Source organism: Mesoplodon densirostris, chromosome 13 (genome assembly GCF_025265405.1).
Source record: "Mesoplodon densirostris isolate mMesDen1 chromosome 13, mMesDen1 primary haplotype, whole genome shotgun sequence".
Taxonomy (NCBI): domain Eukaryota; kingdom Metazoa; phylum Chordata; class Mammalia; order Artiodactyla; family Ziphiidae; genus Mesoplodon; species Mesoplodon densirostris.
The window spans coordinates 32,400,162-32,470,853 of NC_082673.1; the positions used below are offsets into that span (position 1 = coordinate 32,400,162).

Here is a 70,692-nt window from a genome sequence, read left to right on the forward strand (position 1 = left end):
TCCCCATCTTCAATTTTTTGGAATAGTTTAAATATTCTTTAAATATTTTGTAGAATTCACCTGTGAAGCCGTCTGGTCCTGGACTTTTGTTAGAACTTTATTATTATTTTTTCTATTGCTAATTCAATTTAATTACTGGTAATTGATCTGTTCATATTTTCTATTTCTTCCTGATACAATCTTGGGTGATTGTACACTTCTAGGAATTTATCCATTTCTGCTAGGTTGTCCATTTTATTGGCACATGTTTATAGTAATCTCTTATGATCCCTTTGTATTTCTTTAGTTCCAGTTTTAACTCCTTCTCTTTCATTTTTGATTTTATTTGAGCCCTCTCTTTTTTCTTTCTTGATAAATATGGCCAGAGGTTTATCAATTTTGTTTATCTTTTTAAAGAACCAGCTCTTAGTTTCATTGATATGTATTTTGGTTTTTTCATCTCTATTTCATTTATTCCTGCTCTGATCTTTACTACTTCTTTCCTTCTATGAAACTTGGGGGAGAGGATTGCTTTTTTTCTACTTCTTTAGGTGTAAGATTAGGTTATTTGAGATTTTTCTTGTTTCTTGAGGAAGGTGAGTATTGCTATAGAACTGCTTTCCCATACATTTTGAATCATTGTGTTTCTATTTTGATTTGTCTCTAGGTATTTTTTAATTTCCTCTTTTCTTTTTTTTTTTTTTTTTTTTTTTACCCATTGCTTGTTCAGTCTCCACATGTTTGTGTGTTTTGCAGGGTTGGATTGTTTTTCTTATAGTTGATTCCTAGTCTCATACCGGTAAGGTTAGAAAACCTTAATTATGATTTTATTAAGACTTGTTTTCTGTTCTCGCATGTGTTCTATCCTAGAGATGGTTCCATATGCACTTGGAAAAGAGTATGTACTCTGTTGCTTTTGGGTGGAATGTTCTAAATATATCCATTAAGGCTATCTGACTAATATGTAATTTAAGGTCAGTGTTTCATAATTGACTTTCTCTTTGGATGATATCCCTTGATGTAAGTGAGATGTTAAAGTACCCTACTATTACTGTATTCTCCATTTATCTTTGTTTAATATATAAATTTATTTATTTATTTATTTATGGCTGCATTGGGTCTTTGTTGCTGTGTGCAGACTTTCTCTAGTTGTGGCAAGTGGGGGCTACTCTTCATTGCAGTGCGTGGGCTTCTCATTTCGGTGGCTTGTCTTTGTTGCAGAGCACAGGCTCTAGGCGCATGGGCTTCAGTAGTTGTGGCACACGGGCTTAGTAGTTGTGGCTCGTGGGCTCTAGAGTGCAGGCTCAGTAGTTGTGGTGCATGGACGTAGTTGCTCTGCAGCATGTGGGATCGTCCCGGACCAGGGCTCGAACCTGTGTCCCCTGCATTGGCAGGTGGATTCTTAACCACCACACCACCAGGGAAGTCCTTTATTTGGATTTTTTTTTTTTTTTTGGCTGTGTTGGGTCTTCGTTGCTGCATACAGGCTTTCTCTAGTTGTGGCAAGAGGGCTTCTCATTGCAGTGGCTTTTCTTGTTGTGGATCATGAGCTCTAGATGCGGGGGCTTCAGTACCCGTTTATCTTTGTTAATATTTGCTTTATGTATTTAGGTGCTCCTATGTTGTGTTCACATATATTTATAATTGTTATATCTTTTTGGAGTGATCCCTTTATTATTATGTAATATTCTACTTGTCTCTTGTTACAGTCTTTATTTTAAAATCTATTTTGTTTGAAATTAGTATTGCCACACCAGTTTTCTTTTCATTCCCATTTGCATGGAATACCTTTTTCCATTCCCTCACTTTCAGTCTGTGTGTGTCTTTAGAGCCGGTGAGTCTCTTGTAGGCAGGATATATAGGTCTTGTTTGTTTAGCCATTCAGCCACTCTATGTCTTTTCACTGGAGCTTTTAGTCCATTTACATTTAAAGTCATTATTGATAGGTACGTAGATATTACAATTTTGTTAATTATTTTGGGGTTGTTTTTGTAGTTCCTTTTTGTTCCTTTCTTCTTTTGCACTCTTTCCTTGTGATTTGATGACTATTTTGAGTGTTATGTTTGGATTCCTTTCTCTTTTTTTGTGTATCTATTATAGGTTTTTTGTTTGTGCTTACCGTGAGGTGTGTATATATCTATATCTATACATCTATCTATCTATCTATATATATATACTTATGTATCCCTTAATAAGTTATTATGGATATAGATGATTTTATTACTTTTAGAAGTTTTCCTATTTCTAATTATGGTCTTTTCTTTTCCATTTAGAGGCGTTCCTTTAACATTTCTTGTAAAGCCAGTTTAGTGGCGCTAAACTCTTTTAGCTTTTGCTTGTCTGTAAAACTATTTCTCTGTCATATGTATCTGAATGATAGCCTTGCTGCACAGAGTATTCTTGACTGTAGATTTTTTCATCACTTTAAACATATTGTGACACTCCCTTGTGGCCTGCAAAGTTTCTGCTGAAAGTCAGCTGATTATCTTATGGGCATTTCCTTGTAAGTAACTAGTTGCTTTTCCCTTGTTGTTTTGAGATTCTCTCTCTCTAATTTTTACCATTTTAATTATAATGTGTCTTGGTGTTAACCTCTTTGGGTTGATCTTGCTTGGGACTCTCTGTTCTTCCTGGACCTGGATGTCTATTTCTTTTCCCAGGTTAGGGAAGTTTTCAGTTATGACACCTTCGAATATGTTCTCTGCTCCTTTCTCTTACTCCTCTCCTTCTCGGACTCCTATAATATGAATGTTAGTAGGCTTAATTTTGTCTCAGAGGTGTCTTGAACTGTCCTTTTTTTTTTTTTTTTTTTTGCAGTACACGGGCCTCTCACTGTCGTGGCCTCTCCCATTGTGGAGCACAGGCTCCGGACGCGCAGGCCCAGCGGCCATGGCTCACGGGCCCAGCCGCTCCGCGGCACATGGGATCCTCCCGGACCGGGGCACGAACCCGTGTCCCCTGCATTGGCAGGCAGACTCTCAACCACTGCGCCACCAGGGAGGCCCTGTCCTTATTTTTTAAAATTCTTTTTTTCATTTTTCTCCTCAGCTTGTATGATGCTCACTACTCTTCCAGTTCCCTGATTTGTGCCTCCATATCATCTATTCTGTTGATTCCTTCTAGTGCATTTTTTTTCAGTTATTGTATTCTCCAACTGTTTGGTTCTTCTCTTTTCTAACTGTTAAACTTCTCACTGTGTTCATCCATTCTTCTCCTGAGTTCATTGAGTATCTTCATGATTGTTGCCCTGAACTCTTTATTGGGTAGATTGCTTATCTCCATTTTGCTTAGTTCTTTCTCTGGGGTTTTACCTTATTCCTTCATTTAAAACATATTCCTCTGTCACCACGTTTTGTCTGTTTTCATTTCTGTATATTAGGTTGGTTACATTTCCTGATCTTGGAGAAGTGGCCTTATGAAGGAGATGTCCTATGGGGCACAGCAACACATTCCCCTCTGGTCACTAGAGCTATATCCTCTAGGGTTGCCACCCATGTGGGCTCTCCTGTTGTGGCAAGGCCAACTACTGTGGGCATGCAGGTAGGTGGAGCTGGCACCTTGCTTGGTTGGCTAAGCCCAGGAACGTCCCAGGGCTGACGCCATCCTGCTAGGAGGCAAGTCTGTGTCCCCACACAGCTGGCTGCTTGTCCTGGAGGATCCTGACACTGGCACAAACTGGCTGGTGCGCAGGTTACGCCTCCAGGGCTAATAAGCTAGAGAGGACTCCAAAATGGTACTTGGCAGCACCAGTGTCCTTGTGATACAACAAGCTCCCCAAAATGGCTGCTGCTAGTGTCTAAGTCCTCAGGGGAAGTTGTTTCTTCCTACTTCTCTAGGAGTCTCTCCAATATCAGCAAGTGAGTCTGACCCAGGCTCCTTTCAAATTACTGCCTCTGTGCTAGTGGTCAGAGTGTGTGATATTTTGCATGTGCCCTTTAAGAGAGGAGTCTCTGTTTCCTACAGTCCTCCAGCCCTCCTGCTGGCCTGCAAAGTCAGATGTTCTGGAGGCTCATCTTCCTGGTGCAGAACCCCTGGGCTGGGGAGCCCCACTGTGGGTCTTGGACCCCTCATTGTGCAAGGGGAACCTTTGCAGTTGTGATTATCCTCCTGTTTGTGGGTCACCTACTCAAGAATGTGGGTCTTGATTATACCACATCTCTGCCCATCCTACCTGTTTCATTGTAGTTCCTTCTTTATATGTTCAGTTGTGGGGTATCTTTTCTGCTAGCCTTCAGGTCATTCTCATCAATAGTTGCTCTGGAAATAGATGTAATTTTGGTATGCCAATGGAAGGTGAGCTCAGGGCCTTCCTACTCCACCATCTTGGCCACTCCCTCCCCCTAAATATTTGATTAAAAAGGAAGACAGAAACGGAGGAAAAAGGAAAGAATAGATGTGACGAGAAAAAATCATGATGACAGACTTCAACCCAACCATATAAAAAATCATAACATAAGTGGATTAAGTACCATCAGTTTAAATGCAATTATCGTCATACTGGATTAAAAAAAAAACTTCAGTAATGTGCTGTTTACAAGAGCCTCATGAAAATATAGATACTGATAGATTATAAGTAAAAAGACATAGCATACAAACACTGAAGAGAAAGACTTCAAGATAAACTATTACTAGAGATAAAGAAGGATTTCATTAAAAAAGATTTAGTAAATCCAGAAGACATACCAAAATTTAAAATATATGCATCTAATTTCTGAGTTTCAAGATATATAAAGCAAAGTTGTGGTCCAAGATGGCAACAGAGGAGGCTCCTGAATTGAATCTGTACATTGAATCTGCAGCTACACACAGAACACTTCCCTCTGAAAGAAATCTAGAAATTATTTGAATTATACCTATATATCCAGTGAATTAGAAAAAAAAAAAAAACACATCAAAAAGCAGTAGGAGGTGAGAAACTCTCTTGCCAGAAAACCCACCTCTGGCAGTGACAATTGGAAAGAACTCCCAACTCCTCCCTGAGAAGTGAAGGGTTTGGACCCAACATCAAGCACCCCAACTTTAAGACTTCCATCTGAGGGCTATGCCCCCCAATCTATATCTGAAAGCCAGTGAGACTTGTGTACACAAGACCCACAAGACTATAGCAAAAAGGAAACAGTTCTTAACTGGCTTGGACTTGCTGTGGCTAGCCCATCAGGGCTCAGCACAGAGGCAGCAGACAAAAACGCCTATGTATCTCCTAGTTTTTCCCTAAAAGAGGCTTATTTGCATAACTTAAAAGCTGCAGCCTGAGGGTCAGTCTCCTAATTTAGCACACATCTAGGGACAGACTGCTACCCTCTCCGGAGACCAGCAGCTGTCATGTTTTGCATTACCCGTCTGCCCCACTCCAGGTTACTCTGGTGTCACCCCAAAAGAAGCTTGTGCACATGTCTGGTGCCCAAGGTTTTGTGGCTGCCACTCAGAGGATATACTCCTTGATACTCTGGCTCTGGTGGCCAGCACAGCTTGGGTTCACAGGTTCAACAGGGATGTAGCAAATAAACAGTTCTTGGCCAGTTATCCCGCAGGGATCAATGCAGAGGCAGCAGACAGAAATTCCCTTTTCCTAGTCTTTCCATGAAAGACGCCTATTCACATATCTCAAAAGCTGCAGCCTTAGGGTCAGACTTCTAATTCAGCTTATATCTAGGTAGAGACTGACATCCTGTTACCAAAGCTCAGCCTCTCTATTCAGCAGTGCCAAACCAAATCCTGGAGACAGAGTTTTGGGTTAAGTAGAAGAGGATGGCTTTATTGCTTTGCCAGGCAAAGGGAGACACACTGGGCTTCTGCCTCGAAAAACTATGTGTCTTAACCCCAGAGGATTTGGTGAAGGTTCTATAACAGTGGTTCAAAGGTGGGTTCTCTGACAAGATTAGGATGTGAGCAGGGCTTTCACTCCCTTAATATTGTCTCAGGTGGTCTCTTAATCTTGATGAGCTTTTCTGGTCCCTTTAATCTTGCCTCAGGTGGTTTCTTGGCTGCTCCTCCCTTGATTAGCAACTGTTCAAATCCACCCTTTGGAACTCAGGGAAGGTCATGGAGGCTGGAGTCTTGCTTATAAGAAATGGTGGGCCAAAGGACACCTCCGTGTCCAGGCCCCACTCAGTTTCAATCCTACCCAAGGATCAGGGAAGCCAGCAGACACTTTATCTGCATTATCCCTGTAGCCAAATCCAAATCACCAATATCTCACTGGAAGGAGTTTGTATTTATGGATCACATAGCATTGTAGCAAAAAGGAAATAGTTCTTAACTGGCTATCCCCACCTGGGCCCAGTGCAGAAGGGAGACAGAAACTCCCAGCCACAGTTCTATGAAAGAGATCTACCTGAATGCTTTAAAAAGCTGCTGAGGGTCCAGCTTTTAATCACCCTACATCTAAGTGCTGAGTTCTTCCCCTTTAGGACATTTACAGAACTTGGCACATCCTCAACTACTGGAAGCCACTAAGAACAAATTTGGTGGCTTTGATGATCACAAAGATTTGAGAGATAACTAAGAGCTAGGGCCTGACTGAATGATAAGCTTTATCTCCTACATGAGAACACTCTGTCAATACTGGGAGAGGTGGCTATGTTAACTAATACACAGAAACCAACACAGAGAGTCAAGGCAAATGAAGAAACATAGGAATATGTTCCAGAAGAAAGAGATAAAAACCCAGAAGCAGAGGAGTGATGGAGGTAAATGGTTTAGTTAGCTAATAAAGAGATCAGATTCATAGCCATAAAGATGACCACTGAGGTCAGAACAATGCATGAACAAAGTGACTAGTCAACATAAACATGGCAGGCCAAAACGGAATGTAATGATACAATCAAATTGCTGAGAAAAAAACAAAAAAACAAAAAAACAAAACTTGCCAACCAAGAATACTCCACCTAGCAACGTTCTGAATTGTTCTGTCCTTCTGAATCAAAGGAGAGATTTTTCAGACAGCAATAGCTAAAGGAGTTCATCACCACTCAACTGGCCTTACAAGAAATCTTAAAGGGAGTTCTTCAAGCTGAAAAGAAAGATGCTAATTAGTAACAGAAAAACATATGAAAATATAATCTCTGGTAAATATAGTTAAATTTAGAAAAATGTAATGGTGATGAGTAAATCACTTAAAAATCTAGTATAAAGGTTAAAAGACAAAAGTAGAAAAAAATAATTATAGCTACAATAACTTATTAATGGTTACATAAGGTAAAAAGATGTAAATTGTGACATCAAAAACATAAAACATGGGGGTGGGAAGAGTAAAAATGCAGAGCTTAGTATGCATTCAAAGTTGTTATCAGTTTAAAATAGACTATTATAACTAAAAGATGTTTTATGTAAGCCTCATAGAAACCACAAAGCAAAAACCTACAGCACATACACAAAAGATAAAGGAATCTAAACATACCACTATAGAAAATAATCAAATCACAAAGGAAGAGAACAAGATAAGAAGGAACAAATGAACTGGAAAACAATTTACAGAAATTAGTCAGAAAACAACAAAATGGCAATAGTAAGTTCACACTATCAATAGCTACCTTAAATGTAAATGGACTAAATTCTCCAATCAAAAGACATAAAATGGCTGAATGGATAAACAAACAAACCAAACTATATGCTGCCTACAAGAGACTCACTGTAGCTTTAAGGATACACACAAACTGAAAGTGAAGAGATAGAAAAAGATATTCCATGTAAATGAAAATGAAAAGAAAGCAGAAGTAGCTATGCTTTTATCCGACAAAATAGACTTCTATCCAGAGTATAATACAAGACAAAGAAGGTCATTACATAGTATTAAGGGTCAATCCAACAAGAGGATATAGCAAAAGTAAATATTTATGCACCCAACATAGTAGCACCTAAACATGTAAGCAAATATTAACAGATTTGAAGGAAGAAAGAGATAGCAATACAAAAACAGTAGGGGATTTCAATACCCTGCTGTGATAAACAATTACAATTACTACTAAGGAGATTGAATCAATAATCAAAAATCTCCCAACAAAGAAAAGTCCAGGACTAAATGTCTTAACTGGTGAATTCTACAAAATATTTAAGGAGTAATTAATACCCATCCTTCTCAAGTGAGTCCAAAAATCTGAAGAGAAGGGAACACTTCCAACCTCATTTTATAAAGCCAGCATTAATTAAGCCAGCTCAGGGACTGAAATAGTTGATATTGTTAAAATATCCATCCTACACAAAGCAGTGTACAGATTCAGTGAAATCCTTACCAAAATTCCAGTGGCATTTTTCACAAAAATAGAACAAATAATTGTAAAATTTATATGGAACCACAAAAAACTTAAAAAACCAAAGGAGTCTTTAGAAAGAGCAAAGCTAGAGGCATAACACTTCCTGATTTCAAAGTATATTACAAAGCTATATCAATCAAAACAGTACAGTATTGGCATAAAAATACACATAGATCAATCAAACATAATAGAGAGCCCAGATTTAAAGCCATGCATTTACAGTCAATTAATTTTTGACAAAGGATCCATGAATATAAAATGGGGAAAGGATAGTTTCTGTAATAAATGGTGCTAGGAAAACTGGACAGCCAAATGTAAAAAACTGAAACTGGACCATTATCTTATACCATATACAAAAATCAAGGCAAAATATATTAAAAACTGGACTGTGAGACCTGAAAGCATAAAATTCCTAGAAGAAACCATAGGAGGTAAACTCCTTGACAGAGGTCTTGGCAATGATTTTTTTTTTTTTTTGGATTTGACAAAAAAGGCAAAGCCAATAAAAGAAAAATAAACAAGTGGGACTACATCAAACTAAAAAGCTTCTGCATGTCAAAGAAAACCATCAACAAAATGAAATGTCAACCTATGGAATGGGAGAAAATATATGCAATATATGCAAAACATATATTTGATATGGGATTAATATCTAAAATATATAAAGAACTCAATAGCAAAAATCAAACAATCCAATTAACAAATGGACAGAGAAACTGTGTAGATATTTCTCCAATGAATACAGATAGCCAACAAGTACATGAAAAAGTGGTCAACATCACTAACCATCAGGGAAATCAAATCAAAAGTATCTCACAGCTATTAGAATGGCTATCATCAAAAAGATGAGATAACAAGCATTGGCTAGGATGTAGGGAAAAGGGAACACTTGTGCACTGTTGATGGGGATGTAAATTCGTGTAGCTACTATGGAAAACAGTATGAAAGTTCCTCAAAAAGTTTTTAAAAAATACATCATATGACCCAGCAACTCCACTTCTGGCTATATGTCTGAAGGAAAGAAAATCACTGTCTCAGAGAAATATATGCACCTCTGTTTCACTGAAGCATTATTTACAATAGCCAAGACATGGAAATAACTTAGGTGTCCATCAATGGACAAATAAAGAAAATGTGGTATATATATATATATACAATGGGATATTACCCAGCCATAAAAAAGGAAATCCTGTTATCTGTTACAACATGGATGAATTTTGAGCCCATTATACTAAAATGGCAGAGAAAGGCAAATAATGTATGACCTCACTCATGTGGAATCTAAGAAAAACCAACTTACGGAAACAGAGAACACAATGGTGGTTGCCTGAGGCAGCGGGGTAAGGAAAATGGATCAGGGTGGTCAAAAGGTACAACAAACTTCCAGTTATAAGATAAACAGGTTCTGGGTATTGAATGCACAGCATCTTGACTACCTTTAACAATACTGTATTGTTTATTTAAAAGTTGGCGATCTTTAAGATGTCATGTTAAAAGTTCTCAACACGAGAGAATAAAAATTTGTAACTATGTGAGGTGATTGAGGTTAAATAAACTTGTGGTAATCATTTCACAATATGTACATATATCAAATCATTATGTTGTATACCTTAAACTAATTTATACCTCAATAAAACTTAAAGATATATGAAGTAGGGCTTCCCTGGTGGCGCAGTGGTTGAGAGTCCGCCTGCCGATGCAGGGGACATGGGTTCGTGCCCCAGTCTGGGAAGACCCCACATGCCGCGGAGCAGCTGGGTCCGTGAGCCATGGCCGCTGAGCCTGTGCGTCCGGAGCCTGTGCTCCGCAACGGGAGAGGCCACAGCAGTGAGAGGCCCGCATACCGAAAAAAAAAAAAAAAAGATATATGAAGTAAAAATGGAGAAAACTAAAGGGAGAAATAGACAAATCCACAACTACAGTTGGAGATTTTAATATGCATCTTTCAGTAACTGGTCAAAGAGAAAAAAAATTAGTATATTAAAGATTTCAATAGTATTATTAACCACTGACCTAACTGACATTTATAGAACACCTATACCCACAAACTGCATAATACACTTTATTTTTAAGTGCATATAGAACACAAACAGACCAACCATATGCTTGTGATAAAACAAATTGCAAAAAACTTCCAAAGACTGAAATTCTTACTAAATACATCTCTCACCATAGTGCAATTAATTTAGAAAGCAGTAACAAAGAACTGGTAACTAACTAGCTATTATATCTTTGGATACACAGAGAACTTTTATTTGGAAATTAAATAGCTAATCCACATGTCAATGAAGAAAGCACAAGGAGATTAAAACATATTTTGTATTGAATAATAACACAAATATCCAAAGTTGTCACATGCAGCTAATGCAGTGCACAGAGGGAAACATATAGTTTTAAATTCTAATATTAGAAAAGAAGACAGGTTTAAAATCAATGATCTAAGTTTCCATCTGCAGGGGCTAGAAAAGTAAGAGCAAATTTAAACACAAAGTAAGTAGAAGGTAGGAAATAAAGAGTGGAAATCAATGAAACAGAAGACAAAAAATAGAGAAGATCAATGAAACTAAACATTCTTAAAAATTTTTAGAACAGAATTGATAAACCTTTACCTAGATTGATCAAGTAAAAAAAAAGAACACAATCTCTGAAAAGAACAAAAGAGACATCACTATATATTATACAGACATTAAAAGCTTAATACAGGAATATTATGAACTCTACACCAGTAAATTTGTTAACCTGAGGGAGGAGAAAACTTTACCTAAGTCTCAATGTGCTTTGATCTCTTAGGAAGGAATATGGATCATGATCATTCAAATAAGCAAATATAGACTCCACTAGTGTGACCAACCACAAGGTTTCAGTTAACAAATTAGGAAGAAATCTGTAAGGAAGATACTTCTGGGTAGAAAGAGCGTTATACCTAGAGAAAGGGAAGGGGGTATGCAACTTAAAAAGTGCTGCTGGAGATCCTTTTTGATCCACCTCCCAGAGAAATGGAAATAAAAACAAAAATAAACAAATGGGACCTAATGAAAGTTAAAAGCTTTTGCACAGCAAAGGAAACTATAAAGACAAAAAAAATGCTCAGAATGGAAGAAAATATTTGCAAATGAAGCAACTGACAAAGGATTAATCTCCAAAACATACAAGCAGCTCATGCAGCTCAATATCAAAAAAACAAACAACCCAATCCAAAAATTGGCAGATGATGTAAACAGACATTTCTCCAAAGATATACAGATTGCCAACAAACACATGAAAAGATACTCAACATCACTAATCATTTGAGAAATGCAAATCAAAACTACAACGAGGTATCACCTCACACAGGTCAGAATGGCCATCATCAAAAATCTACAAACAGTAAATGCTGGAGAGGGTGTGGAGAAAGGGAACCCTCTTACACTGTTGGTGGGAATGTAAACTGGTACAGCCACTATGGAGAACAGTATGCAGGTTCCTTAAAAAACTAAAAATAGAATTACCATATGACCCAGCAATCCCACTACTGGGCATATACCTTGAGAAAACCAAAATTCACAAAGTCATGTGCCACAATGTTCACTGCAGCACTATTTACAATAGCCAGGATATGTTAGCAACCTAAGTGTCCATCGATAGATGAATGGATAAAGATGTGGCACATATATACAATGGAATATTACTCAGCCATAAAAAGAAATGAAACTGACTTATTTGCAGTGAGGTGGATGGACCTAGAGTCTGTCATACAGAGTGAAGTCAGAGAGAGAGAAAAATACCGTATGCTAACACATATATATGGAATCTAAAAAAAACCAAAAACGGTTCTCATGAACCTCAGGGCAGGACAGGACTAAAGACACAGACGTAGAGAATGGACTTGAGGACACAGGGAGGGGGAAGGGTAAGCTGGGACGAAGTAAGAGAGTAGCATTGACATATATACACTACCAAATGTAAAATAGCTAGCTAGTGAGAAGCAGCCGTATAGCACAGGGAGATCAGCTCGGTGCTTTGTGACCACCTAGTAGGGTGGGATAAGGAGGGTGAGAGGGAGACACAAGAGGGAGGGGATATGGGGTATACGTATACATATAGCTGATTCACTTTGTTATACAGCAGAAACTAACAGAACACTGTAAAGCAATTATACTCCAATAAAGATGTTAAAAAAAAAAAAAGTGCTGCTGGGCAGTGGACAATTGTGAGATTATGGCCAAAGGCCAGGCTACCTCTTCCCTGCCACCACCTAAAGGCCCAGGTCAAAAATGGGGACAGAGTCCCCATTCATCTAAGAAAGGGAGGTGGCAAGTTACACCTCTCCTCTTTCTCCTAAAACATGTAAAGGCTTACAAAAGAGTCCTCCAAAAATCCAAGGGAAAAGGTACACACCTTACCCAAGCATGGGTGTGACTAAAGTTGTTCAGGGCAGAGCTAAGAGCTTTATAAAAATTGTGCAGCACTGAAGGATCTATGCAAAGCAATGGCAAACATCTTTCATCTATTTAACAATACTTTCTAAGCTAAACAGAACTTAAAGGGAATTTTAAAAACTCAGTCAGTTCTGGAGTGTTTGAGCTTTTAGACTACTCCTAGAAAGTTAGAGAGACCATTATTCATTTATCTTTGAATTCTTTCAATGTTGTGGAGGGCAAAGTTTTATATAAAATACACATTTAATAGTGTTTCCTAAACAAATAATTTGAAGGGATAATAACAAAGAAACAAGAAAAAGCTAGGACATTTAAAAACTATCTCCTGAAAGGAGATTAGCCAGATACTTAAATGTGGTGACTTCCCCTGACTGAATATGAAGGAACACTAAATCTTCCATGCAGGCTTAGCAACACTACAAATTAACTTATGATATAACTTTTCACGCTAGGCTATCTCTCACAACCTAAAAAGGGGTGGCAGAACCTACGTGAAACTAGGAAGTTTTCAGTCAGTATAAAAAGCATGTTCTACCTCCTAAGACAAAATGCATCAGTCCTTAGAGCAGATAAAAAGACTTTACCCTAATTATAATGTACAGCCAAAGCTGTCTATATGACAAAATTTGGAAAAAGACATTCTTTTCTTCTTACTATCTCCCTTTAAGGTAGGATGAAGACAATCTTACCATTTCTACTTTATAGATACAAAAACTAGGATTCTAAAAAGGCTCAAAACACCCAGCTCAGTAAGAACACCAAATAGGTCTTATCTCATTCTAGTGAGATCTATCCAGAAGCTTGATGAAGTGTTCCACTATCATTTCCAGTACTAGAATAATATGTGGGTGACATCTTCAACACTGAAATCTATTTCACTTGGGTTACTTCAGCTCAGGGAAGACTATGGCATAATGGAAAAGAAAAAAATAATAAACAGAAAAAAATTATGTTCGGATATGACTATAACCTTCCAATCTAGTCAGTGAAAAATAAGGTACAGAACACTGTATATATTATGCTATCATTTTTATAGGAAATTACTGAAAAATGATATGCAGAGAAATTTGAATAGACATTAAAAATCTCTGTAAAGCCTCATAAGAAATGAGTGTCATGGATTTTTTCAGAGGAGGGGAAACGAATAGCTAGGACAGTGGTAGAAGGGAGACCTTTTAATCTTTTACCCTTTTTATAGTTTTAGAATTTTGAACTGTGACCATAGTAACTATTCAGTAAGTTAAAGTAACATTTAAAAATGAAAAAAAAATTATAAAAGATTAGATAACAAAGACTGAAAACAGAATAAACAATACTAATTGTCACACACAAAAGAAATGGAGTTTTGTTCATTTTATTTAACAAATTTAGGCCATAAACTTAAATCTTCTATACACTATATGCATGTATCCCAGAGGAAACTCGATGTAAATACTTGATAGGAAATGTTTTTCCATGGCTTCTTCATAAAACCCTGTTATCTTCTCCTTTTTACATTAGGATTGTATCTGCAAAGAAAGAAACAGTTAAATGATATCTAGATAAATGACAGCATTCCTTTCACTTTTCAAGTTATAGGGCTTTCAAAATATGACACACTTTTGCAAACAGAAATGAGAATGCTAATTTTATCCTTGGGATCAGATATTAAGTACTGACATTTTTACTGTCATTTATCCTTTTGATGCTGCTTTGATGAATATTTGGTAAAACATCATCAAAAAATCCTGTAAAAGCACTAAAATAATTAATGAAAACAAGTTTAAAAATTAATATATGTTTTTATACTTCCTCCAGGATGGCTGCAAACCTCTCCACTCCCAAATTAAATTATACCATTTTCACCAAGAGCATAATGAACCTAAAATATAATTATGTTGTAAAGTCTTCTCCTATAACAAACAATGTAGTTGGGCAACTATTCCTATCTGACTGTACTTATGAAAAATCAGCACCATCTGTCAACATTTTCATCAATGATTCACACTGTCAATAATGAAATTAAAGAATCAAATTGGTTACAAAACAGACTCAAAAATACAGTATTTCTTGGGAAAACGTTATTCTCCCCTAGCCAGTATCTACCTACAATATTGTTTATGAATATTTGTGAGCTAATTATTATAATGTTTGTTGGGTCTGCAGGAATGCTGAAAATGTTAAATCAGAATTAAATTATAATCATCCATTATAACTCCTCTAACCCTCCCACAAAAACCTGCTTTGAAACTCTAATCCAGCTTCTTATTTTTATGTATGTGCCAAATAAAACTAACAAATGGTCTGGTATTTTACTTGTCTTCTTTCAAAACCCCATTCATTCATACTTTTACTCAGAGCTGAAAATCTCACAAATTTATCAGCCAAATTCACCCAGCTCAGGACCCTTCTTTTGCCTAAATGCCCCAAATAAATTTTAAATATCTTGTGATATAGTATAAGTGAATTAAGCTCAAACCTTGAAGCTATATCCAGTAAACCCAATTAAGAGGTGCTCAAGTAGTAAAAAGAAATACCTATATTAAAAACAAGACAAAATATTCTTTCAGTGAAGGTACTGAAGTGTCTATTTCTAAGGATAGAAGAAACAAATATTTAAACTCTATCAATAGAAATGAATTTTATATACAAAGATTCAGGAGAAAACTGAAATTAAACTTTACCTAAAGAGTTCATCAGCAAGAGATTCTTCTTTTGCATGTTGATTTTGCACCTGTCAAAATTAACATAGTTTCAAAAACTTGCTAAGTGATGAAAATATAGTTAATGAAATTGCCATGCTGGGTGATCACATCCCAGAGATCACCAGGTCTATAAGTTTTTGCCTCTATGACTTCTTGCCCATTCAACAGGTCTGTTCCGTATTCACTTCATGCCAAGATTACTGCAAAAGTCCTCTAACTGAACAACTTTCTCCAGCCAATCTCCTCTCAAAGGCAACCAACACATACATTGCTAACTTGTTGAGTTTTTAACCATTTTTTTCCAGGAGAACCCTTTTACTAAATGAAATTTCAGTGTTTTGAGATCATACCACTGATGGAGGGGCTGAGAGGGCAATATTTACCCCACCTTCAACCAGAGCAGCTCTGCAGGTAAAGTGGCTCTCTTCCTCACAGCCCCAAACCAGGACTCAGAAGTTGCTGCTGAATCACCTCACCCACAAAATAATTAAAAACACAAACTCACCAAACTCCTAAAGCACCTTTGACAGTTAGGACTGGAAATACCCTGTGCTGGGTACATCTTCCTAAAGTCCAGTATGATGGACTTCAGTATGTATGATCCTATCATGTGCCATTCAAAACCCTTCAATGACTTCTCCCACCTACCAAAGAAAACACAAACTCATGAGTCTGACCCTTAAATGGGAAAGGCTCTTCATAACCTGGCTCCATTCTACTTCCTCAATCACTTCTCACTCTCCTCTTCATGAACCCTCTATGCCAGTTAAACTGAATCACACAAAAAGACAAAACAAACAAAACAAACAAAAAACCAGGCTCACCTCCGAACAAATATACTGGGACTCTCTCTGCTTTTTTCATGACAAGAAGTGTGATACAGTATCCTCCTCTTTCCACATCTGACCATCTTTCAAGGTGCATTCACTCAATAATTGTTTAGTGTCTACTATGCATCAAGGAACATGTTCTTCACCTCTTTAACAATGGCTTTCTAATCCTCTTCATTTAAAAGTAAGTCTGCTATGAAGAACTCCCACAGAACTTTACCTATGTGACTCCTAGATGTTCATCAATTTCTATCTTCTGTTATAATTATTTATATCACATCTCCACTAAAAAACTGTAAGTTCTCTGAATGGAGATACTGTTTGTTTACTGTAAGTAATTTACATTTGTGTACTTCCAGATACTATCTTAAAACTGTTTCTAAAAAGAACTCATTTAATCTTCATATAATCTCATTACTACTTTTACACTATTATTCCAATTTTAACCAATAAGGAAGCAGAGACTTAGGTTAAGTACGTTGTAGAAAATCAAAAAATTGTCATATGGAAGAACTGGTATTGACCAGGTCTCCTTGAATAAAAGCACCACCTATTAACCAGGCTGTTACACTGCTTCTGAGTCTTCGGAAAGGGCCTAGAAGAAGACTTGCAGGGATTCAAACTTATAGAATGATTTTCTATTCATACAGTGAAATGTCAAACTGAAATTACATCTTTTACATTTTCTAATAAGTATAGCAGGACACAAATGGGAAGGCACATGATTTTCATAAAGCAGTTGTCAAAAAATCTGCTGGGATCATTCTCCTAAATAATCTTAGAGGCTTCCTAGTAAGGGATGCTAATTTTAAAGTTTAAATAGTAAAGAAATATCAGCTTTATCTTATATATCTTAGTAAAATCATTAAATAAAAAAGTATTAAAAAACAGAAATCCTCCTATTACTGGCATTTTTCAGTGGCTTGGGAGAACTTGGGAGAACTACAAATCACAGTCTTTCAAAAGTCAAATAAGGTTGGGTAGAGGTCAAAGAGTTATTACGTTTAATGCACAGAATAAAAATATCCTATATTCAAAGAAAGTTTGGGAACTAAGTGATTATGAAAACTAAGACTGGTCTGCAGCAAAAGAAGAAAAAGGAGGGCCGAAAAAGAACAAAGGCAGGGAATACAGAAGAGTAGCTAGAGCAAGCCTAGGGAAACATCAAGACAGTAGCACATTTATACATAGAAGCTGCAGCCATGTAGAAGAACAAAGTCAACTCTATTATCTTAGAGAGCAAATCTTACCTAGAGCACCTAAAATTGTTCTAGCAAAAAAAGGAGAGATTTGGTAGAATAAATCTAGGACACAGCCTCTCTACTAATGCTAATGAAATAAATGAAAGGTAGGAAAAAGTCAGCAGCTGCACCATCATTCTGTCAACTCCTCCCCATCCAAGAACAAATAAAACTCGACAGCTATAATTAATCAAGAAGTGCATAACCCCACGCCACAGACTTCAAAAAGGTGTTTGTGCAAAGAACCAAAAGGTTAATGCAACTGATTCCTAACCCTCCCCCAACTCATTAAAAAGTGCTACAGAACTGTCCAAACCTGAGAATTCTTACTAATAATACAAATTTGGGAAAAAGTAGCCTGAGCAAGAAAGAGAAAACAACTGCTGGTGGACTGCTGGGAGGGGACTAATGGCATGGAGAGGTAAGTGGGACTGACACTGACCAAAGGCATAGGCTCCAGTATCCCTGACAAATTAGGCAAATAACCTAAAATGTAAGTTATTCTCTTCTGGGATAAGATATACTCCCTGGTACATATTTAATTCCAGTTCCAAGAAAGAGCTGCACACAGCTTATCTGACCCTCCCCTTTCCTCAATTCAATGTTTTCAGGCAATAGAAACTAGATGGGACATGCAATGTGCCTCTGACTGAACATGCTGCCATACCAACAGTATGGAGGCATCAGGATAATTCTGTTTTTTATGAACAAGCTAAGATGGGTAGGAGTGATTTCAACGACATTCAATTTTTGCTTCACAAACTGGTTTCAGAATGTAATCCCTGCAATAAGATGTCATATGATGTTTCACACAGCAAACAATATCTGGACAGGGTATTTTACTTTAAATAGCTGCAAGATGAAAGAAAACAGGAAAGCCACTCCACATCCAGATGGAAAAAAAGAGAGAGACTGGAATAGAACCTGCAAAAGACAGTTAAAGAATCTAGTCTGAAAGAAATAATAATCCATAAATAAAAAATAAATAAAATTAATAAGAACATGAAAGCAATAAAACAAGAACAAGAAAGTTAAATATAGAAAAAACACAATGAAATGAAATGGGAATGAATGCTAAGTAAACAAACTGAAAACTCTAACACCATTTCAGAATTAAATAAATGAGAAATAGCTAACACTGTTTCCACTGTTATAAATGCTTTATTAAGTAGTATCGTATGTTATTCTCACAAAAAGCCTGTGAAATGGAGGTACTATTATTGTTCCCATTCTGCACAGGAGGAAACAGAAGGATAAAGAAGTAATTTCCTCAAGGTCACATAACATAGCTGGTGAGGAACAGAAGAGATACAACTGAAATTTGAATTTCTGATATAGTGAAAGAGCTTAAGAAAACCACAATGAACGTAGAAGAAATGGATGTGAAGGGCAAAGGTGATTTAATAAAAGGAGAGTTATGTCTTAAATGTAGAGAACCCAGCAAATATAAAAATGTTTTTAAAGATGTAATAGAAAAGTTCCTTGAAATAAAAAAGAACTGCACCTACAAATCAAAATAGCATACTTTACTCTGGGAAAAATGAAGGGAATGATCAACACTGAGATATATTCTGACTGTTACTGACTTTCAAGCCTAAGAAGGAATACTGTAGGCACGCAAGTCACCTAAAAAGGGGGAAAAGGGGCACTGGCATGAGGTGTGGGCGGTGAAGTAGAGGAAGCACAAATAATTTCCTCACTCTTCACAGCAGGAGCCAACAAACAGTATCTAAAATCAAAATATGTAGTTTGAAACAAATACTGATTCTAACCTGATAGTGTTTTTCTTATTTAGGGATCTCAGGAAATATCTGGAAGGAAGAAACATTTATACGAATTCAGCAATGCTTTCAGTTTTACTTCCTTCTATCAATCTCTCTCCTTCCCTTCCTACATTATTCCCCCCTGCCTCCACTCCTCCTCAATAAAGAGACATCTGGAACATTATGTATTTAATGTCTAAATGGGTACTTAGGATTTTCACTTCTTCATTCTTTTGTGTACTACCATAATTATTTGGAATGCACATTTATAAAATGACAAAGCCAGTTATCCTTTCAAAAAAGAATGAAGGATGGTACCTCCATTCTTCCATTTTCTGACATTAAAAATCCTGACAACCCTATTTTTAAGTGACCTAACAATTTTTTGATTAAAAAAAGCATGTTTAAAAACAAATTTCTGAATACTACATTAAACCCATAATAAAGCAAAATATAAATCCTGAGATGTTACCAAGTACCAAAGCCAGCTTTTGCCCTGCCCTGGGGGGATCTACAAAGCACAAAAAAACCCAGGCTCTCCTTTGATGTCTGTACAGGAAATGAGCATTATTAAAGAAAATCCAAGATAAATAGAATAAAAGACTCCAGCACTAAAGAGCGAAAGAGGAACAAACTCTACAACACAAAAGGAGACAGCAAAGAAACTTGCCTATCTTGACCCTGACACAGGGTGAAAGAAAGAAATAAAAAATCTCACTAAGTTTATAATGACAAGGTAGCCTTCACCCAAGCTTCTGGTCCAAATATATTAACTACCTGAATGATCCAAAAACATCACAAGCAGAGATTAAAGTAGTCTCATATTGGTAGAACAAGATTGGCAGACACAAACATATCTTTTCAGGAGGAAATAAACCTCAAATTAGGACTTAAGGAATTCCCACAGATCAAGTTCCAAGGAAAATGAGCAGTTCACATTCAAAGATCACAAAATACATACTTGGAAACAAGGCACCATAAGAGAGAACTAGATTAAACAGATCAACACTTTAGGTATTGGTATCATTAGGAAAAGAATACAAGAGAGGAACTTTAAAATGTCAGCAGGGAACAAGATTTAGAAATAAATGACAAAGATTTCCAGAAATGAAAAAATCCAATAGGTTGAATGAAAACTCAATGGATGAATAAAGTATCAACCAGACAGAGCTGAAGAGAGAAGTACTAAACTGGAAGACAATCTGAAGAAATTACCAAGTACAATCCAAAGAAACAAAGCAGTGAAATATACAGAAAGGAGCTAAGATACATTGAGAAGAAAGTGGGGTTTAACTTATGTCACATCAGAGTGCAAGAAAGAGATATTGTCCCTATCCCCTAATTACCAAACAGCCCTACTTCAAACAGCTCATTGAGATGACCAATGGAGCCCACCTTTGGGTTTCAGTAGCACTGGATAATCACACAATACAAAACTAAGAAGAAGACTTTCTACCTTTGGATACAGACTCTGATTATCTCTCAATTCAATGGTCATATGTTTCTGAATTCTTAACTTCCATGTAGTACTTCTATATTAAAAAGCTCCCAACTTTAATGAATTTTTATCAAATTCACCAGTTTAAAAAAAGGGGTTGAAAGAATTATGGATCACGTGGACAGTCTTGTTATATAACATACACTAGTACTCAAAACACCCAGGGAGAAGGTAAAAGAAGCATATTTTTGTATTCTTCCCTGTGAGTTCTCATTATAGTAGTTTATAAATATTTACTTGTAGCCAATAGCTGTAAAACAGTGAGTTTTTGGAAACCACATTCTAACATGGAGAGCTGTAAAGCATTTCATATTTTCCCAAAAGAGCATTATAACTGAGGTTTGGTTTCCTGAGGCTTAGGTGTCATATTAGATAGGATATGATCAATAAATCTAGAAGTCCCTTAATGAAGTGTTATGGAAAGGTACAAATTAATCTTAATGCTCTGTAACTCAGGAATTTTTCTGGAAGAATAACCTTAGGTCACTCACCTTAAGTTTGGTTTTAAGAAGAATTTGCTCTAAGGAAATCACAAGGGATCAAAATACAAATCAAACAAGTTACTGGGTCTTACTTCCTACTAACCTCCATTTCCTGCCTCAACCACTCCTCTAATTCTGTATTCTTTCGGGCATGATGAGCTATTAGATCTGATCCTCCAATGATGTGTGGAAGTTTTCCTGCTCCAGGAAATTTGACCTGTTAAATAGGAAACCTTGGTAAATGCACTAAAAAATTGACAATCTTTTTTTAAAAAAAGCTTAAAAAAAACAAAGACTGTAAATCACATATAAGTACTAAAGATGTTTATATATTATAAATGAAAATGAGTGTGAGAGGAAATAGAGCTGTTCCATTGGAAAAAGTCAAACAAATTCTTTCACTAGAGGCAATCCAGTTAAGCTTCTTTTTATTGAGTATTATTGATTTTTGTTTGGTAACTTAATTTAAAAAATTAGTATGCCTTTTGAATTTTGATTTAACAATGAGATTTTGCAACACGATACTGAACGTAAAGTAAGCTTGCATTAATACAGACTGGATCAGAAATATTCTCTTAGAACAACAAATATCATATATTAATGCATATATGTGGAACCTAGAAAAATGGTACAGATGAACCGGTTTGCAGGGCAGAAATAGAGACACAGATGTAGAGAACAAACATATGGTCACCAAGGGGGGAAAGTGGCAGGGGGTGGTGATAGTGGTGGGATGAATTGGGAGATTCTGATTGACATATATACACTAATATGTATAAAATGGATAACTAATAAGAACCTGCTGTATAAAAAATAAATAAAATTCAAAAAAAAAGGGAAAAAAATTCTCTTAAATATCTTGTCAGTTACTAAAGCAGGAGGAACTCAGATCTGATATTCAGTATACATATTTATATTTTGTTTAATATACACAAGTAATAATAAAATGCCTAGTTTTCATTATTAAATGCGCTCAGTTATTTTGAACAAATCTGTTATCATCACAAAGTCCTAAGTTAAAGAACCTCTTCAGGTAGTCATAGATCAATATTAGAAAATAGGAGGACCTGGGAATTTCCTGGCAGTTCAGTGGTTAGCACCCCACGCATTCACCGCCGAGGACACAGGTCTCATTCCGGGTCAGGGAACTAAGATCCCGCAAGCCATGCTGCGCGGCCAAAAGACATAAAAAAAAAAAAAAAAAAAAAAAAGAACTAGGAGGACACTGTCGATACAGCCAAAAGCCTGCTGCTTAAGGTAGAAAAAAACAGGTAAACAGCATCCTTTAAAGAATTTAACCTTAATAAAGTTTGTTTTATATATTCATTTAAGTGTCAATTTATGTCCTTAGTAGTTTTTAACTGTTTTAAGCAGAAGAAATAGCATCACTTTTCAACATAAACTGCTTTTATTACTAGTTAGCATATTTCTAAAAATATTTCAAACACTGGCCTCTTGTGATATTTTAGTTAAAGGAATACATACCTTTTTGAATTTCTTGAAATTCTTTAGTTCACCATAATCATTATTTACACTGGATGCATTTCTAGAAGTAGAGTTACGAACCACCAGTGACCTAAACTCAGTCAGTAACACCTTCTTTGGAAGCATCTCACCATCATCCTGAAGTTCATCATTGTTCTTAAATGGTGTTAAGATGGAGAGAAGAAATTAGAAGGAAAAGGAAAATCACTTGTCATTTAGGAGTTTACAGAAAAAAGTTCAAATACCCACAAAAACAGTAAAAAAAAAAAAAAGGTTTATTTCTGGCACCTGAACTTTGTACTTGAAATCAAATCATATCTATTTAAAAACCAGAAAATTACTCAAGTACTCTACAACTTTAGAAACATTTATAACACACTATCTATGAGAGAAGGCTAAAAAACCATAAAGTGTTTGAAATTTAGTAGCATATTCTAATAAAAGTTATCCCAATAAACAATTTATCTTCTTGTATACATTTTCTTGGCAAGAAATAGTCTGCTTCTTTTCATTAAAACCATACACCGAGATTATTATACAATCCATTCTAGAAGTTCTCTATACTATGTTTAAGGTTTCTTGGATATTCGATAATTTATATTTTTTATTATTTTGGACACCTCAAAAAAAGCAATCATTAATTCTGGGCACACCACCTCATTCACTGAAAGCCACTTTTTTATTCCAGATTAATAATTATTAAATCAGCCTGAAGATTCCTTCCTGTTGCTGGAAGAGATTCTTTATGTCACTTACTATTAACTAACTAGCTAGTTACATATCCACATTCTTATAGCTGCTCAAGGCTATCTTAGTTTTTTAAACTGCTTTACTATATATCCATTTGGAAGCTGCTAACAGGACTAAGATAAAAACAGTCAGGGAGAGAAGAAAAAAGGGAAAAGTCAAAAGAAAAGGTTCATGCGACAGTGACAGAATGTAATCAGGAACTCAAAATAACAATGGCCTAATACTTTTGTATTTTGTTCTCTTTTGGATATAAACAACAACCCTGTTGTAAAAGTGTTAACCTGATTTTATAAACAAAAGACTTGAGGTTCATAAATGTGAAAATGACGTTTTCAAGGTCACTATCTATGGAGTAGAGGGCAGGGAATTACACTCAGGCTTTGTCCATACTCTTTTAGCTATACCATGGTTATAATATGATCTATCCATTTCCAGAGGAGGCATAATTATGAAATAGACCAAAACTATAGAAAGACAATCAATTAATCCTAAGAATATACTGACAGAAATTGATGCAATGATGGTCCATACAAGTCAAATCTTTATAAAAATAAAATACAAATCCCTCACAGATAGTTCTTTAGTTGACCAGAGTGATTCTTGAGCTCACACTTCTTCGCAATTTCATTTTCTTGCTAAAGAAATAAAAAATTTTGCTCATAAGAGTAATAAGATGGTACCTTTCTGAAAACCTCAAAGATACTCATGCTCTTGACCCAGTTATTTCACTTTCAAGCATCTTTCCTAGAGAAACTACGACATGAGAATAGAAATATACATAGAAAAAGACTGTCATATGAGTTATAAGAGTAAAGAACAAGAAGCAATTTAAGTTCATACAAGTTATACACCTAAAGAATGTAATATGAGAAATGATAATACAAATTAATTTAAAATGGCTATAAAATTGCATTAACTTATGAGTCCAATTTGAAAAATAAGATTTAAAAAAGAAAATGCCAGGGCTTCCCTGGTGGCACAGTGGTTGAGAATCTGCCTGCTGATGCAGGGGACATGGGTTCGAGCCCTGGTCTGGGAGGATCCCACATGCCGCGGAGCAACTAGGCCCGTGAGCCACAACTACTGAGCCTGCGTGTCTGGACCCTGCGCTCCGCAACAAGAGAGGCCACGATAGTGAGAGGCCCATGCACCACGATGAAGAGTGGCCCCCGCTTCCCGCAACTGGAGAAAGCCCTCGCACAGAAACGAAGACCCAACACAGCCAAAAATAAATAAATAAACAAACCAATGAACCAACATTAAAAAAAAAAAAAAATTGAAAAAAAAAGAAAATGACAAAATATTGACTATGGTTATCTGCAGATGGCAGAATTATCAACAAACTGTAATGTTTTTCTTTATTTTTCATATTTCTACATGATCGTGTATTACTTTTACAGTCAAAAATAAAAAACAAATTTTTAAAGAAGTCTATCCAAATTTATTTAGAATTGAATGTTAAGTCATCCTTAATCCAAGACAAAAGAGTTATTTTAATTGTTCAAGATATTTATGGAGACTGCCTTATACAAAATCATACTATCCTTCATATTCATATATCCAGAACACATACTAGACAAAAGTATATTACACAGATAGCTAATACTTCCAATAAAAACTACAATTCCTTTGTATACAATAGGGGGCATATCATTTTACATCAAATTTTCAATGATTCAGTAATAAAAGTTCAGAAAATTTTTAGTAAGAAGAAAGTTGGAAAGAAAAAGCAAGATGTACTCTGTGCTTGCTTAGAGACTAAAGAAAATTAATGCTATTTGTCAGTAGTAAGATTAAAAATTTCGATTCCAAGCCTACCATGTACCCTTTTACTGAGTGAGTATTTTCACATACATTACCCACTGGAAGTTGTTACTACGATCAGAACATTTTACTCCCCCATACATTTTCCCCATCCTGTCCTACTCCCTCAAACTTGCTTAACCTCTTGAGAAAGTTTTTATTTCCTATCTCAGAGAATCATACTACAGCCTACCCAGACCCTTCGACTGCAAGCTTGGGACTTCTACACTCTTTCCTCTCTCCTCATTTCTCATATTGAGTCAATCACCAAGTCTTAGAGATTCTACTTCCTAAAGGCCTATCAAACTTATTCTCTCAGACTGCCTTTCATGTTTGCATGCCCAATGCCTAGAATAAATAAGTGAATGAATGACATTCTGAGAAACCTGACAAAAGAAACAGCCAAAAGAACAGGGTGGACCCTGCATTTTTGTCTCAGCTGTCAAAACCTAGGTAAGTCACTTTGGCAAGTTACTTAACTCCCACTGCAGTTTCCACATCTGTTCAATGTGTATAGTACTACTTTACTGCAAGCTGCTATAAACAGCATGATGGTACCCAGTAAGTGGTAGGTATAATTGCTGGGCTTTCAAAGATGCTATATAGTAAGAAAAGAGGAAAACTTAATTTAGAATAGAAGGGTGGAAAGAGGTGAAGAAGAGATATTCTGTAGACAGGGGGTGCTGTTAGGAGGAATGTTAACAAGGATATGGAGACATGTTTGCATTTTATGGAGACTGGGAAATTGAAAGTAAGGCCAAGACCCCAACACAGCTGTCATTTACACAAGGATAAATGCCTAGCAGGGTTATCTAGCCAATAGCTTTCTATTTCAGCTTATAGTAAATCTTACAGACATGCTAGAATCCATATTTAATCCCAAAATAGAAAAACGGTAGTTCTATCATCAATATATTTTAGAAAATGCCCTTCTGATATACAGCTAAGGAATCCAATGCCAGAGAGAAGTATGACATTTTTGCCTTCTTAAAAGTGCAAAACGTTTTTTAAATGAAAGGATTAAGAAATATTTTTTCTGATAATCACTTCTGTAGCTAGAAAAATTAAGTGTAATTCTTTTAATTCACGAGTATCCACAAGGACCTTCAGACAACAAATTCTTAAAACAGTAAAAATGAAAGAATTAAAAATAATTTCACACTGAGTAAGGTTGATGAATTATATCAATGTCAATTTCCTGGTTTTGATATTATACTTAAGTTATGCAAGATGTTACAATTAGGGGAAACAGGGTGAAAGGTATATGGAATGTTTCTATATAATTTCTTACAACTGCATGTGAATCAGCAATTATTTCAAAGTAAAAAGTTTTATAAAATTATCTTACATTGAAAGCAAAATTACTTTTGTTAACAAGGTTCTTACTAAAAAAGTATAGTGCTAAAATACAGTGATTTAACTTTAGTATATCCAGAAGTCTTGTCACAATTGAGTTGCTATTCACTCTCCAAACATCTGCTACAACATATTTATGTTGTACCATATTTTTATTCAGAATGTCATGAATTCTAAAATAGTAAAATAAGGACAAAGGAAATTATGCTGCAGAATCGTAGAGCAAAATAAAATAATTATATTCCCTTATATCATTATACAGCATGTAAATCTTGGCCCTATCTTATTTAAGCCACTGATTTTAGAATTTTTTAAAGACAGCAAAAGGAATTCTTAACTAATACAGTGAGGGAACTTATTCTGGGAAGAAAACTGGATGTGCTGAACCAGGACCTCTGGGGCTTTGGTCTGGGAATCCCTATTTTTTTTTTTTTTTTTTGTGGTACGCAGGCCTCTCACTGTTGTGGCCTCTCCCGTTGTGGAGCACAGGCTCCCGACGCGCAGGCTCAGCGGCCATGGCTCACGGGCCTAGTCGCTCCGTGGCATGTGGGATCTTCCCGGTCCGGGGCACGAACCCGTGTCCCCTGCATTGGCAGGTGGACTCTCAACCACTGCGCCACCAGGGAAGCCATGGGAATCCCTATTTTTAAAAAGCTCAATAGGTGATTCTGATGCAGTTGGTCCACAAAACGGCATTAAGTATTCACTCATAAGGAATAACAAACAATAAGGATTTTCTACCTCATATGAAGATGCCAGTATACAAGCTAAACAGGACATATATTTTGATTTTTCAATAGTAGTTATAGATTTATATAGTGCTTGATACACACTAGGTTCTCAACAAATGCTTATCAAATCATTGTACCTGTGCTCTCACCTAATGAGGTAACCAGTCCACCAACAGTAGGTAACTTAATGATGCATAAAATACAAAATAATCTAAAGAGTTTTCTTAGACCAAAGTGGGTAAGAAAAATTACCAACTTCATGAAAAGAGGACAGAACATTAAAGATAAAAATGAAAATTAAAAATCCCGAGTGATGTTATTCATGTTCTATCCTAAAAATTTATTTAGTAGATACTTTGTTTTTACTAAATTTCTTCATCTCTCTGTGCCTGTTTACTCTATTAAAGCTCCTCCTATACTTACCATCATGCCCAAATGTCTGATATAATAAAATAGTACAGCCTGGAAATCTATTAAAACAATCATGGGGACTTCCCTGGTGGCGCAGTGGTTAAGAATCCGCCTGCCAGGGCCTCCCTGGTGGCGCAAGTGGTTGAGGGTCCGCCTGCCGATGCAGGGGATGCGGGTTCGTGCCCCGGTCTGGGAGGATCCCATGTGCCGCGGAGCGGCTGGGCCCGTGGGCCATGGCCGCTGAGCCTGCGCGTCCGGAGCCTGTGCTCCGCAACGGGGGAGGCCACAACAGTGAGAGGCCCGCATACCGCAAAAAAAAAAAAAAAAAAAAAAAAAAAAAGAATCCGCCTGCCAATGCAGGGGACACGGGTTCGAGTCCTGCTCCAGAAAGATCTCACATGCCACGGAGCAACTAAGCCCGTGCACCACAACTACTTAGCCTGTGCTCTAAAGCCCACAAGCCACAACTACTGAGCCTGCGCGCCACAACCACTGAAGTCCACCTGCCTAGAGCCGTGCTCTGCAACAAGAGAAGCCACCAGAGTAAGAAGCCCACGCACTGCAATGAAGAGTAGCCCCCACGCGCCACAACCACAATGAAGAGTAGCCCCTGCTCGCTGCAACTAGAGAAAGCTCGTGTGCAACCAAAAATAAATAAATAAATAAAATTGATTCTTTAAAAAAAAAAGTCATGAATAAGTTTTATTCGTTGTCATTTATTATATATAGTCAAAGAATCATTGTATTTTTAACATTTACCCTATCAAGCAACAAATTCTTATACTTAATACTAGGTGTAGAAGATACTAATTTTTTCCCCCAAATAAACATCATGACTGCTCATACTGTCAATACAAATACCTCAAGTACTTTTTAACATTCTATGTTCCTATTTGCAATACTTATTAAAAAATGTTACTTACAGAGATTTTGTTACTTTCTGGTATTGCTTCATCATTACAAGTGCCATTTGTTTCTATATCCAATCTTGGCCTTTTTCTAATATTGACATCTTCCTCTTGTTTTTGAACTTTCACTTCAATTTCTAACTCTGTTTTTTTGTTGTTCAATAACTGTTCCAATACTTCATCTTCTATGGCTAAATCATCAGTTTCTTTTCTTTTTTCTGATCTTAGTTTTTCTGTAGAGAGAGATTTATTGGCAGAATTTTTCACAGTGGATTTTAAATCTATATCTGCATACGAGTTATCTGGGTTTTTTCCCACAGGCTCATTCTGCTGCTCCTTATTGCTCCATACTGAGGATGTAGTAGGTTGTGTTTGTTCTAAAAGAGAACAAGACATTTCTATTCTTCCTGATTTAGGTACAGACATTTCTTGATTTTCTTCATCCCTTTCCCTTAGGTTCAAAAAAGGAGAGAAGAAAACAAAAACAGAAAATGAACACAGCTAAGTAATTTTTTAGTTTGGCAGTATTCAGCCCCTTCTTCATTTAATTAACAATATTCTTGGTTTTACTGATTAACAATCTCACCAGAAATAAAAAAAACAGACATCTGAAAACAGTACATAATTCATACACACTCTACTGTTTTGATAGGACTGGTCAATTCCATGGCTTAAAAAATAGGGAAATGTCTATCTTCTTTGCTGGAAGTTGCAGTAGTTGATGAATCAGTGTGGAGGAAAAGGTAGAAAAATATAAAATACAAAAGACTTGGGGCTTCCCTGGTGGCGCAGTGGTTGAGAGTCCTCCTGCCGAGGCAGGGGACACGGGTTCGTGCCCTGGTCTGGGAAGATTCCACGTGTTGCGGAGCGGCTGGGCCCGTGAGCCATGGCCACTGAGCCTGTGCGTCTGGAGCCTGTGCTCCACAACGGGAGGGGCCACAACAGTGAGAGGCCCGCGTACCGCAACAAAAAAATAAATAAAAAATAAAAGACTTGTTGTCAGGAAACAACAGCTTACTTTATAATGTAGGGAAACTGTGGACATGGAAAAATTACCCTGGGACTAAAACCTGATGGGTTAATGAGAGCTAGATTCAAGATAGTAAGTCAAAGTGGCTAAATCCAGAATACAGTATAAACTATATACTGCAAGTAATATGTGAATATATGACTAAGGATATTCTATACAATACTGTATCATTCATTCAATGAGTACTGAATACCTGTCTCATTTAAACTGTACTGAGGCCCACAGAGGAACAAAAACTTGGGTCTCTGCTCTCTAGTTTACTGGATTCATGTTGAACTGGAACAGTTAGACTGATATTTTAATAATACTAATCTAATGTCAGGGTCCTAAATAAACCAATCAAGAAGATTTTTGTAATAATTTAAATGATCAGCGTTTGAACCAGAGAGCTAGCAACACAAACAGATGGAAACAGAGGAATTTATAAGACAAGGAAAATAAGAATCAGCAGTACTGGTTTGGGGAGGCAGAGGAGAAACAGTCAAAGATTTTGACAAAGTAAATTACTAACAAAAATATATATACAAGGCAGTGACAGGGGAGAAAGTTTTAGGCCTATGATTAGGGGAAAAAGCAGGAGATTTCTGTGGGAAAGTAGAAGTGATGCTTAAAGAATAAGTCAGGACCAAATATACTCATCATCTGTAACCTGAAGTACAATATACATAGCAGGATGAAAAGAAGTCCTCAAAGGGAGCAAAGGAGAAAGAGAGGCAAAAAAAAAAAAAACAAAACCCCCCCCCCAGGATAGGACACTACCACAAAAGCCAAGAAGAGACCAGAAGGATAACAAAGGTTCAAGAGTTGAGTGTTACCAAAAGGCCACAAGAGGTGGCAACTTGTGTCAATGATTACTTTCAAGGATGTCATGTCAAGATGAAATATTGCAAGTTAAGAAATATTTCATACAGAAATGGGAACAATAACAATAATCTCCTCTTTATGAGAAGTTTAACAGTGATTGTAAAAGATAAAGGGCAGTAGCTAGAGGAACAAATCAAGTCAAGGGAAGGTTTTAAAAACTGAAAATGAGATAGTCTTTGAACACAGAAGAAAAGGACCTAGAAGAAGATATTAAGCATGCTAGAAATTAAGAATAATTGATGAAGCATGGTCCTAGAGGAAATGAGAGACATGACCAAGGGAAATAGGTAGGTCAAAAAAGCTGAGGTGTGGGAAACCTCTTCTTCAAGAAAAGTACAGCAAATGAAACAACAGAAGGAAAAAGTTGAGGGAAAATGTATCTAATGACCTTAGTAAAGAAGGAGACTTGGACATTTCTGAGAGGGAATAAGCTCAAAGGGCCACAGCTTTCCACAGAAGCATACTTAAGCAGAACATGGACTTAGTACCATTCTACAATCGTATAACAAATATTAATATTTTTGGACACACAGAGCAGTATTATTAAAAATTATACCTTTTTTTGGTAGATGGCTGAAAGTAGTTTTTAATGGAGTTGGTTTGCTGATGCTGAGAAGCCCAATCTTTACTTTTATTTACACCTGGGAATTTAGTTGGTGAAAGCTGATAGTTTGGGATTTTCATACTAACAAGAGTATTTGATACTATATTATTATTATTAGAGTTTACTTTGTGGGGTTCCTTCACAGTGGATGTTTCTTGTGAAGGTATTCTGAATTTTTGTTCCATTCCGAAGATTTTGATTTCTTTTGGCCTTTCACTCAAATTCATACTGCAGCAAAAGAAAAGAATGCAAGGTAAACAATCACATTTACAGCAATTTTTATCCAGAAACAAAGTCCTTTAAGTAGTACTAATGTAATACAGCTTTAGAACATAGTTATCTTGAGACAGTAGTTTAGTGAATATATTTTATTAACCCAAGAAAGTAGCTCCTTTGTCATCAAAGCTCCCTGAAGACATGATACCTTTCTCTTCTTCATCCCCTACAGCACATACTGTCAGGAATGCTCTATAAAAAACTGCCAAACACACATGAATAACAACCTAGTATCCTATTATAAATTAAACCAGGTCATATACTGAAGTGATTTTTGCTTTGTTTAAAATTTTAAAATTATTTCCATGTAAAAAAATTAATAAAAACTGGAAATTTATAAAAAGAATAAGCTAGCTTTCCAATTTCAAATATAATAGGGTATTTAGATCACTTTTGATGAACTGATATGGTTATATTCCAACCAGATGGCAGTCTCTAGAACAGAACTCTGGAGTAGAACTCTAGATTATCAGAAAAATATTTTAAACACACACACACAAACACACAGTTCTACAATGTATGGTTGAATATATACTACTTTTGCTATTCTTATTTCACCAAAAACCCCAAAGTTGTCATTCAACTGACTTTTAAAAAATTAAGTTCCTCTTTTAAAAGTTATATTAGAAGTTCTCTTTTAAGAAAATTTGTAGTTTCTCTTTGAAAAGCTATGATCTCAATACAAAATATAGGTATAGTGAAAATTTAAATATGGTCTAATATAGTGCTATCATAAGTATCTTCCAATATGAATAATTCATTATGGATTATTTAAAGTACACTGTCTTAAGTGAAAAATGCCATAGGATACATATGAACTACTCTTGCTCTCCAAAACAACAACAACAACAAAAAAATCCAAAAAACGATTTTAAAAACCCTCTTCAAATAGAGAACCACTGGGCTTCCCTGGTAGCTCAGTGGTTGGGAATCCGCCTGCCAATGAAGGAGACACGGGTTCGATCCCTGGTCCGGGAAGATCCCACATACTGCAGAGCAACTGAGCCTGTGTGCCATAACTACTGAGGCCCGTGCGCCTGAAGCCTGTGCTCCGCAACAGGAGAGGCCACCGCGGTGAGAGGCCCGTGAACCGCGGCGAAGGGTAGCCCCTGCTCACCACAACTGGAGGTGGCCCGCGCGTAGCAGCAAAGACCCAATGCAGCCAAAAATAAACAAATTAATTAATTAATTAATTTAAAAAAATAGAGAACCACTAAAGAAACTACCTTTATGAACAAATATTATTTAGATAGCCAGGTACACACATATAAAGTATCTCTAAAACTGTAATGTTCACATACAGGCAACATCATATAATAGAAACAAATTGATCTCAAACTTATTTCACCAGTCACAAATAAAATAGTATAATTCTTTGTAGTCTTCCATGTACATTTGCAAGGAATAAAAAAAAAACTTTTATCATTTTCAGGAGTTGGCAAACCACAGCTTGCAGGACACATCTGGCCTGCCACTTGTTTTTATAAATTAAGTTTTATTGGAGCACAGCCACACTCATTCATTTACACGTTGTCTATGGCTGCTTTAATCCTACAATGGCAGAGTTGAGTAGCTGTGACAGAGATCAGTGGCCCACAGAGCCAAAAATATTTACTCTTTAGGGCTTCATTTTTATTTATTTATTTATTTATGGCTGTGTTGGGTCTTCGCTGCTGCACATGGGCTTTCTTTAGTTGCGGCGAGCGGGGGCTACTCTTCTTGCGGTGTGCAGGCTTCTCACCGCGGTGGCTTCTTTTGTTTCGGAGCATGGGCACTAGGTGTGCGGGCTTCAGTAGTTGCAGCACAGGGGCTCAGTAGTTGTGGTTTGCGGGCTCTAGAGTGCAGGCCCAATAGTTGTGGCACCCGGGTTTAGTTGCTCTGCGGCATGTGGGATCTTCCCGGACCAGGGATCGAACCCATGTCCCCTTCATCGGCAGGCAGATTCTTAACCACTGCGCCACCAGGGAAGTCCCTCTAGTGCTTTATAAAAAGTCTGCTAAACCCTGTCCCAAAATATTATTTTCTCTGGCATCCCACACTCCCAATTCTTTATCTCCCAAGAGATGACTTGATACAGGCATTGACTTTACTTCTTGAATATACTATTAATTTATTGATAGAATAATAACAATAGTTCGTTAACAATGAAGCTTTACCGTGTATCTCCTTGCTCTGATTGTGTATCAGCTACATATGTTGTAGTATTCACTGGGGCACCTGGCATTAAGTTTTCATTGGCTGGTAAGACTTGGGAAAGGCTTGGACCTGGAGTTGTTGTCTTCAATCCTGTAAATCACAGAAGTGAAAGAAAGAATCACAACTGCTAGACACAAGATGGACATTTGGTCACTTAGAATTGTTAGGACTGTGCCATGTTGAGAGAATTAACTATAGCACACAGTTGTCTCCAGTCAAATACTTAACAAAACAGCCTATGAGCAGCAGCCTGTTGGCATCTGTGATGGGTTTATCTGAACCAAATTATTTTAAAGACACATCAAATCCTTCAGGTTAAACTATTATCAACTTAAATAAAAATAAACTCAACTTAACTTCTAATTCAAATTATGCTTTAGTCAGGAGACCAAAAAATTAAAATTTCTCCCCCACAGGAAGTATATCTATTCTACTGTCTACACAAATCAAAATCAATGTGAATTTAATTTTTAGAAGGAATATACTATTTGAAAAGAAGAGATGAACAGTTTTAGACATAAATTTTTTGGCTACTCCAGAAAACCATAATGATTACTTCATCATTTTATATACCAGAATAGCAATTTAATTCAAGTGCCACTCTTCTGGAATACTTCTCTTGAACCTCCCACATTGAATTAGATGCCCCTCATTCTGAATCCCATTCCACCCTTTACATCACTCTACTGTTAACACACTCTTACTAACTTTTTAACACTAGCTGTGTGACCTGTATTACTTAACCTCGCTATGCCTTAGTTTCCTCATCTATGAAATGAGGATAATTACATGTTGTTTCTTCCTCACATATTGTTTTAAGGGCAAAGTGAACTGATATATGGATAGCACTTAGAAAAATGCTTGGAACATAGTAAGGACTATGCAAGTGTTAGCTGTTATCATCACTTTATACCGTACTTGTTTACTTGTTACTTTCTCTTATTAGACTTGGAACCTCCTTGAGAACAGGGACTGAGTCTTGCTCATTTCTGTATCTCTAATCTCTGAGCAATGTTTGGTATATAATGGATATAAATAAGTTAACAGAATTAAATTAACTGAAAAAAAATTTTAAGTTGACATTTATTAAGTATCAAAGCTAAATTACCACTCTGTTAGCTCCTCATGACATAGGATATGTTTAATAAAATGTTTATAACTGATTCCAAATTCAGGTATTTAACTTACTTCTGCCACTCTCCTTATATGACCACCTTAGCTCACTGGCATTTCCTTATACATACATATCCCTAAAATTCTTCTTAGCTTGCACAGTTTGCAAAAAATAATAATTACAAATGTGTATATAACCATTAAAAGAAATATTCATAAGCTGAATCTAATGACCCAGAATAACTAATGTCTGTCAATAAGATTATTTATAATATTCTCCTTGCTAAAATACCAGGAGGGTAGGGATTTGCTCTACTCTGCTCATCTCTTTATTCCAAGTGTTTAGAGTAATTAAAGGCATATAACAATGTTCAATAAATACTTGTTGAAAGATAAATGAATGAATATGGAAGGAAACGAGGAAACAAAGGAGAAAAAGGGAGGAAAGAAGACATGCATTCACCCTGTTCCCCCCAAAACTAGCCATGCTCTAAAACTGTTTGTAAGTCTGATGTCTATGACTTGGAACCCACACAGACCTACCTATGAATATGTGCAAGAAATAATACTACTAATTATAATGTAGATTTTTTATCAATTCCTTACGACCTTGTTCCCAGATGAAATAACACAATAGAAAAGATGCTGGTCTAGCAGTCACAAAACCCCAATTTTAGGATTGTCTTGGCTGTTTTATTTATGGGACCTTAACTTTTCTCAGCCTTGAGGTCTCTTACCTTTTAATAGAAAGATTAGATGATCTTTAAGGACCTTCTGGCCATAAATACATTTCTAACAGTGGATGATAAAATTTTGTTGCTCCACCCTAGCAAGGATAATCTTGTGTACCAATAAATTAGTTCAATTAAGCAAATATTCATACCAACTGCAAACAAGTATTGGGCTTGGTGATGTCAGAGAAACTAAAATTAGTAAGAGTTTATAATCAGTCTAGTGGCTGAAAGAGGCATGGAAACAACTGGCTATGCTTCAAAGTACGAAAAAATTCTAACTGGAAGGCAAAAAAAAAAAAAAAAAGTTACTGGGGTATAAAAAAACAGAATAATTAACCTGACTTGGAGAAGAGTTATGGGAGAGGAAAAAACCTAGAAAAACTTCACGAAAGAGGTGAGCATTTGTGGAAGGAGTCAGATTTTGAAGAGCAGTGCTAGCATTCTAGGAACAAGGACCATGATGAGCAAGGTCAAGGAGTATGGCACATAAAAAAATATGGCATATGTATTCTGTAGGGAAGTATATTAAAAAAAGATGAGGATGGGAAGAGATAGGCTACAGCTAAACTGTTGAAGGCTCAGAAGTCTAGACAAAGGGCTTAGGGATTTATTCTATAGATAATGAGAACTAGTAAAAGTTTTTAGGAGAAGGGAAGGTGATTCTAGTGGCAAAGTGAAATATTAACTGTAGAGATGAATATGGAGGCAGGACCTTACTGAGGGCAGTTAGAACAGCCCTCAGGAAATAAAGACATGGAGGGTTAAATAGGGCAGTGGCTGTGAGAAGGGATGGTAGCAGACCTCTTGAGCAGAAGCTGCAGAGGAAGAATTTCAAGTCTTGTATGACTAAAAAATGACTTAAATTTATAGTCTGAGTGCCTCCTCCATTTATATAAAAGAAGGCTCCTCTCTAGTTCAGTCCTTCCCTAGTATCTTGGAGTTTATATGACAAACAGGAGGTTAAAATCAAGCAAAAGAAACCAAAAAAATCTGATGCCTTGGCTGCATCCCAGAATATCCTGGAATACAGAGAATGTGAATTTGAATTTTTAAAAAAATGTTTCTGAAGCACATATCTAATTGAGACTAGTTTTCTAAAAGAGAACAGAGGACAGTTGTTCCAAACAGGGACCTGGGACAAGGGGAGATACTCACACAGACCCAATGATTGTTTATTTTTACATATTTTTTGTTGTGTTGTTAAAGTCTGAAATTACACATAGTGTTTTATCTTTTTCTGTAACAGAACAGAAATACACAATCAACAAAACAGTAGCTACAGTACATGCTATTTCTAAAGGGTTGTGGAGCTTTCTAATGGACAGCTTCTATAAGAATATGGCTCACTTTTGGTATCCACATCAAAGTAGTTTTCTCTCTAAGAGAGGTTGAAGAGTTGGTCTTTAACTTCTGACTCTAAGGATAAATTCTGAGAATGTTAGTCCTGAATTTTGAGGAAACATTCACCATATCACAATTATTATGGAAACTTCACAAGCTCTTAAAACTGTATTTGAAGGTTACCCATGTATAGACAGAAACATATCTAGTGTACTCATGGGAAAGGGTACAGATATCAGGTGAGTAAACATTCTTAACCAAATCATAAACTCCAAGTACTAGTCTGTTTATCCTTTTACATCTGCTCCCAGTAACCCCACACCATCAATCATAATAGCAGTGTAATAATATCATAAAAGCTTTGACTTAAAGAGTCAGTTTGAATCAAATTATTTGCTATGCGACCTCTGGCTAATTTCTTAACCTCTCTGTACATCAGTTCCCTCATCTATAAAATGCAAACAATGCCATCTATCTTATAAGGATTGTTTTGCAGATTAAATTGTAATGCCTTGTGTAAAGCACATACTTCAGTCTCTGCAAACTCAAGAGACAGCAGCTATTATTACTAATCAGGAGGTACACTGTCCAATTCTATAGATGCCATTCAGTGGGCTACAATGTAAATGATACCCCCTGGAGTGTGTAATTATGTAGTGCTGTCCTAACTTGTCTTTTAGCCAAAGTCCAATAACTGCTGACAAATAGCTCTAAAAAGAACTTAGGAGGCAAATAAATGTATAAAGAAGTACCAAATGGATGCACACATAGCTAGACAAAGAAAAGTTATGAGGAAGAATAAACGTAAAAATATCTAAGGTAAAGAAGCAAGAAGGAAAGAATAAATGAACCATCTTCTGGATGGCAACATCACCTTATCAAGAAAAGTAGGGGAATGAGTTTTAAAAAACCAAGGGGTAATAGCTGCCCTGAGTAAACTGGCTTTTGTGTTAGTCAACACTGAGATGATTATAATATGTATTCTTCATCTCTGTAAATGGCATCACCACCCAACCAGCTACTCATGCCAAAAGATTAGGAGTTGTTTCTAAATCCTCCACAGGCAAGATGTGCTGGGTCTAGTTCCAAAATTTGGTCTGAATTTATTTGCTTTTCTGCATCTCTACTACTACCACCATGGTCCAAGGCACCAAGCTCTCTCTCACCTGGACCTCCACAACAGCTTCTACTCATATCCCCACTTCCATTTTGGACCCCTGGAATCCATTCTCCACACAGACACGATTGTGATCTGTTCCTTCTACCTGGAATTCTGCTATCCATATCCTCCCATGGCTGCCTGTTCTCATCATTCAGGACATGTGAGGCTCAAATATGACATCTTAAGTGAGACTGTCCCTGACAACCAATCTAAAATAGACTATGCCCAGTCACTATCACATCATCTTGTTTTAGCTTTCTCTTTGTACTTGGCCTTAACAGAACTTATCAGATGTGTTTGTTTGCTTGTTAACTGTCTGAATCCTGACTTTTAGAATATAAAGTTCACAATAACAGGTATCTTGTTTACTTTATTCACCACTGTATCTTCAGTACTTACGACTGTGCCTAGTACTTGGCAGGCACAAATACTTATCAAATGAATAAATGAACACATAAACATATGACTTTTAAAAGACGGTGAAGATGGTCACCCCTGGCAAGTATAATGTACATACAGGGACTTCCCTGGTGGTCCAATAGTTAAGAATCTGCCTTCCAATGCAGGGGACGTGGGTTCGATACTTGGTTGGGGAACTAAGATCCCACATGCTGCGGGACAACAAAGCCCGTGCGCTCTAGAGCCCATACGTTACAACCAGAGAGGAGCCCGCATGCTGCAACAAAGATCCCGCGTGCCGCAACTAAGACCCGATACAGTCAAATAAATAAATAAATATTTAAAAAAATAATGGAGATACAGCCAATCATCAATTTACACAATAAAGTTGCTAAAGAATCAATAAAATAGTATTTTAATTACCTGTGCTGGGCTGGCCCTGAGGATCACAGTAATTCTCTGTAGTAATGAAAATAACTGCCAATCCAATTTCTGCTTCAGGAATAGGTCTAAGACCTTGCCTGTTAGAATAAAATAGTTTAAGTATGATGATATATTAAAACTAACAACTTTTATTAAGATGATGTCAAACTGAATCTATCTCCCCCCCCCCGCAAGTGACATCACAATTTTATGGTACAGGGAGAATTGCAAATACCTATAGTACCAGCTTATTCACTGGAGCAATGTTACATTGGGCAAGTTCACCACCTTTTAGTAATTCAGTTATTTCATCTGTAAAACAAAGGTCTAGAGTAAAGGATACAGATCCTTCCAGTTCTAAAACTCTATAATTTTCAGAATAATAGTAATACCCAGATGAAGCAATAAAATAGATTTTTTAAAGCAAATCTATGATTACTAGAATCCTAAGATAAAACTTAAAAGAGAGAAAAAGAGGGGAGAAGGATAAGGAGGGAGAAAAGTACAAAGAACTATAAATAAGCTACATCTATACGTATGTTAGTAAATCAAATCATTTTACCAAATTTACATGTATTAATGAATCTTCTTATTAAAGGAATCTTATGGTGAACCTATCGTCTGTTATTCTGTAATGTGAATAATGACTGATTTTATAAAACAAACAATTTAATATAACTTAATAATGCTATATAGAAACTACACCTCAAATTTTAAGAGCTTTCAAACTCCTTTTAATACTTATTGTAGAGAGATTTTAAGTGGTTGTAGTAGCTTAAAAAGTCATTTTCAAATGTTTAACATTTTTTTTGTTAAGTTTTTAAAAAGATGATTCTAAAATGTATATGGAAAAATAAAAAGCCAAGAATAGCCAGGATGCTTCTGAAGAGCAGAAAGAAAATATCTATCCTACTAGATATGAGGACTTAAACTGTTATAGTAATTAAGACAATGTAGTAAATGTGGTATTAGTATAAGACGAGACATATTGTTCAATGGAAAAGAAGGCCAAAAACATTCCCATGCATGTAAGGTCCCATGGTATAAAACAGAATCAATTCCAGATAGATCAAAAATAAATTTCAAAAACAAAATATCAAAATACTAATAAAAATTAGTAAAAAATATAGTGAATATCTTTTTGATCTATGAGTAGAAAAAGATTTCTTAAACAAAATACAAAAAGCACGGACTATGAAAGATTGCTAATTTTTAGGATATTAAAATTAAGGGCTTTCATTCATCAACACAATAAAAAGATAATTTACAAAGTGGTAACAGATTCTGCAATCTTTTATGAAATCACATAAAAGTGAAAAAAGGATTAATGTCAAGAATATATAAAAAACTCCTACAAATTAAAAAGAAAAGGCACACAAATATGCAATTACCATACAACCCAGAAACTGCACTCTTAGGCGTTTATTCCAGAGAAATGAACACTTATGTTCACAAAGAAACCTGTACATGAATGCTCATATCAGCTTTATTTGTAACAAAAGCTGGAAAAATGCAGATGTCTTTCAATGGATGGATGACTCAACAAACCATAGTATATCCATACTATAGAATATGTAAAATATACATATGTATATGTATTTTAAGTGGCTGTCGTAGTTTAAAAGGTATTTTTCAAATGCTTAACATTCATTGTTTTGTATGTATTAGTTTAACGTAGACTTGAACTCTAAGTGAATTTATAATAACACACAAAAAAAGATTTTAAAAAGTATTATCATCAAGTGATCACATACATCTCCTTGTATTTCAGGCAATTCAAAATTGATATTTTACTACCCTACTAATACTTTTGAAACTATACATACATTATATCATGAAAATTAGTTATGAAGATTGGTTATATAAAACAAAATACACATTTAATAATCATGTTATACAGACATACATCATCTTAAATGGGGAAATACTGGAAGCATTACTTTTAGTCAATAGTGAGATAAATGTGTCTACTATCACCACTTCTATCCAACAGCTTTGGATGTCCCAGTTGGTCCAAAACCAAGAGAGAGAATAAAAGAGAGAGAGAGCAGTACCAGAGGCACAAAGGATTAAAAAGGAGGAGAGAAATATTATTTACAGATATGCTTTATACAAAAAAAGACTATAAAGTATTCGAAATAAAAAGGGAGTCCAACGAGGTGGTGGGATATGAGATTAATATCAATGTCAGCTGAATTTCTATACATCAACAGTAAACTAGAAAATGTAATTAAAGAGACAATGTCCATACCATGGTTATCCATACCATGAAACACTACTCAGAAATAAAAAAGGATGAACTACTGATACACAAAACCTAGATGAATCTCTCAGGAATTATGGTGAGTGAAAAAAAAATTCTAAAAGGTTATATACTGTATGATTTCGTTTATATATCATTTTTTTAATAATAAATTTTAGAAATGAAGAAGAAATTAGTGGTTGCCAAAGTTTAGGGACAGGGAGGGGGAGGTAGGGAAGGGTGTGTGGTCATAAAAGAACAACATGAGGGAGTCTTGTGGTGATAGAACTGTTCTGTATCTTAACTATGGTGAATATATGAACCTACACATGTAATAAAATTATATAGAACTAAATACACACACGTACACTACACACACAAGAACACATAAAACTGGGGAAATCTGTATTTAAAACAAAAAAAGAATACAATTATCCCAATAGAAAACTGGGTGAGAGACATGTATTTTACAAAGATGGAAAAATTAACATCTAATAAACTTTTGAAGAAATGTTAATCATCACTGGTGATCAGGGAAATACAAATCAAAATCACAAGATATGATTATATATCCATTAAATTGGCAAAAATGATAGTCTGAAAATACTGAGTGTTGAAAATGATGTGCATCTAACTTAATCTCTTATATACCGTGGGTGGGAGTATAAAGCGGAAAACAGTTTGATAGTGTTGAGTGTTCTAACCCTAGTAATGTAGTAATATATCCCAAAGAAAATCCTGCACAAATACCAATAGGAAACATAGAAAGATAATCTCAGTATCAGTTTACAATAATAAAAATTTATTTAAAATAAGTAACTAAATAATTAGTGAACAAAAATGAATGTATATTATTTATAGTTCAGTGATGACAGTGTATCATGATCCAAAGATTATGATTCATTCAATTTTATGCAAAGCTGTGGAACAGGTGAGAAGAGGATAAGGCAAAGGAGGAGAGGATAAAGAGAAAATAATTAAATTAGTAACAGGAAGAGTTCCCAAATATAGGCTAAGACATTGGGAAAATATCTCAGCAAGAACAAAAATCAGGGTCATATTGTTCCCCTAGACTTCTTTTTCAGAGATATTTAATTTTAATCACTGATATCCTATACCCACTTCTGACAACTAATCAATAGCGCCATGGCACTAACCCATCCCAATGTTGCCCTATTGTCTGAAATTCAGTCAATAGCTGACTTTACTGGTTTGATATAACTGTACCTTCAATTGCTATCAATGGCTTGGACTAAATGGACAGGTGTTATTTTAAGTGATAGTCTTTCTCAAACTGTAAAATTGTCCTCTCTCTAAGACCAAATTGCAACAGGAGCCAGAGACTACAGAACAAAATGTTATCTCATGATCAAGTCACCAGCCTCTGAGCAACCTCCCACTCCAGCAAGGCAGCAAGATGTAATGGTAAAGAGCATGGACTCTGGAACCAGACTGCATGCATTCACATCCTGGCTCCTCTGCTCGCTCCCTGTGTTCTACTCAAATCCCCTTTTGCCCTCTCTGCACAATGGGGAACAAAACAGTAAAAATACACATGATTGTATGAGGATTAAATGTCTTAATATATGTAGAACTCTTAGAACAGGACCTGCTAGTCCTGTATAGTATTATGTAAGTAAGCTATTATTGCTACTGTTCAGCATGGCTTTTAAAGATTGGTAAACTGGTCATAAGTAAAATACTGCCTGAAAGAAGCCTTCTCTATTTAAAGTAAACTTCTCCCCTCTGCCCTGTTATTCTGCTTTCTTATACACATTTGTAATTATCTGTTTACTTGTCTCTATCTCTCTTTTCCTCTAGACAGTAAGCTCCAGTGGTGGCAGGGTCCATAACTATCTTGTTAACCATTATATTCCCAGTGCCTAAAACACAATAGAATAACAGTATATTTTGGTTGTAGTAGTAAGATGGTATTTTTGCTACACAAACATTTTCTTTTTCACAGCAGTTAACACATCTCCATTAAGCAAAATATTTATGGGACACATGACTGAAATTTTACTTTTTACTTCGGCAAACCCATTTTAAAAAAAAGCAATCTTCATGGTCGGAAAGACTCGTGGGTCAGGAAAAATGAATACTGTGGAGAGCTTACTTTATGGACTTTTTAGACATATAAATACCCTAGGCCCTAACTATTTTTTAAAAAATATTTTTTTATTTATTTCACCACGCTGGGTCTTAGTTGTGGTGTGCAGGATCTTCTAGTTGCAGCATGCAGGATCTTTAGTTGCAGCAGGGTCTTTTAGTTGCGACATGTGGGATCTAGTTCCCTCAACAGGGATTGAACCCAGGCCCCCTGCATTGGGAGCACGGAGTCTTAGCCACTGGACCATCAGCAAAGTCCCAGCCCTAACTATTTTTTACTAGGTGAATAGAAATTCAGTCAATGGACTGCCAAGGCTGATTTTTTCACTTTGTGCTTCAAAAATGCTAAGATTATTAACACCAGTAAGGAGTCCAGGAAAAAAATCCTTGCTTTAGTGCTTTCAAACTGCCGCCCCTCCACACTACAAACACTATTCTAGGATACTTGATACTTTTTTCCTGCTTTCCCATAGCAGCCTATATAGCCATAATAGCCTAATTTTTACACAAATTTTCAATGGGTAATAAACAAGGGAAAAATATATTCCAGCTTGAGGCTATTTCAGAACAATTTTACATTTGAGTTTTAACTTTCTCAACTACATATTCTAGAAAAAAACAAATACTGCTTTATTAAGAGAGGTATATTCTGCAAATTCTATTAAAGTAGCAAAAAAGCAGCAGAAAATAAATACTGAGATAAAACTGTCATGGATAAATATATTCTATTTCTAGCATACTAAGTCACAATAAATTTCCAAGTACCATACACAATAAAATCTTTACAATAATTCTTGTATATACCTTTACATTATTATGTAGAGTGCAAAAAAAGTTACCTATAAAATCACCTACTTGCCCTTTATTTTTTTAACTAATAAAGAATAATTCTGTACCTCTGGAGTATATCCATAATTGAATGAATCCGTTTTTTCTGAGAGTTAGGAATTAAGGTCTGTGAATCTGTTATTCCTACATCAACAACACAAGTTCCAGGAGCTGAAAAGAAACTATCTTCTTCTTCATTGTCTTCTGTTATCAACCTAGCGTCTCCTCCTCCAAATACAACTGCTGCACTTAATTTTTTATGCTAAAAATGGAAAGAAGAAGAAAAAAAGTAATGAAATTGCCATAATTAATGTCTTGAATACATTCTTAAAATTTTAAGAATTTGATTTGGGAAATAAAATATAAGCAGAATTAAGAATTGATTTTATAATACTTCCTGAGAGGACAATCTGAGCTTCCATTCTGAGAAAATCCCTAGTTCACCAGGTACCACTGCAGCCCTGGAATCCTTACATCATCTACAGCTCCTCTTCACACAGTACTGTAACTGTGGGCTTACTTGCATGATTTTTCCACTTGCAACATTAACTCCTGGAACTCTCATTTCAGCACACAGAACATATTCAACAGCTGCTTACTAACCGAACAAGTTAGAAATTAAACCAAAGTTTTTGGTCTCCTCCCTGTGCATATTTACATAAACTTAATTAATAAGCCAATTAAGAGATATTAAGAAATGCCATAGTCATATACATGAACGCTGGGCAAGTTCTGGTGCCTGGGCAGTTTTTTATTTCACTTTACACTTCTACACAAAATCTCAAAAGGAAGTGCATTAAAAACTATTGACAACAGTAATAATTTATCCTAGTTTATAACATTTTCTTTACAAAAATTTAGCTTATAACATTACCTGCTTGGCATTTAGAAAGACAAATGTTTTCCCTTTGAAGATCTGTTTTCTTTCCTGTCGTCCTGACAGATCAATATTTTTACTTCCAATAACTGGTTCATCAATAGGTGGGTAAAAACTATAAAAAATAAAATAAAGAACATTCTAATTATACACTACACTGTATGTATAACACTAAATTTTTAAATGGAATGGCAATCTAGACACTAGAAAGGCGTAATTTCCATAATACTGTTATATTATTAAAAAATTAAGAGTTTTATCTGGGACTTAAGGACTCATCTCATAATGAGATACAATTAAATATATAGGAATCAAACAACTTATGTAAATTACAAATGGTTAAGAGAGAAAAAGTAATTAAAAAGTTTTTAAAAAAGTAAAAACAAAACAAAAAACCAAAAAAAACCCAAAACCAAATGGTTGAAATATCATCCATTAAAGATCAAATTCTATTAGCATGTTGTGCTTGCTTAGGAACCAGTAAGTATTAGTAATAATGTTCATACTGTAATTCTATGAACTACTGCTATAAGTGTTTTGTTACAAATCTCTTTGGAGAAGCTCAGGGAATTTTAAAACCTACATTTTGTCAGTTTAAATAAAATTCCCAAAGATTTAAAAATGCAATCTTTTAGCTCTTTAATGTAAGACTATAAATACATCTTAATCATCCATAGAGATCAGAGAAAAGAAAATAGAGAAGTAAAATCAACAGATAATTCAGTCCATAGTTTCAACTTTCTATATAATCAGATCTTTTGTTACAGCTATTCATAGCTGACCAGACTTTTAGTTTCTCTCTCTACCTTCTAGTAAAAATTATTAATGTTCATGGATAGAAAGACTAGATATTGTCAACATGTCAGTTCTTCCCAACTTGATCTACAGATTAAACACAATCCCAGTAACTCCCAGCAAGTTATTTTGTGAATGTTAACAAACAGATTCTAAAGTTTACATGGAGAGGCAAAAGACCCAGAACAGCCAACACAATATTAAGGAAGAAGAACAAGGTTGGAGTACTAACACTACAGAATCCAAGACTTAATGTAAAGCAGCAGTAATCAAGAGTGTGGGACTTCCCTGGTGGCTCAGTGGTTAAGAATCTCCCTGCCATTGCAGGGGACACGGGTTCGAACCTTGGTCCGGGAAGATCCCACATGCCGCAGAGCAACTAAGCTGGTGTGCCACAACTACTGAGGCCCGCGCGCCTAGAGCCCGTGCTCTGCAACAAGAGAAGCCACCACGATGAGAAGCCCACACACGGCAACGAAGAGTAGCCCCCGCTCGCTGCAACTAGAGAAAGCCCGCGCACAGCAATGAAGACCCAATGCAGCCAAAAATAAATAAATTAAAATAAATAAATTTTAAAAAAAAGATTAAAAAAAAAAAAAAGAATCTGCCTGCCAACGCAGGGAACATAGGTTCAAGCCCTGGGCTGGGAAGATCTCACATGCCACGGAAAAACTAAGCCCGTGCGCCACAACTACTGAGCCCACATGCCACGACTACTGAAGCCCGCGTGCCTAGAGCCCGTGCTCTGCAACAAGAGAAGCCACTGCAATGAGAAGCCCTCACACCGCAACGAAGAGTAGCCCCTATTCACCGCAACTAGAGAAAGCTTGCGCACAGCAACGAAGACCCAACGCAGACAAAAAATTTTAAAAATTTAAAAAAAATTTAAATTAAAAAAAAAAAGCGTGGTATTGACAAAAAGATAGACAAATAGATCAGTGGAAGAGAATGAAGAGCCCAGAAATAAACTCACATAGAGTCAATTCTGATCTTTTACAACAGAGCAAAGGCAGTACAATGGAGCTTAGTCTTTTCAACAATTGGTGATGGAACTGGATATTCACATGCAAAAAAAAAAAAGAATCTAGACCCAAATCTTACACTCTTCACAAAAATTAACTCAAAATGGATCATAGACCTAAACATAAAATGCAAAACTCCTGCAAGATAACACAGGAGAAAATCTAGATGACCTTGGATATGGAGATGACTTTTTAAATATAACACCAATGGCTTCATCCATGAAATAAATAAATGATAAGCTAGACTTCATTAAAATTAAAAAGTTCCGCTCTGTAAAAGATAACATCAAGAGAAGGAGAAGACAAACCACAGACCAGGAGAAAACACTTGCAAAAGACACATCTGACTGTTATCAAAAATATACAAAGAACCCTTAAAATTCAACAAGAAAACAAATAACCTGATTTTTAAAAAGGGCCGAAGACTTTAGTAGATACCTCTCCCAAGAAATACAGAGAGAGCAAATAAGCATATGAAAAGATGCTCAATATTACATATCATCAAGGAAATGCAAATTAAAACAAAGAGATACCGGGCCTCCCTGGTGGCGCAAGTGGTTGAGAGTCCGCCTGCCGATGCAGGGGATACGAGTTCGTGCCCCGGTCTGGGAGGATCCCATATGCCGCGGAGCGGCTGGGCCCGTGAGCCATGGCCGCTGAGCCTGCGCGTCCGGAGCCTGCGCGTCCGGAGCCTGCGCGTCCGGAGCCTGTGCTCCGCAACGGGGGAGGCCACAACAGTGAGAGGCCCGCATACCGCAAAAAAAAAAAAAAAAAAAAAAAAAAAAAAACAAAGAGATACCACTACACACCTATTAGAATGGCTAAAATCTAGAACACTGATACCACCAAATGCTGGTGATGATGTAGAAGAACAGGTACTCTTATTCATTGCTGGTGGGAATGCAAAATGGTACAGACACTTTAGAAGACACTTTGGCACTTTCCCACGAAACTAAACACATTCTTAACCATATGATAAAGCAGTCGTGCTTCTTGGGATTTACCCAGAGGAGATGAACTCATGCCATAACTTGGAAGCAACCAAGATGTCCTTCAGTAGTTAATGAATAAATAAACTGTGGTACATTCAAACACGGAATATTATTCAGTGCTAAAAAGAAATGAGCTATTAAACCATGAGAAGACATGGAGGAAACTTAAATGCATATTACTAAGTGAAAAAGGCCAATTTGGAAAGGCTACATATTGTATGATTCCAACTATATGACATTCTGGAAAAGGCAGAGCTATGGAGACAGTAAAAGATCAGTGGTTGCTGGGAGTTGGGGAAGTGGGAGGGATGAATAGGTGGAGTACAGAGGGTTTTTAGGCAGTGAAAATACTCCATATGATACTATAATGATAGATATATGTCATTCTACATTTGTTCAAACCCAAAGAATGTACAACACGAAGACTGAATCCTAATGTAAACTATGGACTTTGGGTGATTATGATGTGTCAATGTAGGCTCAGCGATTGTAATAAATGTGCTACTCTGGTGGGGGATATCAATAATGGGGTAGGCTATGCATGTGTGGGAGCAGTGGGAATACAGGAAACCTGTACTTTCCTCTCCATTTTGCTGTGAACCTAAAACTGCTCTAAAAAATAAAGTCTTTAAAAAAGATTTTTACAAAATTACTAAAGCATAATGGTGATGATGAGGGGACAATGTAGGATGAGGGGAATCTGGACAATCAGTCACTAGAGTTAACTATCCACAGAGAGCAACACCCAATATGACAAAAATGTTTTGGTCACAGGAGTCACCATCCAGCATTTTAGAATTAATTTCCTTACATTTCCCTCCTTTCACCCCCCAGATTTCTCCTTGGAAACATACATTATCTCATACAGTAAGATGTCATGACTAAAATTTTATTAATGAAAAAAACCTTTTATAACTGACTAAACCACAAATGCATGTGTTTTAATCTGCTACAGTGGATGTTTTAAGTCTATTTTAAAGTAGTGATTCCTAGAATCTTCAACGTCAAATGAGTGAGTTATCTGCAGGTAAGAGCAGATTTAGTTGGCAGGATGGACTGCAACCCGGGAAGTTAACTGCAGTTTTCTAAATAACTGACTTTAAAATTCTGTTTATTCTACTTTTAAAGATATACAGAGAATAGTGGAAACTATTATAACTATTACTTAAATCTACAATGAGAAAATAGGTAGCACTAAAAAATTAACAGGCATTCTAATTCATAAATAGGAAAAATTTTAATATCTCTTCATCAAACACCTTACATCCCTTTCAAGAAAATTCTTCCGTAGCTTACACTTCTTTTAGTGTAAAAGGCTTCATATATATACAAATAGGTGTTTACAAATTAGTCTACATAGTAATGTAACAACACTAGATTACTGGGCCAGTCTCAGACAAAAATAGAATGTAAATGTTTAATACATACATACATGACTGAGTAAATGTGAGATTCCTACTGCTTTCTAATGACTAAAATAGCATTTTAAAATTATCTACAGCTTTGTGTTTTTCACACTGTCATTCTTAATTTTGCCACAGATAATAGATAACAGTTAACTACAGTTTAGTTCAATGAAGAGTGAACATTTGTTATACCAAGTCCATTCCATGAGAATGATATGCAATTAGCTTTCCAGAGTTCTAACTTTTATTTGTATGATTCTTTGATGTTTGGTTCCTCTACTAAGTGCCAAGATGGCAGAAACTGTAATACTTTTTGGCTCATCATTATATCCTCAGGTCTATCTTGCCTGGTTCAATAAATATTTGATAAGAAATAAACTGTCAGTATAAAACAGAAATAAAATTTCACCTAATAAATTAGAAGTAGAAAGAAAGTAAAAACATCCCTCAATACAAATGTGAGTAATAAAATTCTGGGACTAGAAAAATGTATTTTGATTTTCTTTTAAAAACATTGGTAAATTTGGGCCCCAATACTCAATAAGACTGATCTTGAAAGGGAAAAAACCCATCGTATTATCAAGAATCGAATCAAATGTTGGAGTCATGCATACATATACATATATATGATATATATATATATATATCATATATACAATACAGTGACAAATAATAGACCATGTTCTGGAACTTCATATATGTCGAAAAATCTTTCTCTCTTTAGTAGTATTAAGGATGAAAACAAGAAAGGAGAGACTAGTGATAAATGTGAAGAAAACATCATTAAAAAATCAATATTTCTGAAAAATTACATTCTAGAAGTTTTTTTTTTTTTTTTGCGGTATGCGGGCCTCTCACTGTTGTGGCCTCCCCCGTTGCGGAGCACAGGCTCCGGACGCGCAGGCTCCGGACGCGCAGGCTCAGCGGCCATGGCCCACGGGCCCAGCCGCTCCGCAGCATATGGGATCCTCCCAGACCGGGGCATGAACCCGTATCCCCTGCATCGGCAGGCGGACTCTCAACCACTTGCGCCACCAGGGAGGCCCCATTCTAGAAGTTTTAAAGCATCGTTGAAGCTACAGTGATTTGACAGCTAGTAATAAAATTGGAAAACAGTAAATTAACTTGGCAGAGACCTAGGTTAGAGGCACACTGCCTGAATACAAGAATACCACAAATATAAAGTGACCTCTAACTTCTATAATGAAAAAACTAAAACATTTTTTGGCATACTTACACAGAAACTTCAAGAGCTACAAATAAAATAATTATGTTTTATTATGTAGTAACTGGTACATATTATTCACAAATTCTATAAAATATTAATCTAGAAATATTGACTTTTTCCTATGTACATTTTATAACTTTATATAAATTCTTCACATGATGTTCAATAAATTTCATCTAACTCAGAGCACATCATCTTCACTTCTGTCCCAAGATTTTCCAAATACAGAATTTTTCTGAATTCATGTATAATTCTGGCCATGGAAACTATTCCAAGACACAATATTTCTTTGCCCAACATCTGGATAGCTGTTTATTTCAGTAGTACCAAAGGTACATGTTCATGATTTCTAGAACCACATACTTACTATACTGCTTTTTTTTTTGGTGATCTCTAAAAGGTTTGAATTACATTGGCATCCACAACTTGTAAATCTGAGCTTGTATCTCCAGGAAAAAAAATTTCTAGTGTGTGTTAAATTTCTTTGCTTTAAATTTTAATTGATTGTTTAAGGTCAACTCTATAAGCTTCCTAAACTTTCATTTACCAAGATTGTTTCATGCTAATGTGTCTCTTGGGTCTGAGATTTTATTACAAGCTAATAAGTTAACCTATTCCTCTTTCACGGATGCTGGCAGAAAACACAAGACTCCTGGGTCAGAGACAAAGCAAGCAGCAAGCCTCAGTGTGTCTGCAGCAGGTCTCCTTCCATGCCAAGTCCCCTGGGGATGACACAGAAGGTACATACCGTGGGTTGTGTTACAGGAGAGGTATATATACCATGGGCAGTGTTACACTGAACTTGGGAATCCACCCATTTTATAACAAGCTATAAGCAGGCCTGCTCTCTGTCCAGGGAAGGAGATAGTACCTCATCCCTCCAGGTTTCTCACTGCAAACATAACCCTGAGAAATGGCCTGGGTATAGGGCAGTCAGGGCCTTTCATTCTTGGCATAACCAGTAAGTTTTGTATGATGTAAGGACTCTCTCCCAACAGTGTTTTCTGAAAACAATGCTGCTTGTTGTTTGAAATAAACTGAGAAAGGGAAACTCCCTTTTTCTCGAGGATCATTTTTTTTACATTCAGACATATATAATATTTTAATGAACTTCCTTTATTAGAGCATAGGGAATCAAAATTAAATACTTCTTTTAAATGTAATATAAAAATGACTTCATCTACATTGGTACTTTGATAACAGCATAGAAAAATTAGGTATCACAAGCCATATCAGGTACTCTATCTTAACCCTTCACTTACTCTGTTTTGTGGTAACAGCGCAAAGATGCAGACATAACCGTACCAAAAAGGACTACACATTTTGTTAGGTAAAAATATTATAGTATGCCTCCTAATTTAAATTCAGGGCTAGTGATAATGCTTTTACAGAACTAAAAGAACAGGTAGTTAAGTAATAGAAAAGCCACCACAATTTATCTCATATCCCTTTTATAACCCATCCTACTACTATTTAATATCTTAAATTTAATCATTTTTCTATTTAATTGAGTATGTAGTCAAATTAGTCTTCAACAAACATATCAAAATGGATCCCAATAGGTACAGCAATCTATTAAGGCAAAAAACTACATATTTTAAAATAGTATTAAAAACTTGATTATCAGTTGTCATCATCAAACATGAACTAATGTAATAGTCTTTCCTGGTTAACACTGAACTAGGAGTTAGTGAACAACCTTAGAGTAGGGATGTCTTATTATAGCCATCTAAATTAATACAGTCACAAATTGAAGCCAGAAAAAAACTGTGCCTAAGCTAAAGTAAAAAAAAAAAAAAAACAAGGTTAAATACACCTGAGAATCTGAACAAATAAGAATCAATGACTAATTCTAAAAATTCTAAGACCATAAAACATATCACCAGTAGTAAAAACTTAATCAGACCCCTCCACTCTTAAGTAATCTAGAATTAACAATGGTTTATTATCTGTAATGAGAGTCATTATTTATAGGCTTTATCAACTTTTCTAGGGAGGGTCATAAATAGGCTTCAGGGAAAAATGTAATTCTGTTGAAATACTATGTAAGTTGGTAGTAAGTGAAGTTTCTAGAGGAGAGACCAGTGCTTTCATTTTCTCACAGGGGGTCTAGGACTCAAAAAAGGTTAAGAATCATCTATTTTAAAATCTCGGGAATTCCCTGGTGGTCCAGTGGTTAGGACTCTGCGTTTTCACTGCCAAGGGCCCAGGTTCAATCCCTGGTCAGGGAACTCAGATCCTGCAAGCCACTTGGTGTGGCCAAAAAATAAATAAAATAAAATCTGAAGATCTCTTTCCAGAGGAAAGCATATTTTCTGTTAACCAGATTATAAAATACAAGAAACCTTCCAAATGAAAATTAAAAACAAAGAGAAAAATCTGATATTCAGTTACTTTTAAAAGCAGATACATATTATCAGGTATAAATAGCTCCTAAAAATATATGCACTGGGCAAATTAGCTTCTAATAGCTAGTAATATTTTTAAATTGGTAATAAAATACTTAGCTTGAATAGGTAATACCTAAATTGGGTAATAAAATACTTAATTTGCATAGAATTTTAGATTTTTAAAATTTCCTCAAATCTATTATGTCATATAGACTATAAGCTACTGACATACATTTTAAGCAAGCATGTTCTTATGTTGACTAAAAACACCCACAGTTTTATAGTCACCAGTATTTTAACCATACAATCTGAAAAGCAAAATCACAAACATCTTCCTCCTCAACCATAGTTTATATTACTGCAAACATTACTAATACAATACATACAGTGGATAGATCCTTTAGTCCGGAGGTTCACAAATTTAGCAGAGCATCCAAAAAATTAAATAAATAATCAAGCTACTATGAATCTTCCCAGATATTGCAATTAGCTACATTTCTTTTAATAAGCACCTATTATGATGCCAGGCAATATGCTCAGACTTTATGTATACCAGTAGTTAAGATAAATAATACTTATACTAATACTAATAATACTAAATACTTAGACACTCAGCAGGACAGGTATTAGTCTCATTTTTCAAAGGAGGTAACTGACACTTAGAAGAAATCAGCTCAATTCCCAAGGCCACAGTGCTGTTAATATTCTGGCCCAGGACTCTGAGGCTCCACAACAGGGAAGCTGCACCACACAATTCCTGGTGTCCTGCATGCACGATGCCCAGCACTGGCATGTGTGCTCTACTGATTTCACCTCTATGCTATTACTGTCATTCAATATTTTCCTTTAAATATTGGCACATATGTAACATTTGTTTCACAGAGATAAGGAACAATCAACAAAGAACTGGGAAACTTTCTTCACATACTAACAAGAAAACTTCATTAATAATACTGAACTGTAACATTACATCCTGAAACAGTCAATAAAGAGGGAATTAACCTAAATAAAACCAGTGCTATCATATTTTGTATGTCATATTTTATTATATTTAAAATATGCAATATACCTTTCAATTTCTGGAGGCTGTTTCTTGGACTGAACTGTTTTAAGAAATTCAGTAAAATATTCTGGTTTTACAATCGGACGCCCACAAATGAGTGCACATATTGTCTAAAAAGAAGAAAACATGTGAATACATATACTCATACCCTAGCTTTTTTAAAGATGTAAGTTATAGACTACAAAGAGGCTGTTCTATTCTGTTTTTCCTCCTGTCTCTCTTAATTTATAAAGGAGACACAATCTATAAAACAGAAGTCAGTATTGGTCACTGCCTAGTTTTAGTATAAAAATCCCTGTATAATCACTTGATTATTAGAAGCTACCAATTACAATACAGGGGGGGACAGATTGGGAGTTTGGGATTGACATATACACAATGCTATATTTAAAATAGATAACCAATGAGGAACTACTGTATAGCACAGGGGACTCTGCTTGATATTCTGTAATAACCTAAATGGGAAAAGAATTTGAAAAAGAATAGATACATGTGGATGTATAACTGAATCATTTGCTCTACACCTGAAACTAACAAGGTTGTTAATCAACTATACTCCAATATAAAATAAAAATTAAAAATAAACAAACTGGTAACTATAACTCATGTAAGTCAGAATCCTGCAAAGCAAAGGCCTATATGCTAAAATAGCAATAAGACTGTTGAAATAACAAATAAATGTAACATACAGGCAAGTATCAATAAACAATAAACAATCATTATTAAAGGTGAAAAAAAAAGAAGCTACCAATTACAATATTAATTTCAAAACTGCTTGGGGAGGGCAGAACCACATAACATAAAATACAAGTCAATTTAAAAATGTATACCATTTTAAAAACATTAAAATGTACATCTTAGAATTAAGGAAATGTAATATCTGCCCTAGAGAAGACAGTAACAAGAAATATACATGAGTTCTTTCACCTTAATTGCCTTTCAAACTGATTTTAATTATGGAATAAAGTCTTTTTAAGAAAGTAAATAAAGGAATAACTCTTTAGTGTTGGACAAAAGCTGAAAATAAGTATATACAGATGGAGTGGGGGAAGAAACTTCAACTAGCAAGTGAATTAAACTATAAACCTCAAATAAGATGCATCCACAAAATTTGAGACAGATTAAAAAATAACATCACTGGCAATGAAAATAAGATTCAGCATAATTCTAGGAAATAATACAACTAAAGACTTGGTAAGAATGCTTCTAATAAACATGGGAAATTACCTAAATGTGAGCAAGCAATTTAGGGTATCTCTCAAGAATGAAATCTGAAAGTTATGAACCTCAAATATGAATGAAATAATTGACTTCTTGCATGAAGCAGTAATGTGCAATTCAACATTGGACTGAGTAAACTCCAATACATGTGATCCTGGGCAAAGGATTCAATTGCTCCATGCCTCAGTTTCCTCTTCAGAAAATAAAAACTGAACTGAATGCTCTTTAGGTTACCTTTTGGTTCTAACATTCAACAATTTTAAAAACATAAACTAACCTGTATTTTTGGAAAATTTACTAAAAAAATAAAATAATGACAAATTTTTTTTTGCACATGATCAAAAATATTGAAAAAGGAGTATTGCTCTGCAAGCCTTTGTTGGTATATATACAGTACTCTCTAATATCCAGGGACTGGGTGGCCATTAGCATCCTAGTCACTGGAATACTGTGTACTATGGTAAATGGATGCTAGTTTCCAGGTCTGTCACAGACTCAGTAAAATATCTTTCAAGACCATCTAACTGCCTTTGCTCTTATTTCAGACCCACCAAGCAATGGCATGATTACCTATTCCATTTCTCAGGTACCTTGGTATCTTCAAGGGGACCATGTTGGAGTCTAAATGTAAATATTCTGGTCACTATAAAGATACATCCCTACTATAAACTAATAAATGGACATTTTGAATTATGAATCTATTATCTGGGTTTATTAGCATAAATTACTATTCAGGAGGCTAATCGCTCTGTTGAATTTATAAATCAATTTCATAAACTTACAAAGATGAAACAATCTTTGATCCAAGTTTAACATGAGGTTCAATTTGAACAGCAAGCCTTTCTCTATGACACCTATTTAGGTATAAGACACATACTCTAATTTAATTAATTATATATTAAAGGATTTTTTTATCATCGAATAAAGGAATCTAAATATCTGTTGCTTTTCATTATAGATGTTAACCTAAAACAATCTCACATATCTAGTCAACCTGCTGAAGGAGACGAATCACCTCCCAAAATCATTCTTCAATTAGTTTTGGATTAACCAAATCTGAAGAAGATGCAAAGTCTGAAAACATCCCAAAATATATCACTGCTTTGACAAATAACATATATCTACATATCTCTAGATTGTGACAATACATTAAGGTAATATTGTAAGAACCTAAAGTCTTTGTGATTAGGGTCTAAAGCCAAATAAGAACTAAAGAAAAGAGCATGAAACCATGAGATGGTATCAGAGATTGGAGGAAGGAAAGACATGAGCTGCTAACTTTGAAGATTGGCAGTTGATCTCTAATTGCTTTGCTTTTAGACTGAAAACACAAACCATGTGCTGTAATAACTTCTTGGTGAAAGGATAATATAAATCATTTAAATGCTAAATCAATATCTGAAATATAATTTCATGTGTTTTTGCTTGCCCCAGATAATAAACAGTGTTTCTGAAAAACCATTCTAGCCTATACGGTAGATATGGGGTTGATTGGCATATATACATCTACAACTAACAGTTCTGATAGTTTTAAAGCAAGTGACTTTTAAAACATCCGTGTATACTGGGTAAAGGAATAAACTTAAATTCAGAGAACTTACTTTAACATAATAACAAGGCATTCAACTTACTTTAATGGTAACTTTAACTGATACCATGACAAGGTGAGTACATTCCTCTGTCCAATTGTTTACAGTAAGTCCTCCAAGTTGCAATACAGCTTCACTTAGAGCAGTTTTCCCAGAGACATCTAAACAAGAAGAGCACGCAACCAAAGGTTCATACTCTACTCTGTAAATGAGAATAAGTTACATAAAGTTATAGTTATAGAGATGGCAACTTATGGTACTTTAAACTTTAAGCTCACATCATATGCTGTTATTTTGATTTTTATGTATTACTAAACTTTCTAACTTATGAAATTATCACTTCCTAAGTCTTAAGTCACAATTAAGAAAAAAACAATGATGAAAGTTTAACATTATACTTTGGCCTATGCAGAATCAACCCAAAGTAGCTCCCATCAAGGTTCTTAGGGCCCACTCAAACTCTCATTCACTCTTTTCACTATCTCTGATTAATAAAATGCACTAACCACGTGTGGTGCAAAGTTCACTACTGTCCTAAGTAGGAACGAAATAGACTGGTTCCAATTCATTATCCATAAATATCTTTTTCCTTTAGAATCTGATTGGTGCAAAATAAAGCTGTCCATTTTAATATCAATTTAAAAATTCTTACCTGAATTTACTTTCAAACACTCCAAAGGTAACTCTATCCCCTGTCTTCAAAATTCGGGAAAGGCCATTCTGCATTTTTTCCTCATTAACAAAGGTACCATACTTAGAATTATCTTTTATTGTCAATATAGGGATTTCATCTGTTTGACTCTGAAAAAAAAAATCAATAAATAATTTAAAGTCTCTTACCACTCAGTAAATACTATTCCTAAGGGGAAACGTTTCAAAACAAAAGGTTGATAACTTCTGGAATAGGTGATAGGTGGCTAACCTCCCAACACAGCAGGCAATACAGTTATTGTTTTGGTTGCATGCAAAGAATGATCACTCAACTAGCAATTAAGAGAAAAATGTCAATTCCAGAATCACTCCTCTTAGAACATACATTTTCTTTATTTTTGTAAGTCAGTGGAGATTTTCCTGACCCCTCATAATTTGAGAACTGTTTGCTTTTGTACAGTCTGTTTCATGTATAACATGACAGCTTCATTCCTAAGGTTTTTTTTTTTAATTATCAAAATCACATAGTAAAAATCAGTCCAATGCAAAAAGGCTAGAGTGTCTGACTTGTAGTAACAATTTTTTTTTCTTTAGGATTTTCAACAATGTTTTTCTATACCTAAAAGAATACAGACACAAAACCTAAATATTACTGAACGTATCCAGCATTTGCCAACATGCAGTCTTTGCTCAAAATAATGGCTTTTCTTCCTTAATTACCACCAGCATTACCATGAGCACAGCTATTTGTCTATATTTATATTACTTTTACAATCTACCTTTATTATTAAAACAACCAACACACCAAAACAAACTCAAAGCCATTCAAAGGAGCTGTGGGGCATATACAACAGCTGTTTTCCCTAGTAAAGCAAATCAATTTCCCTTGTGAAGACCTAAGAGATACAGGAAACACCAGTGCTCATATGGCTGCATTAACTCATTAAAGCAGGAGTCATGATGGTCTATTCACTGCTCAATTCCCAGGCTTTGGCAGACTGACTGCCACACAGTAAGCACTCAATAAATGTTCAAGTAAATAAATATAAATATGTTCTACTTCCCCTGAGTTTCTAAATCACTAAAACAAATAGTAAAATACTGAAACAGAAACTTCAAATCTTAAATAAACAAATACCACCAGTACCACTGCCCAAACATCCTTAATTTTGTTAACATTTAAAGAAAACTAACAGCTTTATAAAAAGTCTCCCAAACTCTCTTACATATACACCAAGGTAAACTTTTGTGATTTCAATCCTCTTACTGTCAGCTAGTGAAATAATATTAGTAACTTACCAGGTTAGTTACAGAAAAGTTAGCAGTTAATACAGCATGATTTCGGCTGATTGATTGATCATCTTCAATTAGAATGTCACAGTTTTTCCTTCCAACAATGTACTCAACACCAGCCAGAAGTCTGTATGGTTCTAAGAGAATTTTTTTAAAAAGTAAATTAACAGGTACACACATACATAAACATGTATTTAAGATATACCTATGGCAAATATTTAAACATTTTTATTTTGCTATTTAAATGCTAATAATCAATTTTACGTAAATCAAAATTGTGTTTTCCAGTAAAGCCTCACTGAAGGAGGCAAATCTAAATAGATAGAAAGCTCTACCATTTTTTTAACAGGAAAACAATTTTGTCAATGCTTGCCCAAATTAACTTATAATTTAATGCATTACCAAATAAAATCATAACACTATGTTTGGAGCTTGATAAACGAATTCAAAATTCCAAGAGGAAAATATAATGTGAAAAACTGTCCAGAAAAATGTGAATATTACGGGAACTTCCTCTACCAGGTGGTAAAATATGCCACAAAGCGAAAGCAGTTAAAAAGTACGGTATTGGATCAAGAGTAAAAAATATAGATCAATGCAAGAAAAGTCCAGACCAGATTCAAGTGCATAATTTGGGGATTTTTTTTTTTTATGTTAAAGGTAGCTTTTAGAACAACGTGAAAAGGTTATTAGTTTTAAAAAAATGGAAATCACAAATTGTTGAAGGAACAGCATGTACGTTGAAGACTTGTAGAGTTTAGTCTGGTACCACTGGAGTGGTAGAGACTAGACAAGTAGAAAGGAGTCCAGGTAAACCTTGACGAGACCTGGATTATATTTTACTAAACAGATTCTTAACCTAGAGTGGACTCTTTCAACGAAAAACTTTTGTGTTGGTTTCCCTACATTTTTCCTAGAAGGATGGCACCCCATAGCTTCCATCAGATTCCGAAAAGAGTTCAAGATCCCCCAAAAGTTAAGAATGCCACCCACTGGCGCTAGGGGCATTTTTCTTCTGCTACCTCCTTAAAGGAACTCAAAGAGCCAGCCACAGGCTACAACTGTTTCTGGAAACTGTTCCTACTGTGTTTCACCTCGCAATGCTCCAAGTCCACAGTGAAACTTGATCTTTGAGGCTCTATATTTTTTTAGTATCTACAGCATTATTACAGTACTTATTTTCCTTACCATTAGTTTGGCCCTCTCCATACTTCCTTACACTATCAGTCCATTTAGCCTCTACGTAGATCTTTTCTTCAATCAAAATGTAAACTTCCGGAGGGCAAGCCCAATCATAGGCTACAACTGCTTATCTATCAACTAATAAGTGCTTACATATATTAGGCCACCAATTTACATGTAATTACCATTTTCCGTTACTAGAAATGCAGAAAAAATTTTTTTTCAGTTGTTGTGATGACAAAACGGAAAAAGGCTCCGAAACAAAACCAAAATTATGCTTTCCTGTAGTTGCCATTTACACAAGTCATCTCCGTGGCTCCTCACAATAATAAACAATGCGCTCGAGACAGAGTCATAGAGTCTTCCAGACTTTTAACTTATTCTGGGTGTTTCCTCAAAAGCTTAAAACGCTAGGTGTCATAACATATACCCGGCCAAGACTCAATCCGGAAGACCATTTAAGCCCGCGTCACAGCTAGTCCTGCCAGAGGAGTTGGTCCCAACCACGGAGATCCTGGCGGTAGACCGGAAAGGACCCGGCGGTCACTGAACGGCCCAGTGTCGCATGCCTCCTCCCCCCGTCAGACCAAAGCCTGGTTCGCAAGCACTGCGCACCCGCCGAGAAAGACCACGCGGTCCCCACACAACAAATGCGCGGCTTTCGCACCAGCTTTCGCAGCCTCCCAGGGCGAGAATGGACCGGAAGTAACGATCCGCAAACCCTGTGCCCACCGCATCTGCTCCCGGGAACTCGGTCCCCGGACATCTGCCTACCGCCCTTACCTCGGGCAGGGCCCGCAGCTGGGAGCAACTTCCACATGGCCTGGAACACTAGGGTCTGGCCGAGGTGCGGCAGCGTAACCGCGGCTGACCGACGTGCGCGGCCGCAGCGCCTGCGATCGGCGCGGACGCCGGGACGTGCGCGCTCCTGGAAGCCACGCCTGCCTAAGAAGCGGAGGGATAGACAGAAGTGCGGCGTTGGCGCCTCGTCGCCACCCTGTGGTTAGGAGAGGAATAGCGCAATGTGTGTTGAAATGTGCTGCCTTAAAAGGATCCCATTTTAAGGTGTTCAATGAATACAAGATTATCGATTTCTTTCTGATTGTGAATGGAAATGATTTTAAAAATCAGCTTCAAAGCAACGTAAGGAAACTTTCTAATTAAAGATGTTAACGTAGTGACCAGTTACGTATTTCCATGAATTTGCAATTGCTTAAATTGCGGTCATTCCTTCGTATGGATCCTAATGATTGTGATAATTATGGTGAAGATAAGTATTTCACTCCAATTATTTTTATTCTTCTCCAAGCTCAGATAAAGTTCTCCTAATTTCTCTGTTTCGTAATGTTGTACTTTCATCTAATCAGTAGCTAAGTACTGGGGAGTCTATCTGTCCTTTCCATTTCTACTTGTACCAAGCTGGTGCAAGCTCTTCTCTTAATGCTATAGGAGCTTCCTAATCTTTCACCATCCACCTCCTGCACTAATCCATTCTACAGTCTACACACTACAAGGTAAACACCCTAGAGTACACTTCTGATCACATAATTTTTGGTTTTCAAACGCATTCTGAAATGAGAAGGAAAAAAGATATCACTTTAAAAGGCTGGTTTATGAAAGGTTCTGTTATGAACATAGATGCAAAAATCCTATACACAAAATTAGTGAATTGAATCAGGTGGTATATAAAAAGGATAATCATGACTAAGTGGGGCTTATTCCAGAAATAGAAGGGTGGGTGTTAACTGGGGGAAAAAAATTAATGTAATTCACCAGAATAACAGGAAAAAGGGAGCAAAATAATGATCATCTTGGTATCTGCAGTAAAATCATTTGATAAAATTCCACATTCATCCATTTATTCTCAGCAAAATTGGAATGAAGGGAACATTCTTTTTTTTTTTTTTTTTTTTTTTTTTTTTGCGGTACGCGGGCCTCTCACTGTTGTGGCCTCTCCCGTTGCGGAGCACAGGCTCCGGACGCGCAGGCTCAGCGGCCATGGCTCACGGGCCCAGCCGCTCCGTGGCATTTGGGATCTTCCGGGATCGGGGCACGAACCCGCGTCCCCTGCATCGGCAGGCGGACTCTCAACCACTGCGCTACCAGGGAAGCCCTGAAGGGAACATTCTTGATCAGATAAAAGGCATCTACCAAATAACTGCTGCTTACATTATACTTAAGGTAAATTATTTCATGTTTCCCCCTGACATCAGGAATGAAATAAGGACGTATTTGCTCTTACCACTTATTTTAAACATGATGTTCTAAGCAATGCAAAAGGGAAAAAGAAAAGGCATATGGATTGGAAAGGAAGAAATAACAGTCATTATTCACAAATAACATGATCATGTACATTGAAAATCTAAAAGAATTGAAAAGTACATTTAATAAGGTCACTGAACACAATGTTTAAAAAATTCAGTTGTATACCTTTATTCCAGAAAATAGAATGTGACATTTAAATAGCTAATTATAGTAGCACCAACAGTCATCAAATACCTTATAAGAAATCTATCAAAAGATGTGATACAAAACATTATTGACTGCAAAAAACTACTGACAGAAATGAAAATAAGTTCTAAATAAATTCAGGATAATATACCATGTTCGTGGATTGTTAAGATGCCATTTCTCACAAAATTGATCTTTCTATTCAATGAAAAATGAATATTAAAATGTCCCAATTTTTTGAGTGGAAATTGATAAGCAGTTTCTAAAATCTATATGGAAATACAAAGGCTGAGAATAGCCAAGGAAATTTTGAAAAAGAATAAAGCTGGAGTGCTTACAATTACCAAGTAACAGGATATATTTATAAAGTTATATTGTCAGTGTTCTGTTGACACGAGGATAAAAAATAGGCAAATGTGTCAAAATAGACCTAACCCATGTTAGGTCAACCATGTTGATCTGCATATGTAATTTGATTTTTCAAAAGTGATATTACAGAGCAATGGAGGAAAGTTCTTTTTTCAGTAAATGGTCCTAGGGATATTAGTTAACACTACAAAAGAAATGAAGACTGACCCCATACTTCACACACATACAAACTTTCAAATATACAAAACAATATTGTTAGCTATAGTCATGTTGTACATCACAACTGGAAATTTCTATATTGTTTTTTATTTACTATCTTGCCTGTGCAATTTCAGAGGCTCCCCATTGGCCTTTCCCACTTTGATAGCTCTTATTCTGTAGGCCAAAGAACTGTACTAATGTGGGTGCTTTACTAACTACCAAATATGTCCTTTTCAATTATATATTTGGCAACTGTGGAAATGACCACCAGATAGGTCCCTGTGCTCAGTGGACGTACTTCTTCCACACCTGGGCAAAGATTCCATTTATTATCTGGCTCCTATCTACCTCTAACTGCAGGTCATAATAATTCTTTGTGTTCCTGGGTATCAATAATGATTGTGTCCAACAATCCTCAAAATGTTTGAGCATTCCCTATTCCTCAGTGTATGGTTTCCCAAGGGAATGGCCATAGGTCCTTTTGGGGAAGGACTGAGGGTGGGGTGGGCATGGACGGGGAAATCACTACCATATATTCTCACCAAAGTGTTACAGGGTGCTTCCTCCTGGCAATCCTGCCTCTCCTTCACTAAATGGGTTCTGGATTGGTAAACTGGCTCAAGTTAGAAAACTGGGTAAGAGACTGACTTTTTATTGAGACTGCTGCTCTCAGCCTTATGTCACCCATCCTTGATTTCTTGTCATTGTATAGATTGAGCATGCCCTTGTTAGCTAACCTCTATCTTTCCCCCTAGCGATGCCGTATTCTATTAATCATCTTCAGAGGTCAGGATCTCTGACTGTCACTCCTATTTTGCCACTCATTTGGATACGTGTAGTGGTAGCTTTCTTATGGTTAAGTGCTGCCACCTGGCTTCTATTGTTTCAGGATTCTGTTAGCCTTGTTGCTTATATGTGAACCCAGTTCTGTAGCAACATCTTTTATCATTACCCATGACCTACGAGAAGAGCCACCACTGAGCTTCTCAGTGATGCTGGTGCCCCTCTCACCAGAGAATTCTAGTCACTTTGATAAAGTGCATCTGTATTGGAATACTAGCATGCCTACTTTTCTGAGCATTTTGCTCCTTACATCTTCCATCTGCCATGACAATTCTGCCATTTCTACTTCTCTTAGTGTGGGCCACCACTTTCTTCAAGCTTCTAAGAGCCATCATGGAAGAATGATAGTCATATTTCCTAGGGTCCTTGATAGTATTAAATCCTCTCTCCCTGAAGAGTGCTGCCAAATCAATAAACTCTCCCTTGTCCAAATTTATTTTCCATCTGCTTCCTTGTTTAGCCTTTTCAGAATACAGTCTCATAAGCACTCTTCTTGTTCCTGCTGGTACATGTTGGTGAGGTCCTGCAGCTCCATCACTATAAAGTCACTTTTTCCCTTTTCAGGGCAAGTCCTTCCCCAGCTGGCTTTTGCTATAACTTTGTCCTGTTTATGTCTGACTACCAGGAGGATAGATTGAGTAGTCTCAGAGTGATTAAGGGAAACTTAACTGTTGCTTGGCAACAATACATGTCTGTTAATCAGAGTTGAGAAATATTAAAAAGATGGGACACAATGCGGGTAGAATTTAAGATTGGTAGCAAATTGTTCTGCTCATTGTTCCATGCTCCTTGCTTCGTGTAGTTTGCTGGCATCTCCTCTTACCTCTGTTCTGTTATAAACAAACCCTCTTAGATCTTTAAAGTCTTCATGGAAAATTCCCTCTACATCTTGCCTTAAATGAAACATGGCTCTCTCCCTAGGTCACAGCTTCCTTCCATGAGTTCTAGGATAGTCATTCCAATACCTCTCCCACTGACATGCACCATATTTATTGGTCAATAGAATTACTATTTCCCCAAAACTTTCACTTCCATTTTAAGATATTCATCTTCCCTGCCTTGCAAAATCTCTTCTAGGTCAGGATTATTTCATATGACTACCCACTCTCTATACCCCTTTTATTGTTACTAACTGCACGTATGTCCATGTCATTTGCCCATATTCATTGAGGACATTGCCATCTATGTGAGAGTTTTCTTCTCCATCCCAACTCCTCCCATCATTCTCAAGTAATTGTAAGACACAGCTGGACAACATATTCTACCAACTAGGCTCACATTTCTTTGACTTTCAGCTCCTGTGACTTTCATTTCTGCTTCACACATACTACCCCATTGATGGTCCGTTTTAGCTCTTTATATCACCAGAATCTTCTTCACCTTTAATATCCAACTTTCTGACTGGAGCTGCTTGGCCTTCTCACTTTCTTATATGTTCACTCCCATTACACCTGCTGTTTAGCTTCTTTCTGGTATCCAGCCACTTGAGCCCTCCACTTTACCCCAGTTAACTGTATCCTTCTATCCTCCATCATATGCAGGATAGACACCAGGATCTGAGCTTGAACTACTTTTACTCTTAGCTCATCTCTCAGTACTGAGAATAGCTCTCAGAATAACTTTTACTCTCTGAGCTTTCAACTCTCACTTTCAGCTCTATAGTTCACTTTTCTATGAGCCCTAACAACCCCTCATGTTGCTGTATGATTGTCATGAGTCAATCATACAGCAACATTCTAGACTGAAGCTTCTGGATAAAATCTGCCTATCTTTGAAAATATGAAATGAATGCAAATTCATAAACTCTAATATTAGTTGAACTACAGAGCACTATTCATCAGTCCCATTTCCTGTTTTTTATTTTTTATTCTCTATAAACGTAAAGAGCTATTCCACAGCTTCGCAAATCTCCTCAGATCTGGTCATCTCCTAGCCCCCTTCTAAGAATATGGTATCATATCTTACTGAGGAAATTGATGCAAGAACTTCCCTGCAATTTCTGTTCCTACTCTGCCTCTATCCCCATCATAAGACAAACTTCTTTCCTTTTAAAAGCTATACCTACAACTCATTCTTGCCTTCTTTTATTTTTTGGCCATGCTTCACAGTGTGTGGGATATTAGTTCCCCAACCAGGGATTGAACCCATGGCCCCTGCATTAGAAGGGCAGAGTCTTAACCATTAGACCACCAGGGAAGTCCCTCATTCTTGCCTTCTTATCTTTTATTTCAGGGTGTGATTTGACCTTTCAGTTTGGGATCAAATCCTCCATTTGTACTTAACTTAAACCCATCTCCTCTCATTTCCACTAAGGTTTTGCTTTATGAGTTACCTCTTTATACTACAAACCTTCAATTTCTTTGTTTGTTTCCTTCACATTATCATAAAAACATTTAAAAGACTATCTTGTCTTCCCCCCAAATTCCATTAACCCTGCCATTATTTTATAACAAATGTTAAGCTAAAACATAGGTTTAATAGAGCTAGGATTTAATTGTCTCAAGATCACACACTAACTAAGGTAGCTCAGTCTCCTCTGACATATAAGTGGGATTAAATAATAGCTACGTTGAAGTATTATTGTTAGCATTAAATGAGATACTGTACTATGCATGGTAGATGTTAAACAAATATTAGTTTCCTTTTCTTTCCTTCCTTTCTATTTCCTTAAGGGTAGGGGCTGTGTCTAAGTAATTTTTGAGTCCCTACTGTATGAATCATTTTTATATCTCTAATATTTACCATAGTGATGGGCACAAACAGGCACATAAGTGTTTGTTGAACTTAACTGCTCATTGATGTCTTTTGACTATCTCATTGAATATCACTCTTTCCAACCTTTACTTATATTGGAACTGTGAAGATAGGTGGGGTGTGGGGGAATAAGAAGCATGTGGAGAAACAATGTTGACGCAAGGTGTATCTTTATGATTCTGAGGATTATCTGATAATAAAGAACAATGAGTTCTATTTTTGTAGTCTAACCCTAATTCTATTTTACTAGAATTATTCTACTATAATGATTTTATATTTTTTGAGAATAAACAATTTCTATGTGACTAAATTGCTTTGTCTTTACATGGCAGTATAATAGTATATATGTTAATCTATGCATTATTAGTAGACTTAATGAATTAATCTACTGGATTACAATGATCAAATTGGCTGTTTGACCAGAATTTATTTGTTAAAAAATTGGATGTTAAAAGAATGCAAGAGGGCTTCCCTGGTGGTGCAGTGGTTGAGAGTCCACCTGCTGATGCAGGGGACATGGGTTAGTGCCCTGGTCCGGGAGGATCCCACGTGCCACGGAATGGCTGGGCCCATGAGCCATGGCCGCTGAGCCTGCATGTCCGGAGCCTGTACTCCGCAACGGGAGAGGCCACAGCAGCGAGAGGCCCATGCACCGCAAAAAAAAAAAAAGAAAAAGAATGCAAGACCCCAAATTGCAAAGTGTATGACTTGACTTTACAGAATGAGAACAAATAAGTCTATGTAATGGAAGCATGGGTTAGCTTTACTTCCAGAAGTCACTCAAGTCACCCTAAATGATTGCAAAGCACTTTAAAAATCTGAAGCTTAATAATCATCTAAAATGTGTAAATTAGATGAAGTACGTAAATACTAGAATACTAGCTACTATTGTAAAGAAAGTCATATCTTATCAATTACTTTATGTTAACAGCACTTAACAATGACTTTCAGAGTACCATACCAGATGGTCTATAATAATTCTACCAAATCTCATTTGTTTGTAAAATCACAGATTTTTAGACTACAAGTGATTTTAGAGATAATTTATACTAACACCCCAGTTTCATGGATGAGGAAAATAATGCTGATAAAATTTTATTTGCACAGTAGCAGAAAGCCAGTGTGCAGCAGAGTCAGGACAAGAACAAACTTCTGCTTCTCAGTGCAGCTCTCTTTGGATCCCTTCAACTGCAACCTGGACCAAATCCTTGGAGCCCTACCCTTGAGCAATCCCTGTGTAGTGCAGCCTGGGAAGTGAACACTGGATCAGAAACTGGAAGGAGGAACATTATCAACTGTTGCTTCTTTTTCTCAGACTCAGACATATACCTTTAAGGATGTTACAGGTCACATGTTCAGTACTTCTCACCTAAAATAAGCAGAACATCTGCTGTTCCCCAGTAGTGAGATAGAAGCCAGGACTTTTTAGTCACTCTAATCCTTCTTCAAGACAATACTAAACAACCCTCTGGTCGTTTCTGGAAGTCATGGTTCTTTAGTACCCCACAGTCCAGGCCCAAGCCTGGTGTGACTATATGGCTTTAGCACTGGGCATTGTTGGCTTTGCTCACTGAGTGGTTTGTTGCTGGGGGGCAGGGCATGATTAAAAACAAAATCTCCTGCTACCCCAGAAAACCTCTCCACAAAGATAGAAGAGAAAGGGAACAGCTTTATTATCGAATAAGCATAAACTGTAATTACAGGTGATCTGTTAAAGAGATTGCAAAGACAGAAAGAAATCTCACCCTTTTATATAACGTTGACAAAAAGTTAATCAATGATTGAGCTAAGAAAGAAATGGGAAATTTTATTTGAGCCAACCTGAGAATTATAACCTGGGAGACAGTCTTTCAGAAAGCTCTGAGGACTGTTCCACACATTAGAGGTCAAAGCACAGTTATATAAATTTTTGAGACAAGGGGTTACACATCAAATGATGTATTGACTGTTTACACAATCCAGACTGCATGCACAAAGCAAGTAATTTGTCATTATGACCCTTTACAGGATTAAGAAGGATGGTTGTCTCCTAAGGAGGTCTGGTTAATGCAGATGCACAATACACACTAAGGGGAATGAGGAGGCCCAAATAGGTGGAAAAAAATTATAATTAAATTTTTGTCCTGTCATAAAATGAATTTTATTTCATCAATTTCCCCCTTTTGATCATTAATCTTTTGAGAGAAAGTATTGGGTGACCAAATATTTGATCCCTCAATGATAGGGTGGTTGCTTACCTTCCCTGGGTCCATCATGTCCCTTGATGTCAGGTCTTAATAGCCTGGTTCTTTTTTTCCCTTTAGGGGTTGTACTAATAAGAACTAATGTCGATTCCAAGTTGTCCAATAGGATTTACACCAATTTTATCTTGCATGTGCATTGTGCATGTTCATTAATTTATAGAGGACTATAGATGTGATCAATAGTTTCAAGTTGTTTATATACCATTCTTAGTAGGAGTAGGTGATGCATAGTGTGAAAGGCAAAAAATTATCGCTTTATGAGTTACACAAACTGTAATCAAATTGACAGTATAAGTAACAATGTCATTTAGTAAAGGTTTAAGCCAAGACCCTCCTAAACCAAACCATTTTCTTAGTATTTCCCCTAAACTGGGAAGAGGGTCATTCAGAGTGGCAATATGATTTTTCATGTGTCATAAGATGAGTTACAATAAAAGACTCATCAGGTATAAAAGCACAACATTCAGTATGTATTATAGCACAAGCTCCTCCTTGGGAAGCAGTTAGAATATTGAGGACCATGTGATTCTGATTTTCATGGAGACTTCTGAATTTAGCAAGCTAATGGCTTGATTACTATTATTCAAAGCTTGCTGAGTAAATTTTGTTAAAGCCTCTATGTGATTAATGACATCTTCTATTCCAAGTGATGGAACAAATACTGTAACCAAATTGTCATACTGTTGGAAAACTGATTGAATACAGAATGCTCACATTAAAGGCAGATTGGCAGGAGCTGTTTCCACCTACCTGTAGGTGACATTGAGCCCAAGGAAGAAATACATTTGGTTCATAAACAAAAGTTTACTAAAGTAATACAGGCCTGGCTTAGCATCTTGAGTCAGCTGTCTACTTCAGATGTCATCTTCTTGTTCTGGTCTGATAGTGCTGGTCTTAAGTTAGTCAGGTGTCAGAAACAGGAGTTGCAGTTCATTCAGGAGAATAAGTGGCCTGATATGATCCCTTCCATCAGGGCTGTAAAGAATCCTTTATCTGATGTTTTTTTCAGTATGCATAATCTCCTGGTCATGGGGCATCTGATCCTCATCCAAATATAGATTACTGTGATAAGCTTCAGAAACAAACTTTTACAATAATGTAACATAGCAATAAGGAGCCATTTGAGAAGTGAGTCTTATGCAATAAATACAAATAACTTCAAAGACAACAACACTAGAGCTTCTTTTTAAACCACACTAGAACTTAATGCCCACTGAAACATAATCTTTTCTCTCTAAAATACAGAAAGTTTTAACAGATTACTTAAAAGGTTAAGAAACTTTCCAATCTGTTATCAAAAGCAGATTAGTATCCTAAGAAAACTTTGTCCTCTTAACAGGGAGTACACCAAGTTCAGATTTTACACCATTTAACCTTTAGTATTAAAATTAATTTACTCAATTAAATTTATTCCAATCTTAGCAAATCCCGACATAGAATTCTTTTCTAAAGATTCTTTCATTTTCTTTCTCACAAACCTTCAACAACTTTCTATATCAATATTAATTTGTCCCTTATTTCCTTTCCCATTTAGAAATAACCAGCTTTAGGACAAAATTACTTTCTTTTCCCTTAAGAAAACTCATTTCCAATCCTTATACCTTTTTTTTTCCTTGCATACAAAGATGTTTTCCTTGTTAATTTTTAGTAGTTTTAATTACATATTTTAATTAGAATTCTTAACTTTAAAACCTTATTGTCTCAAACTAACAGGCAAGTAATTATGAACTGTTTGTTTGTCATACCAGCACTTCCTGACTGGCAAACTTAGAAACATATTCTAATTTCTTTCCTCAGTGAGGCACAATATATATCTAAAGAACCCAAATATCTTTAGTTTTTCTCTAATAAGAAGACAAAAGTATGTAAACTTAGACTTGTTTAGCAGTTAAAGTTCCAGTACATTATTTGGAATGATCTGGATATTCAATGAATTCCCATCATTTAACTTAATTTAGCAGTTTCAAGTTACCAAGAAATCTGCAGAAGCTATTTTAAGTAGACAGTCCTTAAAATAGAAACTATTTTAAGTAGACAGAAACTATTTTAAGTAGACAGTTCTATTTTAAATAGAGAGTCCCATCATTTTACTTAATTTAGCAGTTTCAAGTTACCAAAAAATCTGGAGAAACTATTTTAAGTAGACAGTCCTAAAACATCATTATTCCTAGAGTTCACCTAAAAATCTCTCACCTCATTTATATTTAATG

The 70,692-nt window shown here is 36.1% G+C and overlaps 1 protein-coding gene across 1 annotated transcript; it reads right to left on the reverse strand.

Moving 5' to 3' along the window:
• Positions 1-13,994: 13,994 nt before the first annotated feature.
• On the reverse strand, positions 13,995-60,520 carry NBN (nibrin). Its single transcript, XM_060115568.1, has 15 exons — positions 60,405-60,520; positions 58,446-58,576; positions 57,148-57,296; positions 56,538-56,697; positions 53,692-53,795; positions 44,787-44,904; positions 43,981-44,174; positions 38,734-38,831; positions 33,522-33,651; positions 31,042-31,317; positions 28,607-29,042; positions 22,633-22,788; positions 21,251-21,364; positions 15,313-15,362; positions 13,995-14,157 (listed from the first exon to the last, which is right to left on the reverse strand). The coding sequence occupies exons 1-15, from the start codon at positions 60,439-60,441 to the stop codon at positions 14,127-14,129; spliced, it is 2,184 nt and encodes a 727-aa protein (XP_059971551.1). The 5' UTR covers positions 60,442-60,520; the 3' UTR covers positions 13,995-14,126.
• Positions 60,521-70,692: the final 10,172 nt, after the last annotated feature.

What these genes read in the sequence shown, in the direction of transcription:
- NBN (XM_060115568.1), bottom strand. Translation starts at nt 60,441, where the DNA reads ATGTGGAAGTTGCTCCCAGCTGCGGGCCCTGCCCGAG. An exon ending in TCAGGGCCAGCCCAGCACAG is followed by an intron (nt 33,652 to 38,733) that starts GTAATTAAAATA and finishes TGTGATTTACAG; the next exon opens with GATTGAAGACAACAACTCCA. An exon ending in CTTGCTGATGAACTCTTTAG is followed by an intron (nt 14,158 to 15,312) that starts GTAAAGTTTAAT and finishes CTTTCTTTGCAG; the next exon opens with ATACAATCCTAATGTAAAAA.